The sequence below is a fragment of the Leucoraja erinacea genome, unplaced genomic scaffold (genome assembly GCF_028641065.1).
Source record: "Leucoraja erinacea ecotype New England unplaced genomic scaffold, Leri_hhj_1 Leri_144S, whole genome shotgun sequence".
In the NCBI taxonomy this organism is placed as follows: Eukaryota; Metazoa; Chordata; class Chondrichthyes; order Rajiformes; family Rajidae; genus Leucoraja; species Leucoraja erinaceus.
In genome coordinates, this window is record NW_026575726.1 from 130001 (window position 1) to 197500 (window position 67500).

Genomic DNA, 67500 nt, shown 5'->3' on the forward strand with positions numbered 1-67500 from the left:
TATAGAAACTTACAAAACTCTTAAGGGGTTGGACAGGCTAGATGCAGGAAGATTGTTCCCGATGTTGGGGAAGTCCAGAACAAGGGGTCACAGCTTAAGGATAAGGGGGAAATCCTTTAAAACCGAGATGAGAAGAACCTTTTTCACACAGAGAGTGGTGAATCTCTGGAATTCTCTGCCACAGAGGGTAGTTGAGGCCACACATTTCATTGGCTATATTTAAGAGGGAGTTAGATGTGGCCATTGTGGCTGAAGGGATCAGGGGGTATGGAGAGAAGGCAGGTACAGGATACTGAGTTGGATGATCAGCCATGAGCATATTGAATGGCGAATGGTGCAGGCTCGAAGGGCCGAATGGCCTCTACTCCTGCACCTATTCTCTATGTTTCTATGTAACCCCCCCCCCTGTCTCCACAGTTGCTGCCCCACCAATGCTCCTGGCTCTTTGTCCTCAATAACGTCCTCATGTCCGTCACTGGTGAGTAGTACCCCACCCCAGTACCCAAATGTGGTCTCCCACCTACCCAAGACCTCCGTGTTTTTATACCCCCTACCGTCCCAGCCGCCCCCCCACCCAGCCCGCGTGTCCAGAGCCCCCCCCCCCCCACCTCACTGTGTCCCCCCCCCTCCCGGTTGCAGGCAATCCCTACAGCTTTACTCACACAACCTGGTGACGGTGTTCGATCAGAAGCGGAGTCTCCACAAACGCCACGTCCACATCTCACTGCCGGCCAATAAACTGACCGACAAGATCATGCCCAAGTACGTACTCACTCTCTCTCTCTCTGTCTCTCCCTCTCTCTGCCTCATCTGTCTCTCTCTCTCTGTCTCTGTGTCTGTCTCTCTCCCTGTCTCTCTCTGTCTCTCTCTGTCTCTCCCCTCTCTCTCTCTCTCTCTCTCTCTCTCTGTCTCTCTCTGTCTCTCTCTCTCTCACTCTCTGTCTCTCTCTGTCTCTCTCACTCTCTCTGTCTCTCTCTCTGTCTCTCTCTCTCTCTGTCTCTCTCTCTCTCTCTGTCTCTCTCTCTGTCTCTCCCTCTCTCTCTCTCTCTCTCTCTCTCTCTTTCTCTCTGTCTCTCTCTGTCTCTCTCTGTCTCTCTCTGTCTCTCTCCTCTCTCTCTCTCTCTCTGTCTCTCTCTCTCTCTGTCTATCTCTCTTTGTCTCTCTGTCTCTCTCTCTCTCTCTCTCTGTCTCTGTCTCTCTCTCTCTCTGTCTCTCTCTCTCTCTCTCTCTCTCTCTCTCTCTCTGTCTCTCCCTCTCTCTCTCCCTCTCTCTCTCTCTCTCTCTGTCTCTCTCTCTCTCTCTCTCTCTCTCTCTCACTCTCTCTGCTATCTATCACTCTCACTCTCTCTGTCTCTCTCTCCCCCCCCCCCCCACTACCCCTCCAGCTGTGGCCACAGCTGACCACCTGATTCTCCGTTACAGGAAGTTCACCGCATCCTGGAAGATCCCGGACAGCAAGGGCTGCAGGAAGTGCTGCGTAGGTGAGCAGGCGGCGTTCCCGGGATCCGGCGTTCCCGGGATCGATGGCAACGGGATAGGGAGAGGGTCCAGAGGAGGTTTACCAGAACGATCCCAGGAATGAGCGGGCTAATGTACGATGAGCATTTGTCGATGCTGGGCCTGTACTCACTGGAGTTTAGAAGGATGAGAGGGGGGACCTCATTGAAGCGTCACAGAATAGTGGGCGGCCCGGATAGAGTGGATGTGGAGAGGATGTTTCCACTAGTGGGAGAGTCTAGGACCAGAGGGCACGGCCTCAGAATTAAAGGACGTATCTTTAGGAAGGAGATGAGGAGGAATTTCTTTAGCCAGAGGGTGGTGAATCTGTGGGATTCATTGCCACACAGACGGTGGAAGTATTCTTGAAGTGAAGATTGACAGGTTGTTGGTTGGTAAGGTTATCACAGTTTACGTGGGGAGAAGGCAGGTGATCGATGGTCAGCGTGGACTCGATGGGCCGAATGGCCTCCTTCTGCTCCTGTGACTGGTGATGGTGTGTTCTGCAGGGCAGTGACTAGGGTCGCCGACTGTCCTGTATTAGCCGGGACATCCCGTATATTTTGGGCTAAATTGGTTCGTCCCGTACTGGGGGACCGCCCTTGTCCCGTATTTGACCGCTACTACTCGGGTCGAGGGGACTGTCGGGTCGTCCGGCCCCCTGCCTCACCCAGTCCCGACGTGGTGCAGCCCGTGGAGTGCAGCAGCAGCACCTCGCCAGTGGCCCCGTGGGTCGGTTGGTCGGCAGCCCGTGGACTAGCTGTCCGACCTTCGTGCATTCGCTGACCGCTGACACCACCCTCCTTCTTCTCACGGTCACGAGTTGGACGGGGCGCCGGACTGTGCGAGAGGGCCCCCCCCCTCGGGCCAAAACTCCTCACAGCTGGGCTTTGTGTGCAGTCCAGCACCCGGGGCCAACTCATCGTCCACCAAGCCACGGGCAACAAATTGCCGTTGGGAATTTGGTTTATTAGAAGCAGCGATACAAAAGTATAAACAACGGCATATGACATAATACATTCATGGTACAGCTTCCAATTTAATTATTAGCAAAGGTGAAATATAGAAATATATATTTCTTATAGAAACTTACAAAATTCTTAAGGGGTTGGACAGGCTAGATGCAGGAAGATTGTTCCCGATGTTGGGGAAGTCCAGAACAAGGGGCCACAGCTTAAGGATAAGGGGGAAATCCTTTAAAACCGAGATGAGAAGAACTTTTTCACACAGAGAGTGGTGAATCTCTGGAACTCTCTGCCACAGAGGGTAGTCGAGACCACAGTTCATTGGCTATATTTAAGAGGGAGTTAGATGTGGCCCTTGTGGCTAAGGGGATCAGGTGGTATGGAGAGAAGGCAGGTACGGGATACTGAGTTGGATGATCAGCCATGATCATATTGAATGGCGAATGGTGCAGGCTCGAAGGGCCGAATGGCCTCTACTCCTGCACCTAATTTCTATGTTTCTATAAATAGAAAGAGAGAGAAAGAGCAAGAGAGAGAGAAAGTGAATGTGCAAGAATGGAACCCCTAGAACTAGGTGTAGTCGAAGAGAGATGATATACCTGCCTCGTATCTCTCCCCACCCTGCCGTGGGGAGTTTGTCCCGTATTTGGACCGTTTGTCCCTTATTTGGGAACGGGAAAGTTGGCAGGCGTAACCGTGAGTGATGAGTGCGGATTCTCGTTTCTCCCCACACACACACACACAGTGAGGAACCCGTATACGAGGGACACCTTCCTGTGCGGGGCGCTGGAGAACAGCATCATCCTCATGCAGTGGTATGAGCCGCTGCAGAAGTTCCTGCTCCTCAAGGTAAGCGCTGCGGCCCACAGGAGGTGGTCCAGAACCTTCCGGGGGGGGGGGGGGGGGGGGGGGGGGGGGGGGGGGGGGGTGGGGGTGGTGGGGGGAGGTGTCTGAGACATAATTCAATTCAATTCAATTCAACTTTAATGTCATGGCACAAATACAAGTATCAGTACAACGAAATGCAGTTTTGCGTCAGTCCGTAGTAGTTGTACATAAAGAGAAAAAACAAGAAAAAAAATAGAAAGAGAGAAGATACAGAATAATCAGGAAATACAGAATGATTAAACAAAGGGGGACGGAGGGACCAGAGAAGTCTATCGTCGGGACTCCGAGTTCAGCAGTGTGATTGTGTTGTTATAGAAGCTGTTCCTCATCCTACTAGTACGTGACCTGAGGCTCCTGTACCACCTCCCTGATGGGAGGAGGGCAAACAGTCCATGGTTGGGGTGTGAGGGGTCTTTGATGATCTTCCCAGCCCGTCTCAGACACCGTTTTCGGTGGAGGGCATCCATGGCAGGGAGCGGGGCACCGATGATGTGCTGCGCGGTTTTCACCACCCGTTGTAGTGCCTTCCTGTCCGCAGCAGTGCAGCTGCTGTACCATACTGTGAAGCAGGTGGTCAGGATGCTCTCTATTAACCTACGGTGAAGGCACAACTGGGCCTGAACTCGCTGCAGCTCAGTCTGAAGAAGGAATGAATGAATGGATAAGTTTATTGGCCAGGTATTCACATACAAGAAATTTGCCTTGGTGCTCCAACACGACATATAGTGACAGTTAGGAATGACACATAGAACATTAATAATAAAACATTATCGATTAAACATGTGAATTTAATAAAATACCAGAGCAAAAGGAGGCTTTTGGTTATTGAGTAGAGCAACTACTCGTGGATAAAAGCTGTGTTTATGTCTGGCTGTGGCAGCTTTGACAGTACGGAGTTGCCTTCCAGAGGGAAGTGATTCAAAGAGTTTGTGGCCAGGGTGAGAGGGGTCAGAGATGATCTTGCCCGCTCGCTTCCTGGCCCTTGCAGTGTACAGTTCGTCAATGGAGGGAAGGTTGCAAGAAGGGTCTCGACCCGAAACGTCGCCCATTCCTTCTCTCCAGAGATGCTGCCCGTCCCACTGAGTTACTCCAGCTTTTTGTGTCTATCTTTGCTGCAGTTCAGAACGCATTTGGAGTATTGTGTGCAGTTTTTGGCCCCATACCTGAGGAAGGACATTCTTGCTATTGAGGGAGTGCAGCGTAGGTTCACCAGGTTAATTCCCGGGATGGCGGGACTGTCATATGCTGAGAGAATGGAGGGGCTGGGCTTGTACACTCTGTGGAGTTTAGAAGGATTAGAGGGGATCTCATTGAAACATGTAAGATTATTAAGGGTTTGGACACGCTGGAGGCAGGAAACATGTTCCCGATGTTGGGAAAGTCCAGAACCAGGGGCCACACACAGTTTAAGAATAAGGGGTAAGCCATTTAGAACGGAGATGAGGAAACACTTTTTCACACAGAGAGTGGTGAGTCTGTGGAATTCTCTGCCTCAGAAGGCGGTGGAGGCCGGTTCTCTGGATGCTTTCAAGAGAGAGCTTGATAAGACTCTTAAAGATAGCGGAGTCAGGGGATATGGGGAGAAGGCAGGAACGGGGTACTGATTGGGGACACTCAGCTGGTGCAGCAGCATCTATGGAGCAAAGGAAACAGGCAACGTTTCGGGCCCGAAATCCTTCTGGAAATAGGCAACGTTTCGGGTTGAAATCCTGCTGGAAATAGGCAACGTTTCGGGCTGAAACCCTTCTGGAAATAGGCAATGTTTCGGGCCCGTTTCGGGCTGAAACCCTTCTGGAAATAGGCAACGTTTCGGGCTGAAACCCTTCTGGAAATAGGCAACGTTTCTGGCCCGAAATCCTTCTGGAAATAGGCAACGTTTCGGGCCGAAATCCTTCTGGAAATAGGCAACGTTTCGGGCCGAAACCCTTCCGGGTTTCGGGCCCGAAACGTTGCCAATTTCCTTCGCTCCATAGATGCTGCTGCACCCGCTGAGTTTCTCCAGCTTTTTTGTCTACCTTCAAGCATCTGCAGTTCCTTCTTAAATACTGATTAGGGATGATCAGAATGAATGGCGGTGCTGGATGGAAGGGCCGAATGTCCTACTCCTGCACCTATTGTCTATTGTCTGTCCCCCCCCTCCCCCCTGCAGCAGTTCAGCCTGACCCTGCCCAACCCGCTGCGCATCTTTGAGCTGCTGGTGTTCCCGGGAGAGGAGTACCCGCAGGTGTGTCTGGGCGTGCGAGCCCCCTCACAACACACGTGCACCCTGCAGTTCCAGACCGTCAAGCTCTGCTCCTCCGGAACCCTGATCCATCACTCCTGCCCAGGTACACACTGGCCGTGGGGGGGGGGGCAGTCACAGACTCACTCACTCACTCACACAGCACGCACACGGGACCTCCTGACCCCTCTCCTCCTTCCCCCCCCCTCCCCTCTCCCTCCTACCCCTTCTCTCTCAGATTCAATTTTTTTTTCAGATTCAATTTTAATTGTCATTGTCAGTGTCAATTAAAATTGAATCTGAAAAAAAAAATTGAATCTGAGAGAGAAGGGGTGCAGTCTCAGTCCCCCTTCCCCTCCCTCTCCCTTATCCCCCTACCCACCCCCTCTCTGTCCCCTACCACCTCTGTCTCTCTCTACCCCTCTTCCCCTCTCTCCCCTCTCTCTCCCATACCCACTTTCTCCCTCCCCTTCCCCCATCTCTCTCTCCCCTATCCACTTTCTCACTCCTCCTTCCATCTCTCTCCAAACCCCCCCTCTACCACTCCTCTCTCTCCTACTCTCCTCCCCTTTCCCTCCCCCCTCCCCTTCCACCCTCTCCCCCTACCCCTTCTCTCACTTCCCCTCTCCCCTCTCCCCCCTCTTTATCCCCTCTCGCTCCCCCTACCCACCCCTCTCTGTCCCTACCACCTCTGTCTCTCTCTACCCTCTTTCTTTCTCTCCCTTATCCCCCCCCTCTCTCTCCCTTACCCCTCTCTCTCTCTCCCCCTTTCCCTTCTCTCCCCTCTTCCCTCTCGCTCCCCCTCTCTCCCCTACCACCTCTCTCTCTCTAACCCCCATTCCCCCATCTCTCCCCCTATCCACTTTCTCCCTCCCCCCCCCTCTGTGAGCTGTCGTGGGACTCGGGTGTCGGGGGGGGGGGGGGGGGGGTTAGTGTGTGCGACGGGGGCAATGCCGTGGGAGGGCGGGGGGGGAGGGGAGGGAGTAGGGGGTGGGGAGGGGGTCTCTACTGGGCAACAGAAATCTCACGGTAACATTAACTCACCCTCTCCCCTCCTCTCTCTATTTCTCTCGCTATCTTGTGCAAAACATTTTTCTCTTTCTCTCATTTTTTGTCTCTTTCTCAATACCTTTATCTCTCTGTCACTCTCTTTGTCTCCTTTACTCTTTCCCTCCCCACCTCCCTCTCTCCCTCTATCTCTCTCCCTCTCTCTCCCCACCTCCCTCTCTCTCCCCACCTCCCTCTCTCTCCCTCTCACACAGAGACCTCACTACTCAATGCCAGCCACGTCTCCCAGCTCGACAGGGACAGTGTCCTGGTTTGCATCGACAGTAAGTACCATGCTGATAGTTGTCGTCACTGTGGCGCAGCGGGTAGAGCTGCTGCCTCACAGCGCCGGAGACCCGGGTTCGATTCCAACTACGGGTGCTGTCTGCGCGGAGTTTGCACGCTCTCCCCGTGACCAGCGTGGGTTTTCTCCGGGCGCTCTGGTTTCCTCCCACACTCCAAAGACGTGTGGGTTTGTAGGTCAATTGGCTTCTGTAAAGATTGTAAATTGTCGCCTGTGTGTGTGGGTGTGTGAGTGCGTGTGTGTGTATATATGTGTGTATATGTGTGTGTGTGTGTGTGTGTATATGTGTGTATATGTATATGTGTATATGTGTATATGTGTGTGTGTGTGTGTATATGTGTGTGTGTGTATGTGTGTGTATGTGTGTGTGTATATATGTATGTGTGTGTGTGTGTGTGCGTGTGTATATATGTGTGTGTGTATGTGTGTGTGTGTGTGTGTATATGTATGTGTGTGTGTGTGTATATATGTGTGTGTGTATGTGTGTGTTGTGTGTGTGTGTGTGTGTGTGTGTGTGTGTACGTGTGTGTGTGTGTGTGTGTATGTGTGTGTGTGTGTGTGTGTGTGTGTATGTGTGTGTATATGTGTGTGTGTGTGTGTGCGTGTAAGACGGGTCAGGTGCCGCTCCCTCACTGGCCACGTGTGTGGGGGGAGGGGCTGAGACTGAGTTCTGTTCCGTTCCCACAGACTGCGTGAAGATTGTGAATCTGCGGGGGGAGAGGAGCGACGGGTCGGCCGAGCTGAGCTTCAACTTCTGTGTACAGACAGTGGGTGAGTGCACCCAAGGGTGGGGGGGGGGGGGGGGCTAGGCTCACCCACCGGGCGGGGCTCATAAGCGATAGGAGCAGAATTAGGCCGCTCGGCCCATCTAGTCCACTCCGCCATTCAATCACGGCTGATCTATCTCTCCCTCCTAACCCCATTCTCCTGCCTTCTCCCCATAACCCCTGACACCCGCACTGATCAAGAATCTGAAGAAGGGTCTCAACCTAAAACATCACTCATTCCTTTTCAAAAACAGATAACAGGTGCAGGAGTAGGCCATTCGGCCCTTCAAGCCAGCACCGCCATTCAATGTGATCATGGCTGATCATCCCCAATCAGTACCCATTCCTGCCTTCTCCCCATATCCCCTGACTCCGCTATCTTTAAGAACTCAATCTCCATAGATACTGCCTTGTCCCGCTATTACTCCAGATTTTAGTGTCTGGGTTCAAGAATCTGGCTATCACAGTCTTAATAATAATCACAGTTATTTATAGAGCTTTTAAAAAACCACATAGCGCCAAAGTCTGTACATGGCCACAAAAAAATTAATACCACCAAAAATAACAATCAAAAGAAATAGTAGGAAAAGACATTTAAAATAAAGAAACATCAAAAACACCACAAACAGAAGCAAAGCCTCAGGCATGGTCAAAAGCCAGGGAGTACAAATGCGTTTTAACACTGGATTTGAAGATGGACAGTGAGGGGGCCTGTCTGATGTGCAGCGGCAGGGTGTTCCAGAGTGTCGGAGCAGCAACAGAGAAGGCTCTATCCCCTCTGAGCCTCCGACTAGACCTCGGTACCTCCAGGAGCAGCTGACCAGCTGACCTGAGGGACCGGGCAGGAGTGTATGGGTGGAGCAGCTCAGAGAGGTAAGGCGGTGCGAGCCCATTCAGAGATTTAAAAACAAATAACAGTAACTTAAAATGAACCCGAAAGTGCACTGGGAGCCAGTGTAGGGAGGCCAGAATTGGCGATATGTGCTCCCTCTTTCGAGTCCCTGTTAAAAGGCGAGCAGCAGCATTCTGAACCAACTGGAGACGAGCCAGTGAAGAACGAGCAACACCAAAATAGAGTCTTGACTTGGCCTCCACCGCCGTCTGTGGCCATGAATTCCAGACTCGTCACCACCCTGTGACTAAAGCGTCATCCTGTCTGCGTGTGTTGTCTCAGGGTACGTGCTGGCGTTCTGGGGACAAGGTCAAAGCTCCAGTCTAAAGTGGTAGGGCCGCAAAACTACTGTGGTACAGTGCTGGTGGGGACAGGTGTGTGCTGTGTGTGTGTAACACTGGTGCGTACAGTACTGGTGTGTGGCGTGCGTGCGTGGTGTGTGTGTGTGTGCGTGCGTGTGTGTGTAACACTGGGGTAAATATAGCCAATGAACTGGCCTCAACTACCCTCTGTGGCAGAGAGTTCCAGAGACTCACCACTCTCTGCGTGAAAAAAGTTCTTCTCATCTCGGTTTTAAAGGATTTCCCCCTTATCCTTTAAAACCGAAATGAGAAGAACTTTTTTCACGCAGAGAGTGGTGAATCTCTGGAACTCTCTGCCACAGAGGGTAGTTGAGGCCAGTTCATTGGCTATATTTAAGAGGGAGTTAGATGTGGCCCTTGTGGCTAAGGGGATCAGGGGGTATGGAGAGAAGGCAGGTACGGGATACTGAGTTGGATGATCAGCCATGATCATATTGAATGGCGGTGCAGGCTCGAAGGGCCGAATGGCCTACTCCTGCACCTAATTTCTATGTTTATATGTAATACTGGTGGGGACGGGTGTGTGTGCGTGTGTAACACTGTGGTACAGTACTGGTGGGGACGGGTGTGTGTGTGTGTGTGTGTGTGTAACACTGGTACAGTACTGGTGGGGACAGGTGTGTGTGTGTGTGTGTAACACTGTGGTACAGTACTGGTGGGGACAGGTCTGTGTGTGTGTGTGTAACACTGTGGTACAGTACTGGTGGGGACAGGTCTGTGTGTGTGTGTGTGTAACACTGGGTGTAACACTGGAGTACAGTACTGGTGTGGGCAGGTCTGTGTGTGTGTGTAACACTGTGGTACAGTACTGGTGTGGACAGGTCTGTGTGTGTGTAACACTGTGGTACTGGTGGGGGCAGGTCAGTGTGGTGGGGACAGGTCTGTGTGTGTGTGTGCGTGTGTGTGTGTGTGTAACACTGGGGTTTACAGGGGAGATAATTGTTGTATTGTTTGCCGCTCACAGATAACTCAGGAGATCACAGATGAATCTCGAATGTTTCGTGTTCTGGGCACCCAGAGGTGAGACTCCAGCCCCTACACCCCGTCTGTAAATCCCCTCCAGCCCCGACACCCCTCCCAGTCTCTGTAATGCCCTCTGGTAAATTGTAGCTAAATTCAGATACAGATTCAATTTAATTGTCATTGTCAGTGTACAGTACAGAGACAAAGAAATGCATTGTGGCTTGGTGTAAGTGTAAATTGTCCCTAGATAGTGTTAGTGTGCGGGGATTGCTGGTCGGTGCGGACCCGGTGGGCCGAAGGGCCTGTTTCTGTACTGGATCTCGATACTAAATGAAACTAGAGGGCATAGCTTCAACTAAACTAAACTAAACCCACCCCTTTATCCTGTATCTGTACACTGTGGACGGCTCGTGACTTAATCATGACTTGTCTTTCCGCTGACTGGTTAGCACGCAACAAAAAAGCTTTCCGCTGTAACTCGGTACACGTGACAATGAACTAAACTGTTGCTTCTCCCCCACCCCCACAGGGACATTATCCTGCAGAGCATCCCCAGCAATGACCCCGGGGCTCACAGCAACCTGTACATCCTGACGGGACACGAGAGCTCCTACTGACCCTGTGGGAGGAGAGGGCTCGGACCGACCCGGACCGACCCGGACCCCTCCCCCCCCCTCCCCACCGCACGCTGGGACCCGCTCACCGGAGAGGGAGCACTGGCCGGAGGTGACCAGGACGGTGGGGGGTGGGGTGGGGGTGGGGGGGGGGGGGGGGGGGTGTGTCTGTTAATTGTTATTTAACTGTCATTGTACCATAATAAATGAGTTACGTTCATTGCCGTGGTGGCTGAGTCTCTGTCTCATGTTCATACGTGATGGGAGCAGAATTAGGCCATTCGGCCCTTCAAGTCTACTCTGCCATAAATCATGGCTGATCGATCTCTCCCTCCTTAAGGTTCGAGATTCAAGATTCAAGGTTTGAAGATTCAAGATTCAATTAAATTGTCACATATCTTTTATTTATCGTATTGAAACATATAAGATCATTAAGGGTTTGGACACGCTAGAGGCAGGAAACATGTTCCCGATGTTTGGGGGAGTCCAGAACCAGGGGCCACACACACAGTTTAAGAATAAGGGGTCGGCCATTTAGAAAAGACGAGGAAACACTTTTTCTCACAGTGAGAGTTGTGAGTCTGTGGAATTCTCTGCCTCAGAGGGCGGTGGAGGCCGGTTCTCTGGATGCTTTCAAGAGAGAGTTAGATAGGGCTCTTAAAGATCCGGTGTCAAGGGATATCGAGATTCAAGATTCAAGGATTAAGATGATCACAATGAATGGCAAGATGACTGAAGGGCTGAATATCTCCTGCACCTATTGTTTATTGTCACATGCACAATAGAGTTACAATTGAGTTACCATACAGGCATACTAAGTAAAAAGCAAAAATACACACAGCACATGAAATAAAGTTTAACATAAACATCCACCACAGTGGAATCCACGTTTCTCACAGAGATGGTAGGCAATGAAGTTCAGTCATCTTCCTCCTTTGTTCACCCATGGTCAGGGCCTTTGAACAGGGCCGCCGCTGTTAAAGGCTTCGCGTCGGGATGATGGAAACTTTGGCGTCTTCTCCGCGGCATGGAGCTCCCGAGTCGTCCGCTTCTCACCGTAGACCGCGGGCTTCACGGCGTTAAAGACCACAGGCCCCGCGGTCGGAGCTCCGACACTGGCGATCCTCGGCAAAAGATCCCCCGTCTCCGCGATGGTAAGTCCGCGTCACGCCCACGGCTTGAAGCTCGTGGCCGGTCTCCAGAAAAGGCCGCACCGCTCCACGTTGTAGGGGGAGCGGAGATGGGACAGGGGGAAAATTGCATCTCCGTCGAGGTAAGTTTCCCCCCCCCCCACATAAAACATACCAAAAGACATTAAAACATTTTGAGGGAATTGAAGGCAATCACCAAGTTGCGGAGGCACTAAGCTGGGGGGCAGTGTTAGCTCCTCCTTTGTTAGGAGATGCAAGGCCTTTGGATAGGCCGGGTGCCGACGGTCAAATGTTCAAGGCTTCGGCAGATGCAGTATAATGTGGATAAATGTGAGGGGTATCCATTTTGGTGGCAAAAACACCAGACTATTATCTAAATGGTGGCCGATTGGGAAAGGGGGAGATCAGCGAGACCGGGGTGTCATGGTACACCAGTCATTGAAGGTAGGCATGCTCCGACACAGGCATCCTCGGCAAAAGAAAGCCCCGTCTCCGCGATGGTTTCATTGCAAAAGGATCACGCCCAGGAGCAGGGAGGTTCCTGGCAGTTCTCCAGGGTCTTGGTGAGACACCGCTCCACGTATGTAGGGTTTTGGAGATCCAAATCTGAGGAAGGGAAAAATTGCCATAGAGGGAGTCGAGAGAAGTTTCCCCCCCCTGATTCCTCCCCCCAGGACTGTCTTATACCAAAAGACTGGATAGACTTTTTATACTCTCTAGAATTTAGAAGATTGAGAGGGGATCTTATAGAAACTTACAAAATTCTTAAGGGGTTGGACAGGCTAGATGCAGGAAGATTGTTCCCGATGTTGGGGAAGTCCAGGACAAGGGGTCACAGCTTAAGGATAAGGGGGAAATCCTTTAGAACCGAGATGAGGAGAACTTTTTTCACACACAGAGTGGTGAATCTCTGGAACTCTCTGCCACAGAGGGTAGTTGAGGCCACAGTTCATTGGCTATATTTAAGAGGGAGTTAGATGTGGCCCTTGTGGCTAAAGGGGATCAGGGGGTATGGAGAGAAGGCAGGTACGGGATACTGAGTTGGATGATCAGCCATGATCATATTGAATGGCGAATGGTGCAGGCTCGAAGGGCCGAATGGCCTCTACTCCTGCACCTATTGTCTATGTTTCTATGTTTCTAAAACAAACATTTGAAGAGAGAGTTAGATTTTGCCCTTAGGGCAAACGGAATCAAGGGATATGGGGGAGAAGGCAGGAACGGGGTACTGATTGTGGATGATCAGCCATGATCACATTGAATGGTGGTGCTGGCTGAATGGGCTGGATGGGCTGAATGGCCTCTACTCCTGCACCTATTGTCTATGTTTCACTTCCTGGACACCTGATCAGCTGAACCGGTCTTGATGGACGGCCTCATCGGCCAATCAGAGTGGGAAGGGGGGGGAGGGGCTAGACGTCGTGTTTGAGGAGGGAGGGCCAATCAGCAAGCGGGGGAAACGATGTATTGAGAGACGTGGAGATCGGCCAATGGGAGAGATGGGTAGGCGGGACGATTGATCTCGACCAATGGGGCGTGAGGGGGCGGGACGATGGCGATTGGCCGCGCGTTTGAGAGACGTGGGAATCGGCCAATGGGAGGGGAGAGTGGAGGCGGGACGATTAATTCCGCCCAATGAGGGGAGAGGGGAGAGAGGGGGGGGGCGGGGTCGATGATGTATGACCGTTGATTGGCCGCGCGTTTGAGAGACGTGGAGATCGGCCAATGGGACGAGAGTGGAGGCGGGATGATTCATTCCGCCCAATGAGGGGAGAGGGAGAGAGAGGGGGGCGGGTCGATGATTATTGACCGTTGATTGGCCGCGCGTTTGAGAGAGACGTGGGGATCGGCCAATGGGAGGGGAGTGGAGGCGGGACGGGTCACTCCGACCGAAGAGGGGGGCGGGGGTCGATGATGATTGACCGTTGATTGGCCGCGCGTGTGACAGACGTGGAGATCGGCCAATGGGAGAGATGGGTAGGCGGGACGATTGATCTCGACCAATGGGGGAGAGAGAGAGAGAGAGGGGGCGGGACGATGGCGATTGGCCGCGCGTTTGAGAGACGTGGGGATCGGCCAATGGGATGAGAGTGGAGGGGGGACGATACATTCCGACCGAAGAGGGGGGGGGGGGGGACGATGATGATTGGCCCGGGCGTGTGACAGACGTGGGGATCGGCCAATGGGATGAGAGTGGAGGCGGGATGATTCATTCCGCCCAATGAGGGGAGAGCGAGAGAGGGGGGAGAGAAGCAGGGGGAGAGAGAGGAAGAGAGAGGGAGGAAGAGAGATAAAGGCGAGATGAGAGGGAAGAAGGATGGGGGATGATTCAGGGGGCCCAAGGAGGGGAGAGGGAGAGAGAGAGGGGGCGGGTCGATGATTATTGACCGTTGATTGGCCGCGCGTTTGAGAGACGTGGGGATCGGCCAATGGGATGAGAGTGGAGGCGGGACGGTTCATTCCGACCGAAGAGGGGGGCGGGACGATGATGATTGGCCGGGCGTGTGACAGACGTGGGGATCGGCCAATGGGACGAGAGTGGAGGCGGGATGATTCTATCCGTCCAATGAGGGGGGGGGCGGGACGATGATGATTGGCCGCGCGTTTGAGAGACGTGGAGACCGGCCAATGGGAGGGGAGTGGAGGCGGGACGATTCTTTCCGACCAATGAGGGGAGAGCGGTGCGGGACGATATGATGATTGACCGTTGATTGGCCGCGCGTTTGAGAGACGTGGGGATCGGCCAATGGGAGGGGAGTGGAGGCGGGACGAGCCACCTTGACCAATGATGAAGGCCGGGTGCGCAGGCGCGGGGGTCTATTCTGACGCGGGGGCGGCGGAGAGAGTGAGTGAGGGAGGAAGAGAAGAGAGAGGCCGAGGCGGGTGAACCCCATTCTCAGCGCTATCGGAGTGGGAGCAGCAGAGAGAGAGAGACACACACACACGGACACGCATAGACGGACGACGCCTCGACTCACCGATGGAGGAGCCGGGCCGCTTCTACATGATGTCTTCGTTCGGTCAGACGTCGGCGCGGGAGCGAGGTGGGGACCGCCCTCCGCCATCTTCCCTCCCTCCCCCCCTCCACTTCCGCCCCGCTCACCTGACCGGCAGCCCCCACATCCAATCACAACCCGCGGTCCCGCAGAGCGACGTCTCCTCATCCAATGGCAGCGGCCGCCGATGGGGGCGGGACCACCGGAAGTCCCGCCCCGCGCCACCGCCAACCGTGTCTATGCCACCGCCGCCATCTTGTGTGGCCGGTTGTTCGTTTTGTTTCTTTTAATTCTCCTCAATTATCCGCTTTTATCCTCCTCGCCGTCTCCCCTCCGCGTTTATTCCCTCTCCCCCCGCGTCCCCACTTAACGCCCCGCCGTCGTTGTGTAAATTCTGTTAGGGGGGGTGACCGTAGTCGACCGGCCGGGAGGCGGCGGGGGTTGGGCGGCGGAGGCCGTCAGGAAAGGCCGGGGATTGAGCGGTCGGACTAGGCCTCACTCCCCTTCAACCCTCAACCCATTGGAGGGGAGAACACTCTAGTTACAAAGAACATGATTCATACTTTCAAATTATAATTCAACTCGCTGTTAAAAACAACAATTTAAAAATTATTATTAAATCAATTATTATAAACAATAATCTGAAATTATTATGTAATCATAAAAAACTATAATAAAACATTATGTAATAATTAAAAACAATAATAAAACATTATTATGTAATCGTTAAAAACAATAATAAAACATTATTAAATTAATTATTAAAAACAATAATAAAACATTATTATGTAATCATTAAAAACAATAATAAAACATTATTATGTAATCATTAACAATAATAAAATATTAAATTAATTATCAAAAACAATAATAAAACATGTAATTAAAAACAATAATAAAACTATTATTAAATTAATTATTAAAAACAATAATAAAACATTATTATGTAATCATTAACAATAATAAAACATTATTATGTAATCATTAACAATAATAAAACATTATTATTAAATTAATTATCAAAAACAATAATAAAACATGTAATTAAAAACAATAATAAAACTATTATTAAATTAATTATTAAAAACAATAATCTAAAAGGGCTAAGGGGATCAGGGGGTATGGAGAGAAGGCAGGGATGGGATACTGAGTTGGATGATCAGCCATGATCATATTGAATGGCGAATGGTGCAGGCTCGAAGGGCCGAATGGCCTACTCCTGCACCTAATTTCTATGTTTCTATTATTCAACTAATCTTTAAGAAAAATAATTTTAAATTATAATTAAAATTGTACCTAAACTCCAATTATAAACTATGTAAGGAAAATAATATTTACGCTGATTGTTAAAAAAATAATAATGAAAACTATAATTATATTTAAACCAATTATAAAGAAAATAATGAAAATTATAATTTAACTAATCACAAAGAGCAAACTTAATAATTATAATTTGACTTATTAAAAATGGAAAATAGTAAAAAGAATAATTCTAACAACGCTCTAAGTTCTTCCCCCCCCCCCCCCCACCACCACATCGTTCTGAAGAAGGGTCTCTGCCCGAAACGTCGCCTATTCCTTTGCTCCATAGATGCCCCCCATAGATGCCCCCCCCCCCCCAAATCATCCATCCACCTTTGTATTCTCAGTCTCACTGATGCCAAGTTTAACACAAGGGGGTTTTCCATGTAAACATCTCCCTGTGACTTCCACATAGAAACATAGAAAAAGAGGTGCAGCAGTAGGCCATTCGAGCCAGCACTGCCATTCAATATGATCATGGGTGATCATCTTAAAACGGGGGTTCCCAACGTTTTTCGTTCGGCTTACCCCCAGGCAACCGTTATAGCACATAAACAATGTTCCCTCACTTATTTATGAACAACTAATGATGAACAGATACCAGAACCAGTCAGTCAATGAGAAAAAATATGTACAAATCCAGAATCAACAAATTTAACCTCTGGGTAGGCGAATATAACCCCCTGGAGGCGAGTATATTTACCCCAGGTTGGGAACCCTTGATTTTAAATCAGTACCCCATTCCTGCTTTCTCCCAATATCCATTGATTCCATTAGCCCTAGAAGCTAAATCTAATTCCCTCTTGAAAACGTCCAGTGAATTGGCCTCCACTGCCTTTTTGTGGCTGAGAATTCCACAGATTCATAACGCTCTTTCCTCATCTCAGTCCTAACTGGCCTACCGCTGTGCCAAGGACGAAGCTGTCCCGGGGAGATGCATTCTCACTCCCACTCTCATCACCTCTACCCCCACCTTAGTTTTGATATACAGTCGAAGTCCGGTAATCCAGGCATTCTCCTGCTGTGCTGGTAGTTTTCCTGACTATTGGATGCTGCTGCTAGTAATACCCCATTCCCTTTTAGATACACATTTTGCAGTAGTGTAATCAATTTTAGAGTGAATCTGGCGAGTTCTATAGGAGGGAATGGGGGGGGGGGATAAGATTGGAGGTGGTCAGAGAGGGCCAAAATGGAGGGAATGGAGTTTGTGGAGGGGGGGGGGGGGAAATCACGGGGGGTTTTGGGAGGGCAAGGCCAGACGGAGGGCGGTGGTAGTGGTCGGGTGCTGAGGAGTTTATGGGGAAGGGTACGTCTGCCCGATGGGGTCTCGGCCAAAATCATTACCTATTCTTTTCCAGAGATGCTGCGTGACCTGCTGAGTTACTCCAGCAATCTGTCAGTTTTGTGTCTGTAGGGAGTCTGGGGTGGGCCGACCCGTCTCCATTAGAGGCCCGATGCCCAACCATGCACTGTCACATGGAAGTCTGCCTTTAAAATGGATCAATGTGGCTTGATGTAATTGCAGATGCCCACCAAAGGCGGCTCACAGAATGGATAGCACCTTCCTTTCCCCCAGTCTTCTCCTGTACAAGATTTTCCTTCCATTGTCTAAATGTCATCCTGCACCCCAGGTGGTTGCACCCCCTTCACATAAAGCAACTCTTTGACAAATTGCTCCCTTATTTCTCTTCCCCTCGGGTAGTTTTTAATGCATTTTCTTTCTTCCAATGGAGTTTTCAGTGCAATAGTTTAGTGGTAAGTCCAGCATCCTCTTGGATGTGTAATTGCCGGTACCCATGATCATTCTTTAATACAGCCATCTAATGCTGGCTCTTCATTATTTTGTAAATTATTTTTAAAATGTACTGCTAGCATGAAGGCATGGCCCAAAAGCAGGCTTTGACCCTTGCAATGCAGATATCCTACTTGTCTGTCCATGCACTATTGGCTCTAAATTTTCCATTGAGGCAAGTGGAGCTCCTTGTACCGATTTAGTTGCCTGGGATGGCAACCTTTTTCCGATGCTGCTGAGGGGAATCAATCCATGAAAGGTAGACACAAAATGCTGGAGTAACTCTGTAGCATCTCTGGAGAGAAGGAATGGGTGACGTTTCAGGTTGAGGCCCTTCTTTAGAAGCCGATAGTTTGCTTCCTTCTGTCGTCAACAACTAAAGTCACTGCAACTATTCAGTCTTGCAACACATTTATTTCAGACGTTAAACTGCAGAAATCTTCTAGCTACTGTCACTTGCAGCTGGCTGAATATTGTGAAATGCCTTTTCAGAATTCTGCCTGCAAGTGCAAACTATTGCACCATAAGCAGTTCATAGCAAATTATTCAGGGAAGGATAGTAAATGAGGATTAGAAAATTGTGTGCTCTTTATTTTAGGAATTTAATCTCTGCGATTTGAATTTTGATTAGATTAGATTAGATTTGTTTATTGTCATTCAGACCTTTCGGTCTGAACAAAATTTTGTTTCCCTGCAGTCATACATATAATTAAAAAATGGCAAAAACACACAATCACCACAAATTTAACATCCACCACAGTGAGTTCACCAAACACCTCCTCACTGTGGTGGAAGGCAAAATCTTAAGGTCTCTGTCTTTTCGTTCTCCCTCTGCGCCGAGGCGATCCAGGCTCCAGATGTTGTGACCCACCGGGTGATGGGAAATGAATATTTAGAAACATGGTTGTTTAAGCCGTGGGAGACAATCTCCATCGGTTATTGTTTATAGCAATGATCTTATCATATCACTGTTTGCAAACAATTTAGTGAATTCTGATTGTACAAGAATGTGTAATTGTGCATAATCAGATTCTGTTCAGGCAAGTGGCAGCAAACTATCAGCAAAGGCAGGCAAGAACATCAGCTTTTTTCTCGGTGACGGACATCTCAGTAAGTTTTCAGCAGCCGATTTATTCCTGACTACAAGATGCACGTGTGGATTTATTGCTGGCATCTTGTTGAACTACAAAGAGGGGTGAAAGTGATGCCAAGTCCATATTCTCTAGTGTATTCGAAGCCAAGATTGGCAACTGCACTGGGTCTATTCTGATGCTTATTATTGGATTTCCCCTTTTAAGATGACTTTGGGCAGAAGAGGAGGAAGAGAAGTCGCTGGAGTAATGAGACGTCTGATCAAAAGACTGTGATCCCTGGAATGCCAACTGTGATTCCACCGGGTCTGACCCGTGAACAAGAGCGAGCATATATCGGTAAGGATCCACGCCAGTATCATTTCTGATAAACCTTTTGCGACATATGGGAAAGGAAAGTAGACTGGTCTTGGGCATGTATTGCAAATGTTCATGTGGATAATAACTTTTAAATGTTGCAATGTATTTGCCATAATCTCATTAAGTTTTGGAATATATTGGGGGTTGCCACAATAATTAGTTACACCTCAGTCAGCTCAATGTTTATCCAACATTTGCCTTCTCATCTTTATGCTCATGGCTTCTGCTTTTACAGATGTTGAATGAGGTGTTGTGACTGTAACTTTGCAAACAAGTCTAAATTCTGTGCAGGGTTATGTTTAGATGACAAAGTTTGCAGTGAGATGTTTGCACTAATAGCCAACTGATTCCTGGTGCTAACTACTGTTGCAAACCGTCTTGCCAATTTGAGAACATTTTGAGTTGCTCAGCGGAAGGTTGGTCTGCATGCATGACACGAACAATGGATGGGCAACATCAAATATTAAGCCCTTGCAAAGAATGTCCAAGTTGTGTTAACCTCCTCATTAGCTCCGTTGTTGCTGCCAAGTAAGCCAACCGTGTACAAATTTATCATTTATTTGCAGTCAATGTTTCCAAATAAGTTAACTCGTTTCCTACAAAGGTTCTTTGACCATTTCTTTGTGTTATTAACGCTCGCCATCCTCTGTGCCGTTCCATATTTTGGGCATTAATTGGAGGTTACAATGAAAGTGGTTTGATCAGCCTTGTGCTTGGTTCATGTATCCCTGCTTGCATCATTCTGAATGACCAGGCAAAATCACACGCCGTGTCTAGGATGAGACTCCAACAATCTTTAGTTCAAATGTGAAGCCACTTGCCTTACTACATTAACATCATGTTTCACTGTTGCAGAAAGGTTTGCCTAACCAGGGTTACTATTTCAAAAGCAGTCTCTTCATTTCTAAAGATTTAAATCATGTTAATTATTTCTAATGTATTGGTATTTTTGTAACAGGGCCATGTTGACTTTATTTTGTCATTGAATATTATTGAATGGATATAATTCCTAATGACCTCTGCCATTTTATACAACTGGATTGGGTATTAAATGGTCTATCAAGAATTTTGAGTAAGCTTAGTTGTGCACTACCTTCTAACTCAATCCTGAGTTAGCCATCTTACAAAGCTTTATATAGTGGAAGAAACATACACTTAACATGTGTGGAAAGTTCAGCCTGCTGAGAAAGCGTCCCATCTGCTTATATGTGGCCATTTAGCTGTTGCTTGGTGTTTGTGCTTGACCCCAGCCTCTGCTCAGCGGTGGTTTGTGACACTTGCTCTGTGTTGCCAGCTCCCATTTAGATGTAATGTGCTTGTCTACCATCAAGGTGCCCAAGGTCACATTGGTTTAGTTTGGGAAGGTTGGTGTTATATACATGCATCAGGAAGCTGCAATTTCCCCTTGTTCACTTAAAAAATCTAATGTTTCCCATCTAACAGTGAAAATGAAAGCACAGTAATATGGGCTACCACTGAAAGTGATTCTGTGCTTATCCTTTCTGTGATTTGAATCTGAGTAGCACACTTGGATGGACAGAGGGATGTTTATATACCTTGGAGCAAGCTGTTTATAATGTGAGTGCTGCCCACTAGTTAAATTTTGGCTATCTGAGCAAACGGCCCCTTTGTTTCATTCACCGGAGGGGAACTCCATTTCTCGTTCTCTTCCAGCTTATGAGCTGCCAGATTAAACATTATGAGCAGGACTGGACTTTTTATTTTGTTACCCAACTATAATGTCAACAATCCTGGGAAAATAATAAATAAATAGATAAATGTGTGTGTATTATATATATCGGATTTAATTGCTTAACTGCAGCTTGGTAAAATGGCTGAGAGTTATGGAGAGAATTCTGTATACTGAAGCTACACTTCTAAATGGTTTTAAGAAGGAACTGCAGATGCTGGTAAATTGAAGGTAGACAAAAATGCTGAAGAAACTCAGCGGGTGAGGCAGCATCTATGGACCGAAGGAAATAGGTGACGTCTCGACCCGAAACGTCACATATTTCCTTCGCTCCATAGATGCTGCCTCACCCGTTGAGTTTCTCCAGCATTTTTGTCTACCTACTAAATAGGCAGATGCTTAACTGGTGAGAAGATAGGGCTTTCGCAATAATTCAAGCTGAGTGAACAATTTTGGGTCATTGTTAAACTGAGACTAAGGTGCTGAATGTTAATTCCAGACACCAGCGTATTTGAAGAGTTTTTTACTCTTGTGGTGAGTTTGCAATGTGGACTTTTCACAATGTCACCAGACGGGTAGTGAGTGATTTAAAAAAAAAACGTTAATTACTGGACAAAGTGAGGAGGGAATCAGTCTCTGTTCACATTCTGGAGGGGGGGGGGGGTACGTCGGTTGTACTTGCTGGTAGTGAGATGTCTAAGTCGAGTGGTCATGCTCCAGATCACTGCTTTACCCCCTGCAATTGCTAACTTGCTCAATAGACTGCTAGTGAAGCTTCCTGGGGGCATATTTTCTTTGAACAAACCACTCTGTGTTATCTTGCATTTACAGATTCTTGCCTATGGTTATGAATGTGTGTGTTTAACACAATCCCATGCTGTGCGCCTGCCTCTATTGAGACCTTTTATAGGCGACAGGAAGGTTTTCGCTTACACCAGCAACGGGCATTTCCTCTCCACTTGTGAATTGGTCTTGTGTTGTACAGCCATTAAGCACTGTCCAGCCTGAGCTGAAATGAATGTGGCTATCTATTATTGATCATTTCACATTAAGCTGTGTTGTACAGGGATCAATACAGGGCGATCGCTTACTGGATTGAAAGTGAGAAACTGCAAATTATAACATTTCACAACTTGATGAATTGGGGGTGTAATACTTTTTCCTTCCTTCCCCAATGTAGATTTCTATCTGTATAGGTTTTCAATTTTGTCTGTCTCAACTGTGCATAAGCAACAGATTTAACCTGTTAAACAGTGTGACTGTTAATTTCATCAATTCTTTCTCACCATTCAATTGGCTGTGTCCATCTGTAGCCAGCCATCACATTTGACCCAGTCGAGTTTTGTAAGCAGGCATTCTCATCAACGGGGCTGGAAGAGTCAGGCAGCCTCTGAATCCAGACACTTCCTACAGTCTGGAATCTGCATTGGCCTGTGATTCAATTGTCAGCTCCAGCCTGTCCCCATTTTCTTGGTTACAATTAGTTTAAAACGGTGCAGAAAATGTTGATGTAGAAATGGTTTTGTGTAAAATGTTTCTGGGAAGTGCGTCTAAAATGAAAGGGTTTCAATTTGGCCTCATTGATTGGAGTAAGGAAAAGGCTGATGACTGTTTAAAGCAATTCTTCCAGCCCTGAAGGAGCAGTACAGCTACTGACAAATGAAGCGTTCTAATGTAAAGTACACTTTCCATATTGTGGCAACCCTAATATTGATTTTGCTAGTGGTAATGTTAATATTTTTTTTACACTGTTACAGAGCTCATGTTTTAATGGTATCCATAATCGGATTGTGTTGCAACTTGGGCCAAACGTGTGTACAATGTTAATGAAACGATTCTTTAATTTTTGTGACTAATATTCATGCTGTTGAAACGTTGATTGCACTGTCTCCAAGCTCCGCGCTGTGTGTTGATAACCATTTGAGAATTTATGTAACTTTTCTTTTCCGTCCTTTTCTTTCCTAACCTGGTTTCTTTCTTCCAGTGCAACTACAGATAGAAGACCTGACTCGCAAACTGCGTACCGGAGACCTTGGTATCCCCCCAAACCCTGAGGACAGGTTGGGAAAGTTTTAAACCAGCTGACAGTAACAATTTTCCTTTTCAATACTTGGTGTCATCGCATAAGAAACGTGTGATGTGGTTTTAATGGAATGGTTAATCTCAATTATGGTATCCTTTACCTGACGCTATTTTCAGTACAGGAATGGAAATGGTCACCTTTATTTAAAAAAAAAAAAAAACAAAAAAAATTCTCTTGAAGTTAAACCTATTAAGTTGGGTAGGGGACAGCTGTGGTCTAAAGTCATAGTTTTTGTTTTTCTGATGAGGGGTAGTTTGAGGCAAGACGGTTGAATTAAAATGGAAACCAGTGAATAAATGTCTGGTAGCCTGTCAGCTGCACTCACTATATTGGCAACACTTTGCTTGGTCAACGTGCCCTTGCATTCCAATCCTGCTGCGGTGAAGATGAAGGCTCCCCGGCCCTGCAGCGAGGGTGTTAGCACCCCTGTAATGGGAGCTTGACCCATGGTATCATCCGTGTATGTTGCCTGAGCCCAGTCCCCCGCAGTCTTGCTCCATCCAGCTACCTCTTGCACATTGTGACTGCCTGGTGACAGTTCCCATTTCACTTCAACACCATCATAAATCTTTGTCTTGTTGTGGCCTCCGTTTCTGGTGTTAATAGTACAAAAGCTGGGAGATCTGTTAAAGCAGTGCCTGCCTTATCCTCTTTAAAATGCTGTTGACATTTGAAAAAGTAAACCAATTGAAGTTGCCTTTCCAATCTGTTTCCAACCCACAGCCCTAGAGATGCCTGTTGCTTTGATGTATCCCAGTTCATTCATTTTTGTTAGTTCAATATTATCCTTCAGGAGAAGGTTTTTGTGAACCCTTTAAGAAGCTTTCAGGTTGCACATGGAACCTGGTGCTGCGTTCCTGTTTTTAACCATCTGTTAGGTCAGACAATTCACCTCACATTTGCATGAAGCCCTTCTGCCATTGATATTGATGAAGTAATTCCAATCTAGTTCGACCACATTCTTTTTGCACCTGCCTTTTCCAGAGCTCAGGATGGTGTGATATTGCAGCAAGTTGCTAGAGAAGCATTTAGTGGTGAGCAGAGTAATTATTGAGGGTGGAGCGGGGTGTGTTACATTGTTCACCGACCTGCCTGCCTGCCTCTTAACATAACTTCAGTCTTGTTCAACAGCCTTCTAATGTGAACTGCTCTTAATTCCATCACAGGAGGGTTAATGTGTGTTGTAAACTAAGCTGCTGCTGCAGCTGCAGCTGTGACAAACTAGTCATTTGTTGCTCAGCCTACTGGCACAAATGACTGAGATCTCCCCGCATAGATTGTGGGTTTTTAAGATCATCAATGCAGGCAGCACGTGCCCTGTGAACGGCAATCGCGAGGACGTGTGAGAAATCTCAAGTGACTTGTCTTGTTGCGCCCCTACCCATCTCTCCACCCCGGCCCTGAACCAACCTGAATATGACTGAGCATCATGCACAGCGTATGGTTAGATTGACCCTCATAACAATGCTATTTTCTCCTGACGTTAGTTTGAACTGTGTTTAGCAGCTGCACATGAATGCCAGGAATTTACATTGGGACTTCTAAATGCTCTTTGTAATCCAATATTCTTTTTACTATGCTCCATCGCTTATTTAACTGTTTATTTTCCCTTTAACGATATGTCACAATTTGAATCCCAAAGTTATATTCTTTCAGTTTGAACAGTTTAAGCTGCTGGTTTTGGTTGAACTTTTTAACTTGCTGAAATTTTATTTTAAATACTTTCGGTTTGCTGCCTTTTAAAAAAAATGGTGACATTAGGAGGTGACCACAGCTGTCCTTCAGTAGTTGTTAAAACTGTAAATATGTTTTATTGAGTTTAAAAAACAAATTGTAATAATGAGACTTTGTATGCACACTGACAGTCGGTTTGTACAGAATATCCACTGGTCCTGCCAGCCACACGTTTAGCTAGTAAATTGGAAGTAGAGAGCCATGCTTGAGAAGTAGAATATCTAAAGTACCTCCCCATTTCCAATTCACTTGATTGCTGGAGCAAACATCTTAGTTTAATGGTCTACCTAATCAATTAAACTTCCTCAAAGAACATGGCTTGCTTGTAAGCGGTGAGCCCGACTTTCATTTGATTTTCATCTTGAGGTAGCGGGGAGGGGTGAGGATGATAAGTTGGGAGCCTTGGTCATTGGGTGTCAGAAGGGCAAGCATTTACGTGGCCACAAATCATCCCATGTCAACTTGTTTGCCGTGGTGTTTCGGGATAAACCATAGAAAAAGTAATTGGAACTGCAGATGCTGGCTAAACACTGAAGACACCAGATGCTGGAGTAACTCAGCGGGACAGGCAGCATCTCTGGAGAGAAGGACTGGGTGACGGTTTGGGTCGATTGATATTATTACGTCAGAGATTGACGGATTCTTGATTAGTGCGGGTGTCAGGGGTTATGGGGAGAAGGCAGGAGAATGGGGTTGAGATTGAAAAGATAGATCAGCCGTGATCTAATGGTGGAGTAGATTGATGGGCTGAATGGCCTAATTCTGCTCTTATCACATGAAAAGGGATGTGGTTAGAAACATAGAAAATAGGTGCAGGAGTAGAGGCCATTCGGCCCTTCGAGTCTGCAACGCCATTCAATATGATCATGGCTGATCCTCCAACTCAGTATCCTGTTACCTGCCTTCTCTCCATACCCCTGATCCCTTTAGCCACAAGGGCCACATCTAACTCCCTCTTAAATATAGCCAATGAACTGTGGCCTCAACTATCTTCTGTGGCAGAGAATTTCAGAGATTCACCACTCTCTGTGTAAAAAAATGTTTTCCTCATCTCGTTCCTAAAAGATTTCTCCCTTATCCTTAAACTGTGACCCCTTGTTCTGGACTTCCCCAACATCGGAAACAATCTTCCTGCATCTAGACTGTCCAACCCCTTAAGAATGTTGTAAGTTTCTATAAGATCCCCCCTCAATTTTCTAAATTCTAGTGAGTACAGTTCTAGGAGGGAGGGAGGGGCGTTGGCTGGGATTTGTGCTCTTGGTAAATGATCTGGTAATCAAGGAGCTATGGTGCCCTCCATAGAATTAACAACCAGGACTCGTAGATTGAATGACTGCCATGTAAAGGTGAAGCCTCTACTACATCAATGCTGCGTGTGGCGGCACCTTGGCTGACGGGGGCAACACTGCGCCATCAATTCACCTGACAAATTGATTTTGAGTGCAATTTTCTTTTGGTGATTGTGAGTTTCACTTTTTATTGTGTAATAACTTCTATTTGGATTTCTTCAGGCTTAAACCTACTATAAATCAAGGCTTCCAATTTAAACCTCATAGCTGTAAAGTGAAACTTTGCCAGTCCTATCAGATCAAACAGTGAGTGTCTGTAGAGAGGAGCTGAGGCACAAAGTGGCTGCAGGACCCGTTGCTTTCTGTTGGCTGTTTGCAGCACAAGGCAGACTGATTGCATTTTCCATTCTGCAATGTGCCAATGTCCACTTAGTAATGGGATGGTCTCAATGATTGAAAGGCAGGCTTGGATTCTGTGAGCTGAAGCTGCAGGGGTTAGCTGGGCTTCAGCACATGGTGTCCAACTTGCCACAGTGACTGTTAAATAGTATTGAAAAATGTGCCTCAAGTTGTTAGGGTTGTGACCATGTTGAACGCAGCAGGGTGCACTGCTTAATGTTCACAAAGACAAGATTGGATTCATAATCTTTTTGATTGATTCCTAGCGGATTTGGATCAAACGAATACAAACAAGTGAATTATTTTGAATCGCTCTGCCTTTTCATTTGGGTCTTGTACGGGTTCCAATTTAATTTCAAAATGATGACTTGTTGTAACCCTAGCAACGATGAGGCCTGTGTTTATCAGATTGACTTGTTTAATCATTCGTATATTGACATACCCCTGATTTCCTTTTAACCAAAATCCCCCTTTGACTCCTTTCTAAAACAAAACTTTTAAAATGTATATTTAGAGCAAACTAATAGCAGGGTTTACAGGTGTACTGCGTGGGACCCACCAGTAATGCATGGTTTGGAGAGAAGCTGTGCTTTTCCTGACCATTTTTTTTTCTTCATTTACTTCGACACAAAAACAAGAGGGGAAGAGCAGCTTGGGACTGCTAGTAAGGCCTAACATGTCTCTTTAGCAGAAGTAGCAGCACAAGTTGAATAAGTGCAGGACAGCAAGCTTCTCTTCAGAGGACCTCTGAAGAAACCGGAAAAGGCCAATATGTCTTGATTAACTCCTATTCAATATTGAAGTTGCTGACTGTGCTGGGCCACAACCCCACCATCTCCCACCCCAACCCTCCCCCTAATCTTATGTAGTACATAATGCTCTTCAGTTCTGTGCACTTTCATGTCTTTGCTCAAAGGTTTGTAAGATGCTAGCTGCAAGTAAAATCTTCCGAGGTCACCATAGAATAAGAGAGCACACACGTTTTTAATGACTAAGCTGTATTGTCAAATGCGTTCCTAAATCTCCTTTCCCTGTAGGGTTGCAGGGAGAGCTCCTCTTGTTGACTGAGTCTGTTCAAAGTTCACAAGGCATTCATTCGGTGGAACAAAAACTCTTTGGGCCATGCTTGCACAGAAACAGTGACAGATGCAGGGTACTTTTGCCCTCGGCTTAACTGATTCAGATACCCTACCCCTTGGGCAATGCTCGACACAAAAATTGGGTGATGTTTTGGGCTGAGCCCCGTCTTCAAGCTGAGAGTCGGGGAAAGGGAAACAAGAGATGTGAGAGAGAGATAGAACAAATAAATGAAAGATATACAAAAAAGTAACGATGAGAAAGGGAAACAGGCCATTGTTAGCTGTGGGCTAGGTGGACACCAGTTCCAGACAATGAGACTTAACAAGTACCTAGTACAAAGATTAGTGGGTGGAAGGGACGGAGAAACAGGGGATGCAAACTTCACCCATTCCTTCTCTCCAGAGATGCTGCCTGCCTTGCTGAGTTGCTCCAGCACTTTGTGTCTATCTTAGAGAAAGCAATATTCATAATGCTGGGTCCCCCTTGTTTATTTGTAGTAAGCGCAGGCCTTTGCTCCTTTTCAGAGAGTGAGTGGTGTAGGAGTTGCCACTGAAGACACTTCCTCCTGAGACTCGTCAAGCCATGTCTCAAAAACACTTGTTTGAGGCTTGTTGCAGTCTGGAATTTTATCTGCATTTAGAATTTTGTTAACACGTGTTCGGCTTTATAGAACAATGCGTAGTTAGTTAGACTGGGACTGAACGTACAGAGGGAACTAATGGATTTATTTCACAATGTTGCATGCTGTAGTCTCTGAGCATGCCCTGCAGAACCTTGGCAGTTGGACCTGAAGCTTTAAAATTGAGGTCCACTAATCTGTTTACGTCTCTGAAGTAGATGGGGCAACAAAGTTCAGAAGCAAACTGCCAGCTCTGCCCCCGATGAAGTTGACACATAAAGCTGGGGTAACTCAGCAACTCAGGCGGTGCTTGCATAAAGATTAGTTTATTGTCACTTGTACCCAGCTTTTTAGCTGCATGCTATCCAGTCAGCAGAAAGACCATTGATTATTATGTATCGAGGGTTATGGGGCGAAGGCAGGAGACTGGGGTTGAGAGGGAAAGATAGATCATTGCATGGGCTTGATGGGCCTCATTCTGCTATGATCACATCAACTATACATGATTACAATGGGCCTGAATAGGAGCCCGTGATAGCCTTGCCCCCCCCCCCCCCCCATGCTACTGACTGAGACACCCCCCTCCATGCTGCTTGTTGGCTCATCGGGAACATTGCTGCTTTGCTCTTAAAGAGAATGAAACCAGAAATACTGATGTTGGCCGAATGATCGCTGCGATGAGCAAATATCATCAATGTTCCCGAATCATCCAATTCCCCAGTTGCTGTTGCTCTGTTGCTGTTCTAGCTGTGCAGGGATGGGTCAGGACTCGAGGAGTATACACAATTTGCCTCTTGGAGGCTGTGGGGCTGTGTAGATCCAAGTGGGGGTTTTTTGTTTGAGTGTAGTCTGCTTAGTCAACAAGATTGCTGGCCCTATCTGCTCACGTGACCTTCAGCTTGTTCTAGAGTGTAATATGTTATTTGATATATTTTCCTAAAAGTGTCTCATTAAATCCCTGTTCACAGCCTAAGTGCAATTCAAATTGACTCTAGCCTAACCTAGCTGTTGCGCCTTCCGTCAAGGCAGTCGGTGACCACTGAGTGTTCATTGTGCTGTGAGCGCAGAGAGTGACTAACTGTTCAGGAATCAGACTCAGCTCACATTAACGTTTCCTCCTCTCGATGCCTCCAGTCAATTGCTAAAGCCACGGGAACACACTTGGGGGAAAAAGTGTCTCTGAATGGATTGGTAAAATGCAGCAGAGGTGCTTTTTTTTAAATTTAAAAGGTGACATAGACTTAAGGTGATTATTCACCAAGTGAGGTGAATATGATTGGTTATGATTCCCCTGCACAGGTCTCCGTCTCCTGAACCCATCTATAACAGCGAGGGCAAGAGGCTGAATACCCGCGAGTTCCGAACCCGGAAGAAGCTGGAAGAGGAGAGACACAATCTTATTCAGGAGATGATTGCCCTGAATCCAGATTTCAAGCCCCCAGCAGATTACAAGTATGTAAAAGCGTTTTCATACATTGGAAGATAGACAAAAACGCTGGAGTAACTCATCGGGACAGGCAACATCTCCGGAGAGATGGAATGGGTGACGTTTTGGATCGAGACCTGAAACATCTCGCCCCGTAACGCCACCCATTCCTTCTCTCCGGAGATGCTGCCTGTCCCGCTGAGTTACTCCAGCATTTTGTGTCTACCTTAGATTTAAACCAGTGTCTGCAGTTCTTTCCTACATGTTTTAATACGTTGGCCCATCCCCCCCACTGTGTCGCATACAAGGTTATAAAATGACGAGGCCTGAGACGGCAATGACAAGAAGGAAAGTTTGTTATGATATTAAAATGTTCTTCCAAAAGCAACGCAGCGACAGGGGAATTGAGGGGAAAAACAGGTGAAGCCACAAGGGGCCATCGGTGAGGAAGGGTGGTGAGTGCTCTGCTGACTGGTTCTGAGCCAACACACAGCCAGTTAAACTGCCAGCCGGTTTATTGGCAAGCAGGTGTGCTTGACAAGCAACTGAGGAGAGAAGGAACAGGAGGTAGACATAAATGCCAGAGAAACTCAGCTACTGGGTGAGGCAGCATCTATGGAGAGAAGGAAATAAGCAACGTTTCGGGTGGAGACCCCTTCTTCATCTATGGAGAGAAGGAATTGCAGATGTCGCCAATTCCTTCTCTCCATAGATGCTGCCTCACCCGCTGAGTTTCTCCAGCATTTTTGTCTACCTTTGATTTTCCAGCGTCTGCAGTTCCTTCTAAAGCCCTGTCCCATGGTACGAGTTCATTCCAAGACCTCTCCTGAGTTTAAAAATAAATCTAAACTCGTAAGCTCGGAGAATGAACGTAGCGGGTACGTCTGAGCTCGGGGACGTCTCTTAGCGGCTCGTAACGCTAACGGCAGGTACTCGGGGAGACTTGCTAACGGCAGGTAAGCTCGGGAAGACTCGTGAAAAATGTCCACGGGAGCCCCGAGTACTGACGAGCGGCCATTACCGTAAATCTCCGAGTTCGAATCAGGACAAACTCGGGGAGAACTCTTGGAATGAAGTACTGTGGGACAGGGCTATTAAACAAAGAAGGAACAGAGCTCCTCACCCAACCCTTAATGGTTTGCAAACTGCATGGGCTTGTACATCCTCCATCTTAACTTGTTGAAGCAACCAGAAACACACGTAGCAGAATTCGGCAAGGTATCTATTCTTAGACGGAAGGTCCTGTGTAACCCTCTAGCCTGGCGGCTGAGTTTCTGCACCTCATTGTGGGGCTGCAGGTAGAGGGAGCACCAGAGTGGCAGCAGTTAGTATTCTGTAAACCTTGCCGCCGTTTAGTTTAGAGATACAGTGGGGAAACAACCCCTTCTGCCCACAGAGTGCACCCGCCAGCGATCCCCACACATTAATACTACATTTTACATTTACACCGAGCCAATTACACGTCTTTGGAGTACGGGAGGAAACCCATGCATGTCACGGAGAGAACGTGCAAACTCCAGCCAGACAGCACCCGTAGTCAGGGTGGAAGCCGGGTCTCTGGCGTTGTGAGGCAGCAGCTCGACCCGCTGTGCCACGCTGGGTACTGGGTTTTAACGTTGATTCCGTGTTGTTTTCCCAGGCCACCAGCCACACGTGTAAGTGACAAGGTGATGATCCCACAGGACGAGTACCCAGAGATCAACTTTGTTGGACTACTGATTGGACCCAGGTAAAAATAATGCTGTTCCTTCAGCCTCCTTCCCTATTGGGCGGCGTTGTGGGTTTGTTCCTTCCTGTGTTAGCCATATACATCGTGCAACAGAGCAAAGACAACATTCATAATCACACAAGCTCCACACAAGCAGCACCACGGTCAGGATTGGACCCCAGTCTCTGCCACTGAGAGGCAGGCAGGCAGCAGCTTTACAAGCTGCACCACTGTGCTTCTTGGCTTGGGTGAAAAGCCCTAGTGATTAGAGATACAGCATGAAAACAGGCCCTTCGGCCCACTGATTGGACCCCAGTCTCTGGCACTGAGGCAGCAGTTTTAACCGCTGTGCCATTGTGCCCTCCCTAGTGCTGAGTCCTTAATCGCCCGCCATGCTGTTGCCATTGGTTTTCCTCGTTGAGAAAAATAAATATTACAAATGTGTTGTGATGTGGCATGCCATCAGCCTGTGTCCAGATGGGTTTGTGAACACTCTCTCTCTCTCTCTCTCTCGCTCTCTTTCTCAGGGGCAACACTCTGAAGAACATTGAGAAGGAGTGCAATGCCAAGATCATGATCCGAGGAAAAGGCTCAGTGAAGGAAGGGAAGGTGGGGCGGAAAGACGGGCAGATGCTGCCGGGAGAAGATGAGCCGCTACATGCATTGGTCACCGCCAACACCATGGAGAATGTGAAGAAGGCTGTGGAACAGGTAAAGCAGCTCCACTCCCGCCCGCCTGGTTACTGGCAGAGAGTGCCCTGGATTCATTCCTGGGTCATTGTCCCTCACCTGTGTAGTTTAATGATGACCCGCTGGCCAACTCTGATCATGTACTTGATTGGTTTAAGAAAGAACTGCAGACGCTGGAGAAACTCAGCGGGTGAGGCAGCATCTATGGAGAGATGGAATTGGTGACGTTTCGGGTCGAGACCCTTCCAATTCCTTCTCTCCATAGATGAAGAAGGGTCTCGACCAGAAACTTCACCTATTCCTTCGCTCCATGGATGCTGCGTCACCTGCCGAGTTTCTCCAACATTGTTGTCTACCATGTACATGATAGGAATCGGCAGTACTGGCTCTGTACACTTTGTGGGGTGTGTACATTTTGCCCAGACGTTCCAAGCCTGCTGGTTAATGGTTGTGAGTGCCTGCTCCAAACACACACATCAAGTGGAGACATTTAACAGGGTCTACGCACGTACGCAACGTTGACATTTGGTGAAGCAGGTGAAGAAAGTTCAGTTGCAGTGAAATTGTACTAGTTGTCTTAAGTGCTGTAATTCATTGGGGAGTTGTTCTTGCGTGTGGCGTGCACAGCCTAAAGTTGTAGGACAACTTGTTCTATTTGATTGTGCACACCAGGTTGATTGCATTCAACCGCGTGAAGGTTGCAATCTCCCACCCCAAGTTCTAGGAGCAGGATTAGGCCAATCGGCCCATCATGTCTTCTCCGCCATTCAATCATGGCCTATCTCTCCCTCAACCCCATTCTCCTGCCTTTTTCCCCCATAATCCTTGACATGCGTACTGATGATCAAGAATCTGTTGAACTCTGTCTGCCCAATCTGTCTCCTCACCAAATAAATATTGGTGGATGGTTCTCTCTCATTTGTGTATGTGTTGTTGGTATTCAGACTGTCAGTTCCCTTCCATTCTATGGTCCTAAATGATGAAACATAAACACAATGCTGGTGGTGCTTTGTTGAAGAAAGTGTGAATCGTCTGGAGCAGAGACCATTCACAAAAACACAACCCAAAATCCACGTCCTAGTTGGGCTCCATGAATTTATCCGTGCAGAGAAATCAAGCTGAGTTCCTTGATCTTGATGTTTCTGCTCCCCTCCCCTGGCCTGTGCCTCAGCCCTGGGCATGTGATTGTGTACGTGGGTGGATGCCGCTCTGACCGCAGGCGCTGCTTGTTCTGTGCAGATCCGAGGTATCCTGAAGCAAGGGATCGAAACTCCCGAGGACCAGAATGACCTGCGGAAGATGCAGCTGAGGGAACTGGCTCGCCTCAATGGCACTCTACGGGAGGATGACAACAGGTACACAGCATACTCCAACCTTCCAGCTGAAACATCACCTATTCCTTCCCTCCACAGATGCTGCTGCCTGTCCCACTGAGTTACTCCAGCACTTTGTGTCTAACTTTGGTGTAATCAGCAGTCCCCTTCTACACCTTTGTCCCTGCTGACCAATGATCACCCGTTGACACTAGTTCCGTTGTCCCACACTAGTGGCAATGACCAGGGCCAATTAACCCACAGAGCCAACCATCCTTGGGATGTGGGAGGAACCCTGGGAGAACGTTCCCAATCGGGAAACATTTCTAATGTCAAACACCACCAAGATCCAGCACAGGAGGAAACAACGCCACCTCCACACTGCTGTTTACAGAAACCGCACGGAGACTGTAAAGACAGGATTAAAGACAGCTCAAAGGTCTCCCATGAGATAGATGGTGGGTCAGGACTGGTGTCCAGCTGATGAGAGCGGTTCCGTTGTCTGATTACAACTGACCCTGAATCTGGAGGTTTACGTGTTCATAATTGTGTGCCTCTTGCCAAAGTGTTGAGCCTAACGTGGGTGGGTTGTGATCTGCAGGGGTGGAGGGTGTTGGGGGGGAAGGCTGGTTAAAGGTTGAGACTGAGAGCGGCTTCCCTTGTGTTGAGCAGGATCCTGCGGCCATGGCAGAGCACGGAGCCCAGGAGCATCACCAACACCACACTGTGTACAAAATGTGGTGGGGCCGGACACATCGCTTCCGACTGCAAGTTCTCCAGGTCAGTGACACCCATCCGCTGCTGGTAACGTTCCACGCGCAGGGATACAGCGCAGAAAGAGGGTCTTCGGCCCACTGAGTCTGTGCCGACAAGCCATCCCCGCACACTTGACACTACACACACCACACACACACACACACACACACACACACACACTGACACTACACACACACACACACACACCCACACACACACACACACACACACACACACTCACACACACACACAGAGACACACACACACACACTGACACAGACAAACACACACAGAGACACACACACACACACACACACACACACACACAGACACACACAACACAGACACACACGACAACTTTACACTCATACAATTAACCTACAGACCTGTACGTCCTTGTGAGTGTGGGAGGAAAGCGGAGATGCGGAAGTGACTGGTGATTCTGTGTGAACTGTCCAGTTGCCATTGTGGATTGGACATCCTGCATGCAGCGAGTTATCTTGTGTCTTCCTCCTGCCCTACAGTGGGGCTTCCTTCAACAGGCCAGGTGACCCACAGTCGGCTCAGGACAAGGCACGCATGGACAAGGAGTACCTGTCGCTGATGGCTGAGCTGGGAGAAGCGCCCGTTCCAACGTCCACATCGTCCATGGGCCACGGCAGTTCCTCGCAGCCCTCTATCCAACGCAACACCATGCTGAGTAACGCCCAGCAGCAGCTTCCAGTGAGTCTCAGCATCCCTTCACCTTTTGTTCCTTTACCCTGGAGTTTGGTGCACAGGTGACCGTCTGCCTCGCTCTCTAATCCCAAACACAGGCCTTCCCTCTTACTCCTCCTCCACAGATGCTGCCTGACCCGCTGAGTTACTCCAGCACTTTCTGTCTGCATCTGCAGTTTCTCGTGTCTCCTCGCCTCTTATTACTGATCCTGGCTTCCTACCTCCCAGTCCACGTGGTTGATGGAGCCCATTTACACCAACCCCACTTGCCATTCTCCCCACATTCCCATCAACCACTCGCTTACACATTGGGGGAGATTTACACCCCACACATCCTTGAGAAGTGGGAGGGGTTAGAAAAAAAACCCCCGGCTGTCACGGGGCAAGGTGCAGACTCCACACAGACAGCATCAGAGGTGGGGATTGGAGCCCAGGCTACGCCACCCTGCACCCTCTCTTCTCCAGCATATCTGAAGCCTGGCGGCCGGCTGGGGTCCAGGGCCCACGTAGCAGCTGACACTTGTCGCCCCTCTGCTGTGGGACGTGGGGGTTGGGTGAAGGGCAGCAGGGTGGCATCTCCGGCTGAGCTTTCCTCCCTCTCCCTGCCATCTGACATGGAGCTGGCCGGGGTGATGCCTATTCATGTGATAGAAGCAGAATTAGGCCATTCAGCCCATCGAGTATACTCCTCCCTTCTATCATGCCCTATCTCTCCCTCCTAACCCCATTCTCCTGCCTTCTCCCCCTGACACCCGCACTAATCAAGAATCTATCTCTGCCTTAAAAAATATCCACTGACTTGGTCTCCACAGCCGTCTGTGGCAATGAATTCCACAGATTCACCACCCTCTGACTAAAGAAATTCCTCCTCATCTCCTTCCTAAAAGAACACCCTTTAATTGTGAGGCTGTGCCCTCTAGTCCTAGACTCTCCCATTAGTGGAAACGTCCTCTCCACATCCACTCTATGCAGGCCTGTAGAGGGAAGGCAGTGGGTCCAGGGCAGAGCTCACCTCTTCTCTTCCCCTTTCACAGAACAGACCTCCGTGGATGAGCTCCGGGCCCTCTGACAGCGGCCGGCCCTTCCACGGGATGCACGGCGGTCCGGGTGGTCCGCACCACGGCTTCCCGCCCCCCATGCCCAGCCTGAGTGGACATCCCATCCAACACAACCCCAACGGGCCCCCGCCGTGGATGCAGCCGCCACCCCCCCCTCTGGGGCAGGGCCACCCCGTGCACCCATCAATGAGTAAGTGTCAACATCAGTGGGTGGGTGGGTGGCTGGCTGGGGGCGGGGGGCCAAGGACAACGCTGCTGTAACTCGTGCTGTGCAACTCGGTCAATAAATACAAACCTATCACGTCGCTGGCAAAACTGACACAGACGGACATCTGCTTGCTGCTTGTCTCTGCCCTCGCCTCCCTGGTGCTGGTGCTGGCGCGGGCACTGCTCAATGTGGCCCCAGCAAGGTGTGCCCAGGCCGTGGGAGAGGCAATGGGCAAGCAGAGGCTGGGTGACACTGGGAGAGTGGAGGAGTGGTGCCGTGAGGCTGCAACCCCCAGGCATGGGGGAGGAGTGTGAGTGAGAGCGTGCGTGTGTGTGTGTACGTACGTACGTGTGCGCGGGCTGGCGGGTGGGTGGCATCGCGGATCTTGACACTAAGCGTGTATTGCGTACGTTTCTGGCATGCGGCGGGCACGCGCGCGCGTGTGGCAACGTGAGGCGGCACTGTTGCACTGGAGAAGGGCATTAACCAGACGTGTGAGCTCGCTCTGTCTGTCGCCTTCAGGCTGGGCTGAAGGGACGAGGGCAGAGATGCCAGGAGGGGGTTTGATAACCATCACTGGTGGAGCTGTTTCCACTAGCGGTTGAAAGCGACTGTAGTAAACGGGACTCGAGCATCTTCACCCCTGGAGGGGAGGAAAATGTAAGCAAGGGTTGGTCTCATGCCTGCTGCTGCTCTCAGATCCATGTCCACCACCCCACCCGGACTCAACATCTCCTGACCAAAGCCCCCGCGGCAACAGGCTTTTTGGGGTGGGGGGGGTGTGGAGGTGGTGTGCGAGAGATTGGGGGGGGGGGGGGGGGGGTGGCTGGGGTCCTGCCAACAGCTGATCAACGGTGCCTCCTTCACCTGTGGAGGTGAGCGAGCGCTGAGCCCCTGTATCTCTGCACCTTGTGACACCACAGACACGTAGCCAGGTTGAGCTACTGTTACCTCCACTCCCCCTGTTGGCACCAAGCACGACTGGCGAGTAGCTGGTGACCCACCCTGGCCAACCGCCCGCCCGCCTGTCCGCACCCCACCTTATATCAGGGTGATCTCTGTGCCGAGACCCAGTGTCTGGTGCTCCTGGTCGCATGTGTTGGGAAAGGTTTCTGCCTCCACCTCATCACGACCTCCTTTGTGTTTCTGTGACAGACATGATGCCCCATCCGATGGGGATGATGCCTCCACCACCCCCACCGCCAGCCAGCCAGCCTCCACCCCCGCCCACTGGCCCCATCCCCCCCTGGCAGCAGCAGCAGCAGCCTCCGCCACCACCTCCCACCGGCACCATGGCCTCCAGCGCACCCTTACCCTGGCAACAGAGTGAGTAAGGATGCATTTCTACACTTGTTTGTTGTTTTGGAAAGCTTGTTGATGGGCGACAGACCCCCCCCCTAGTTGATCCAAAGAATCCTTCACTCAAACCTTGCTCTTTGTGTGTCTGACCCTGCATGTTTGTGACAGTCTCTGTATGTGTGTGTGTGTGTGTGTGTGTGTGTGTGTGTGTGTGTGTGTGTGTGGCTGACTCTTTCTTCTTCCCCCCCCCCCCCCCCCCCACATGTTCTAACTCACTATCTGTATGTGTGTGTGTCTCTCTTCTCCCTGCTTGCTCTATTTGTCTCTTGCTCCTCCTCGCTTGTTCTATTTGTGTGTCACTGTCTCTCTTTGTGTTTCCGTGTCTTCCCCCCCCCCCCCCCCCCCCCCCCCCCACTTACTCTGTCCACATGTGTGTGTGTGTGTGTCTCCCTCTCCTGCCCTGCTTGCTCTGTCTGTCTCTGTCTCTGTCTCTGCTTGCCACCCCTGCTACCTCCCCATGCTGACCAGCCCCCCCCCCCCCCCCCCCCCTCCCTGTCCTCGTCACGGGGCTGGCAGGGTGCTGCCCACCCGCCCCCCCCGCCCGCACACTGTGCCCCTGGAGCAGCAGTGGCCAGTGCAGGCCTGCAGCCACTGGGCCCTGCCTGTGCCAGGCCGGCCTGCCTGCCTGCCCCCAGTTTGTGCGTAGCACTCACTTGCCAAGTGACTGCCTCTGTGCCTCTCTTGCTTCTCTTGCAGATACCAGCAGCACGACGACCACCGCAGCGAGCGTCCCTCCGTGGCAGCAGCAGCAGCAGCAGCCGCCGGCTCAGCCCACGCCGGCCTCCAGCGCGGCCCCTCCACCGATGCCTGCCACCCCTTCTATGGTTCCCCTGCCCCCTGGGATCCAGCCTCCCCTCCCTCCCGGAGCTCCCCCTCCTCCTCCTCCCTCCCCCCACCCGGCACGGCCGGCATGATGTACGCTCCCCCGCCCCCTCCCCCCATCGACCCCGGCAACTTTGTGATGATGGGGGGTCGGCGTGCCGGCAATGCCCCCCTTTGGAATGCCCCCCGCTCCGCCCCCTCCCCCTCCACAGACCTAATGGACCCCCACCCAGACTGCCCATTCCCTCCAAACATGTACAGATAAGGACGTTGACTAAAGCAAGCTGGGATACCGACTGACGGACCTGGGGGGGGGCGGGACTGACACAAACTCCCCAACACCCACACACTCTTGTTTTGGATTTTTTTTTTTTTTTTTTTTTTTCTGAAGATTTTAGAATAAAAACAAAATGTAGGCACAACTGTAAATGGTAGTGAGCGGCCTCTGTCTCAGGGGGACAGAGGGGCCGTCGTTGTACCCAGACCCAGCTAGTGGCAGTACAAGGGGCGCTTGCTTGGTTGTTGAGAGGGAGGGGAGGGGGGGGGGGGGGGGGGCAGTACAGGGTGCGTGCGGACACAGTATTATTGGTGACCGGCGCCACTAAGCCGTTTCCTCTGGTAAAACGTAGCGCCTGTCTGAGCCGCCGCCGCCCGCCCGCGTCTGTCTGAGTGTGGGCTCGCCAGCCCATTATGGATGTCTGTCGGTAAAGGGAGCAAATTGCTACCCTGCTCCCTGTTTGCAGAGCGTGTATGTGTGCGTGTGTGAGAGAGAGAGTGAGTGTCAGTGCCTGGGCATTCCTGAATGTCGCTGGCCATTATTAGTGCCATGGTGTCACTGGGCTCCCTTCTGTGTCAGCTTTGCTGCGACTGAGGGCAGTGTTGGCATCCACCAGAGCACGGCTCGACTCTGGTAGAACCAACGCCTGCCGCGTACCGTGCAGTCATCCGTCTGTCCATCCGCATTGATTTAGGGTGGGGGGGGGGAGGGGAGTAACTAGTGATCCGGAGTTCGTGTAGGATTTGAACTGCTGATGCCGGTTTACACCAAAGATAGACATGAAACGCTGGAGTGTCTCAGCAGGACAGGCAGCATCGCTGGAGAGAAGGAATGGGTGTGACGTTTCGGGTGGAGACCCTTCTTCTCCACCCAAAACGTTGCATCCCATTCCTTCTCTCCAGAGATGCTGCTTGTCCTGCTGTGTTACCCCAGCGTTTTTGTGTCTATCCAGAGTTTGTGCCGTTCTCGGGGCAGCAGAATCGTTCGTGGTTCTCTGCCCGTTCAGGAATTAGTTTTCAAAATGGCTCCCCTCCCTCCCTCCCGCCGTTTCCAAAATGTCTGCCCTGTGGGTGACTTGTGTCGGGGGGCAGTCGGCGTGTTTCGGTGCGAGATGTTGCAGGTCGTTCTGGCGATGGAAAGTTGCACAGCGCTCGGGGGAGTTTTCCATTTGTTTGTTGTTTCACCAACCAATGATATTTCCTGGTGTTCCCCATTTTCTCTCCTTCCTCAACCCGACCCGTGGCTTGACCTGATTTTCGGTGCTACAAGCAAGAGACATACGAATGGGAGGAAGAGGCCTGTGCTTTCCCCAATCCCCAAAGTTCAGAATTTGCAAGCAGCCCCCGGTTGCGAGAAGGTGGATGGGGTCTCTTGCTCACTGCCAGATCCTGAACCAGAGAGTGCGTGGACCCCTGGTACCGCAGGCCTTCCCTCGACTGCCCCCTGCTCTGCTCTATTCCCGGTCCCCAGGCCAGCGGCCCTGCCAGACCTGGGGCATGGGCTTGTCTCTCTAATATCCCTCTCCCCTCCCTCCCTCCCTCCCTCCTCTGGGGCTTTGCTCTGTTAAAGTTCTTCGGGGGTGGTGTGTAAACTCTTTATTTTAGCTCGACCACGCAAGCCCCGAGCATTTCCAGTTTAGTTTCCATGCTCTCTGTGTCATTGTGAAGCATTTAAACAGAGGAAGATTCACAAAAATAAAACTCATGTCTTTTCTTACAGTTTGTCATTTATTTTTGCCCTTCGTGGTGTGTGTGTGCATGTGGTGTGTCTATATGTGTGTGTGGTGTGTCTACGTGCGTGTGGTGTGTGTGTGTATATATATATATGTATATAATGTCTTGCACTGGTACTCCAGAATTGGCTCGAGTTGCCTTCACACAGTTGCAGTTATTTCAGTTGAGTTTATTGTCCCGTGTACCGAGGTACAGTGAAAAGCTTGTGTTGCGCGCTAACCAGTCAGCGGAAGGACAACACACGATTACAATCGAGCCGTCCACAGTGTACATGATACAGGATAATGGGAATAACGTTTAGTGCAAGGTAAGTTCGAGTGTGCCTCGGTACAGCTTTGAGCCTAGTTACTGACATGGACACAGTCTCTCACACACCTCACTCACCGATGGCCAGGTGATCATCTTCTCTCTCTCTCACCATTGGAAGATGTCTATCAGTTTATGAACCACATCAGCCTTCACAATGATCAATGACTGGGTATGAATGCCCATCCCTAGTCACCCCTGGGCTGAAGAGGCCGTTGATTATCCAGAAGATAGACACAAAAAACTGGAGTAACTCAACTGGGACAGGCAGCATCTCAGGAAGAAAGGATTAGGTGACTATTCAGGTCGAGGCCCTTCTTCGGACTGAGTCGGGGGGGGGGGGGGGGGAAGGAAAAAAACAGATATACGGTGAGAAAGAGGTAAAGAACAAATGAATGGAAAGGTAGGCAAAAATAACGTGATGCTGATGAAAGGAGGGGGGGGGGCAGACTAGGTGGTAACAAGTGATGCAGATGGCGGTGGAAGTGGTACAACCACCAGGATGGGGGAATGCAAGGGTGACATCAAGTTAGAGACGTCAATGTTGGGTGATGATGGAGACCATATAACAATTGCAGCACGGAAACAGGCCATCTCGGCCCTACAAGTCCGTGCCGAACAAATTTTTTTCCCCTTAGTCCCACCTGCCTGCACTCGTACCATAACCCTCCATTCCTTTCTCATCCATATGCCTATCCAATTTATTTTTAAATGATACCAATGAACCTGCCTCCACCACTTCCACTGGGAGCTCATTCCACACCGCTACCACTCTCTGCGTAAAGAAGTTCCCCCTCATATTACCCCTAAACTTCTGTCCCTTAATTCTGAAGTCATGTCCTCTTGTTTGAATCTTCCCTATTCTCAAAGGGAAAAGCTTGTCCACATCAACTCTGTCTATCCCTCTCATCATTTTAAAGACCTCTATCAGGTCCCCCCTTAACCTTCTGCGCTCCAGAGAATAAAGACCTAACTTATTCAACCTATCTCTGTAACTTAGTTGTTGAAACCCAGGCAACATTCTAGTAAATCTCTGTACTCTCTCTATTTTGTTGACATCCTTCCTATAATTGGGCGACCAAAATTGTACACCATACTCCAGATTTGGTCTCACCAATGCCTTGTACAATTTTAACATTACATCCCAGCTTCTATACTCAAACCTGCCATCCCTGACACGTCTACAGGAATCGACCATGTCCCTAACACGGACTGTGACACCAGATCCCTGTCTGAATGAAGCGTGTGGTTTTGTGGATCAATGTACCACATGCTCTGGCCAAATGCAGATTAACCTTCCACACAGAGTAGGAGCAGGGGTTGACCAACAGGCCATTCAATCTAACCCTGCCATTGCAGCGTGGAAACTGGCCCTTCGGCCCACCGAGTCTGTACTGACCAGCGATCCCTGCACACTGACATCGTCCTACACACCAGGGGCATTTTACAATTATACCAACACCCAATTAACTTACAAACCTGTACTCGAGTCACAGGGAGAACGTACAAACTCCGTAAAGACAACGCCTGTAGTCGGGATGGAACCCGGGTCTCTGGTGCTACACAGATTGCTATCTAGGCCCAGCTTCCTATAACCCCGATTCCTAGCTGTTTCATTGATCTATCTCCAATTTAAATACATCTGACCTCGGGCAGTAGAGCCCAAACATTACACAAAACATTCCCTGGACCTTGGTTTCAAATGACCATGTCACCGTCCACTCTATCAAACCCCTTCCCCCCTTGGATTTTGTATGTTTGAATTAAGGTTGGTCCATTGTAAACTCCAAGGAATCCTGTCTAGGAATTAGCCTGGTGAATTTCCGTTGAACTTTGGAGCAGAATTCGGTCATTCACCCCATCGAGTTTGTCCCACCATTTGATCATGGCTGATCTATTTTCCCTCTCAGCCCCATTTCCTGCCTTCTCCCCATACCCATTGTTGCTCTTGCTCCTCAGCCTACCGATCTCTTATTGAAAAATCCCCTAATGGACCTGACTTCCACCTCCATCATCTCTTCGAAAGGTATGTCCTTTCATTCCGATGCTACTCCCAGTGATATGGTTTGTCGGGGTGGGAGATTGCAACCTTCACCTGTTCCGCCCTGTTTCGGCGAATGCAATCAACCCGGCGTGCACAGTCAAATAGAACAAGTTGTCCTACAACTTTAGGCTGTGCACGCCACACACAAGATACAGAGTGGAAACAGGCCCTTCGGCCCAACTTGCCCACACCGGCCAATGTGTCCCGGTTACACTAGTCCCACCTACCTGCATTTGGCCCATGTCCCTCCAAACCTGACTTAAGTGTTTCTTAAACGTTGGGATAGTCCCTGCCTCAACTACCTCCTCTGGCAGCTCGATCCATGTGGAGAAAAACTCGTTCCTTTTTTTGGGTAGAAAACTCAAAACTGGTCGCCCGCCATACGACAATAATCAAACTTCTCAATCCTAAACCACAAAGCTTTTGCAATAAAGATTAAATTGTCACATGGCTTCTACACAACTTGTTTGCTAGCCTTGTCATTAATTCACTAAAACACGTTGGACCCGTTGAACTCCTCATTGAAACGCAGGCAGGTGGGACTAGTGTAGCTGGGACATGTTGGTCGGCGTATCCAGGCATGTTCCAGGCCTTCTGCCTGCTTTAGTATCCAAAGAATGTTTCTCTCAAGGGCCGACATTCAATTGTTTCCTGTGTGTCCCCGAAACTTAGGTGATCAATTCCCCCATCGTGAGTGAGGCTTGTGACCATATTGGATATTGTGACCACACAGCCTATTTCCTTCGCTCCACAGATGCTGCTGCACCCGCTGAGTTTCTCCAGCTTTTTTGTGTACCTTCGATTCTCTAGCATCTGCAGTTCCTTCTTAAAGACCACATTGGATGGTTAGTTTAGACTCTATTGATACAGCGTGGAAACAGGCCCTTAGGCCCACCGAGTCCGTGCCGACCAACAATCACCTATACAATAGTTCTATCTTGCACAGTGGGTTGCTGCCTCAGAACTAAAAGGCACTCATTTAGAAAAGAAGTGAGGAGGGACTTATGTAGTTAACCTGGAACTCATTCCCACAGGGACTGGGGGGTCGACTGGATATTTTTACTGCAGAGGTAGGAAAAATCTTGATTGGAACTGGTGTGAAGGGTTATGGGAGGGGGTAGGCGGAGATCAGCCATGATTGAATGACAGAGTAGACTTGATGGGCCGAATGGCCTAATTCTACTATAACTTGTGACCTGCAGATGCTCCTGAATACGCGATAAGACACAAGAGTGCTGGAGCAACTCAGCGGGTCAGGCAGCATCTGTGGAGAACACAGATAGGTGACGTTTCACAGAGTGCTGGAGTAACTCAGCGGGTGGGTCAGGCAGCATCTGTGGAGAACACAGATGGGTGACGTTTCACAGAGTGCTGGAGTAACTCAGCGGGTCAGGCAGCATCTGTGGAGAACACAGATAGGTGACGTTTAACAGTGCTGGAGTAACTCAGCGGGTCAGGCCGCATCTGTGGAGAACATGGATAGGTGACGTTTTTGGGTCGAGACCCTTCTTCAGACATTCTAAGTTACTGAGCCACTAAAATAACAGGTTTCCACTTCACTGCACAAGAAACTTGTAGATTAAAAAGGTTTATTGAATTTTAAAACAATATATTGCTTAGTCACAATAGGCCAATAACATCTTTACACAATTTGGGAACAGAGAGGTATCTGCTCCAGTAGTTTTCTTATTACAAACATTTCATTAAAATGCAATGCCATATACATTTCTCTCGCTACAAATACACAAATCAGTTGTGACATAGTCGCCCTGGGTTGAATATCCAGGACATCACCTCCCCACCATTGAAGGGATCTACAGGAGTTGCTGCCTCAATAAGGCAGCCAGCATCATCAGAGGCCACCACCACCCTGGCCACCCACGCTCTCATCTCGCTGTGACCATCAGGGAGAAGGTACAGGAGCCTGAAAACCGTGACCTCCAGGTTCAGGAGCAGCTTCTTCCCAACAACCATCGGGCTATTAAACATGACAACCTCTGACCTACATAGACATGGGCGCACGGGTTTTAATCTTTGAACGATTATTGCTTCATTATTAACATTGTTTGTTTACAGTATTATGTTAACATAGACACAGCGGTAGAGTTGCTGCCTCACAGCGCCAGAGACAGGTTTGATCCCGACGACGGGTGCTGTCTGTACAGAGTGCGGGCTGATCGCTGGCCGGCACGGACTCGCTGGGCCGAAGGGCCTGTATCTGTAAACAAAACAATGTGGCCGCATATCACGGACGTCCATCGGTCAGCGAGGCCGAGGGGTGGCGGCCACACCACGGGTACAGGCCGGGGCACACTCACTTGTAGACTGGCATCGGCTGTTCCTCGTGTCAATCTCGCTCCGTCTGTCTGTCCGTCTGTCTTTGTGTGTCTGCCTCTGCATGTGTTTGCGTGTCTGCCTGTATGTGTGTGCGAGTGTGTCTTTGTGTTCGTGTGGGGGTGTGTGTATGAGTTTTCATGTACGTGTGTGTGTGTGTGTCTTCGTGTGTGTGTACGTGCATGTGTGTGTGCGCGCGTGTTTGTGAGTTCACGTGTGTATCTTCATGTGTGTGTGTACGTGCATGTGTGTACGTGCGCGTGTGTGTGAGTCTTCACGTGTGTGTGCGTGTGTACGTGCATGTGTAGGTGTGTGTGTACGTGCATGTGTGGGTGTGAGTCTTCACGTGTGTGGGGTCAGTGTTGGTCGCTGGAGGAGCGGCTGCGGGGGAGCAGCGTGGTGACGGTGCGGTAGGTGTGGTTCATAATCGCCCCCGCGCTCCGTGACATCCGCAGACCCTGCACGGGGGGGGAGGGGAGAGGTCACGGGGAGAAAGAGATCTGCAGCTGTGTGGGGGGGGGGGGGGGTCATGGAGGGGGTTGAGGAGAGTGGGGGGGAGGGGAGGGGCGGACAGTCAGCGTGACCCTACCTCTCTAGGGGTGATAGAAACATGGAGGGGGGGTGCAGGAGTAGGCCATCGGGGGTCAGAGGGGGGTCCGCCAGTCAGGGTGACCCTGGCTCTCTGGGGTGAGTATCCCGTGGAGTGCCTTCTCTCGGGGGTGGGGGAGAGGGGCGGGGTGATCAGGGTGACCCTACCTCTCTCTTAAATGATGGGTGTCAATGAACTGGGCCGGTCAGCGTGACCCTACCTCTCAGGGGGTTTCCACTGATTGGTGGGGGGGGTGGGGAAAAGGGGGTCTCAGTGGGGTCGGACAGTCATTTGACCCTACCTCTCTAAGGGGTGACCCTGGATGGTGGGGGGGGAGGGGAGGGGTCGGGGGTCAGAGTGGGGTCGGACATCTAGCGTGACCCCTACCTCTCTGGGGGTGAAGCTGGACATGAACTCATCACTCATCCTCCGCAGCTCACGGCCGTACTGCAGGGCGCAGGTGAAGTTTGCCGGCTCGGACTGGCTCCGGACCCGGAACGACACCGTCCCCTCCCCCGACCCCCCCTCCACATCCGGCAACGACACCCGCCGGGCTGACACGCCAACCGGGAACACCTCCTCCTCTGTGGGGGGGAGACAGAGAGAGGGGGGAGAGAGGGGCTATAGTAGACCCTACCACAATGCAGGTGGCTATCGATGATCGGCAGGGAGGGTGTGGGGTAGATATTAGAAACATAGAAACCCTACCTCAATAGGGGTGCAGCTGGACAGGCCATCGCTCGGCCTCTTCGAGCCTGCTGCCGCCATTCAATATGATCATGGCTGATCATCCAACTCAGTATCCCGTACCTGCCTTCTCTCCATACCCCCTGATCCCCTTAGCCACAAGGGCCACATCTAACTCCCTCTTAAATATAGGGGGAATGAGTTAGTTGGCCTCAACTACCCTCTGTGGCAGCAGATGCTTCCAGAGATTCAGGGTGATTGAGATTTATTAGAAAACTCTATTGAAATGTCTGTGGTGAAAAAGAGTTCTTCTCATCTCGGTTTTCAATATTTCCCCTTTCATCCTTCAGTATCCCATACCTGCCTTCTCTCCATACCCCCTGATCCCCTTAGCCACAAGGGCCACATCTAACTCCCTCTTAAATATAGCCAATGAACTGTGTGGCTTCAACTACCCTCTGTGGCAGAGAGTTCCAGTTTCTAGTTTAGAGATACAGCGCGGAAACAGGCCCTTCGGCCCATCGAGCCCATGCTAACCAACGATCCCTGCACACTAACACTATCACACACACACACTAGGGGACCATTTACATTCGCACCAAAGCCAATTAACCTACAAACCCGCACGCACGTCTCTGCAGTGTGGGAGGAAACCGGAGCGCCCGGAGAAAACCCACGCAGGTCACGGGGTGAGAACGTGCAAACTCCGTACAGACAGCGCCCATAGTCAGGATGGAACCCGGGTCTCTGGCGCTGTGAGGCAGCAGCTGTATCCGCTGCACCACCGTTCTGTCTCGAGGCTGCCTTACCAACTGTCTGAAGAAGGGTCCTAACCCAAAACGTCACCTATCCATGTTCTCCACAGATGCTGCCTGACCCGCTGAGTTACTCCAGCACTCTGTGTTTTTCTTTGGCAAGCCAATAGATAATAGACAATAGATGCAGGAGTAGGCTATTCGGCCCTTCGACCTAGCACCGCCATTCAATGTGATGATCATCCCCAATCAGTACCCCGTTCCTGCCTTCTCCCCATATCCCCTGACTCCGCTATCTTTAAGAACCCTATCTAGCTCTCTCTTGAAAGCATCCAGAGAACCGGCCTCCACCACCCTCTGAGGCAGAGAATTCCACAGACTCACAACTTTCTGTGAGAAAAAGTGTTTCCTCGTCTCCGTTCTAAATGGCCGACCCCTTATTCTTAAACTGTGTGTGGCACCTGGTTCTGGACTCCCCCCAACATCGGGAACATGTTTCCTGCCTCTAGCGTGTCCAAACCCTTAACAATCTTATATGTTTCAATGAGATATCCTCTCATCCTTCTAAACTCCAGAGTGTACAAGCCCAGCCGCTCCATTCTCTCAGCATATGACAGTCCCGCCATCCCGGGAATTAACCTGGTGAACCTACGCTGCACTCCCTCAATAGCAAGAATGTCCTTCCTCAAATGAGTGGACCACAAATACACACAATACTCCAGGTGTGGTCTCACTATGGCTCCGTACAACTGCAGAAGGACCTATTTGCTCCTCTATTCGATTCCTCGTGTTATAAAGGCCGACATGCCATTCGCTTCCTTCACTGCCTGCTGTACCTGCATGCCTACTTTCATAGACTGATGTACAAGGACCCCCAGATAATCCAACTCAGTATCCTGTACCTGCCTTCTCTCCATACCCCCTGAACCCTTTAGCCAGAAGGGCCACATCTAACTCCCTCTTAAATATAGCCAATGAACTGTGTGGCCTCAACTACCTTCTGTGGCAGAGAATTCCACAGATTCCCCACTCTCTGTGTGTGAAAAAAAATGTTTTTCTCATCTCGGTCCTAAAGGATTTCCCTCTTATCCTTAAACTGTGTGACCCCTTGTTCTGGACTTCCCCAACATCGGAACAACCCAGACCATTGATGCAGATGACAAACCACTGGTCTCAGGCCTCCACTCCCACCCTCCAAGAGCCCAGACCATCACACACAAACCAACCTCCCTTCCATCACTTCCAGGAGAAACCTTTCCACCCAGAGAGTTGTGAATCTGTGGAATTCTCTGCCACAGAAGGCAGTGGAGGCCGATTCACTGGATGTTTTCAAGACAGAGTTAGATTTAGCTCTGAGGGCTAACGGAGTCAGGGGATATGGGGAGAAAGCAGGAACGGGGTACTGAGTGTGGATGATCATATTGAATGGCGGTGCTGGCTGGAAGGGCCGAATGGCCTCCACCTGCACCTATTGTCTACGTCTATGTTTCTACGTTGGAACTCTGCAGTAACAAGGTTTACTGTATAATCTGGGTGTAAATTCTGCATGTTCTGTGTATAATTTGTTGTGTGTGATGTTTTATTACCCGGTTCCTGATACCGCTGCGGGCAACACTTTGATCAGCCACGTCCCCCCTTCCATCCACTGCCTCCATCTACACCTCACGCTGCCTCGGCAAGGCCAGTAGCATCATCACGGACCAGTCTCACTCCCTCTTCTCCCCTCTCCCATCGGGCAAGAGGTACAGAAGTGTGAAAACCAACACACACACACACACACACCTCCAGATTCAGGGGCAGTTTCTTCCCGGCTGTTATCAGGCAACTGTGAACCGTCCTCTCACCAACTAGAGAGCGGTCCTGAACTACTATCTACCTCATTGGAGACCCTCGGACTATCCTCGATCGGGACTTTACCTTGCACTAAACGTTATTCCCTTTATCCTGTATCTGTACACTGTGGACGGCTCGATTGTAATCATGTGTTGTCTTTCCGCTGACTGGTTAGCGTGCAACAGAAGCTTTTCACTGTACCTCGGTACACGGGACAGTGAACTAGGCTGAGCTGCACACAGTGAGCGGGCAGCTCACCCTGGGTCAGGCGGGACTTACCATCCGGGCAGTGGCTCCGGGCTTCCACCAAGCTCCAGTCAACGCCCCTGACCCTGGCCACCTCCACTGGCTCTCGATCTCCGGCCAGAGGCAACGGCAACGGGTCTGGGGGGAACTCCGCAATCTGGAAGTGTCTTTCCATCACATGTCCATGGGGTCACTGCATGGGGGGGAGAGAGGGGGGGGGAGAGAGAGAAAGGGGAGAGAGAGAAGGGGGAAGGAGAGAGTTAACAATCCCTGGAAGTGCTGGAGGGCAGAATGAACCTTCTCCCCTCCACACCCCACCCACCTCAACCCTCCTCTCCTCCCTCCACACACGCACACCCCGGTCTCTCTCTCTTTCTCCCTCCTCTCCTCTTTCCCACACTCCCTCCCTCATCCCCCTCTCACTCTCCCCCTCTTCACCTACACACTCATTCCCTCTCTCCCTCCTCTCCTTCCTCCCTCCCTCCCTTTCTCTCTCTCCTTTTCCTCCTTCTCTCCCTCCACTCATCCCCTCCCTCTATTCCTCTCCCTATCCTCTCCACTCTCTCCACCTCCACACTCTCCCTCCCTCCTTCCTCTCCCTCCTATCCTCCTCACCACTATCCCTCTCTCCCCCTCCCTCATTCTCTCTCCACACTCATCCTCTATCCTTCCTCCTCTCCCCTCCCTCCCCTCCCCCCTCCCTCTCTCTTCTCTCTCCTTTTCCTTCCCCCTATCCTCTCCCTACTCTTCTCTCTCTCCTTTTCCTCCTTCTCTCTCTCCTCATCCTCCCCTCTCCTCTCCTCCTCCCTCTCCTCTCCTCTCCTCCTCCCACTCTCTCCACCTCCTCCTCCCTCTCTCCTTTTCCCCCTCTCTCTCCAAATTCACCCTCCCCTCCTCCTCCTCCACATTCCCCCTCTTTCTCTCCCTCCTCTTCCTCTCCTCCTCCGCCTCCACACACACCGAAGTCCCTCTCTCCCCTCCTCTCCTCCTCCCTCTCCTCCTCCCTCCCTCTCCACTCTCTCCACCTCCCTTCCTTCCTCTCTCCCTTCGTTCCCCCTATCCTCTCCCTACTCTTCCCTCTATCCTTTTCCTCCCTCTCTCTCTCTCCCTCTCTCTCCTCTACTCTTCCCCTCTTCCCTCTCTCCCTTTTCCTCCTTCTCTCTCTCCCCTCCTCCTCTCCTTTCCCCTTCTCCCTTCCCCTTTCCCCCCCTCTCTCCCCCCCTCCCCCTCCCTCCCTCTCTCCCTCCCCCTCTCTCCTTTTCCTTCCCCCTCTCCTCTTCCCCTCTTTCACTCTCTCCTCCTTCACATTCCCTCTCTCCCCCTCCTCTCCTCCTCCCACTCTCCTCCTTCCCTCTCTCTCTCCTTTTACTCCTTCTCTCTCTCCCTCTCCTTTCCCCTTCCCCTCTTCCCTCTCTCCTTTTCCTCCTTCTCTCTCTCCCTCCCTCCCTCTCCTTCCATCCTTCCTCTCACCCTCCCTCTCTCTCCTTTTCCTTCCCCCTCTCCTCTTCCCCTCTTCACTCTCTCCTCCTCCTCCACCCCCTCCGTCCCCCCCTCTCCCAGTCCACACATCCTCTCTCCTCCTCCCTCTCCTCTTCCCCTCCTCCCTCTCTCCTCCTTCACATCCCCTCTCTCCTCCTCCCCCTCCTCTCCTCCTCCCACTCTCCTCCTCCCTCTCCTCTCCTCTTCCTCTCCCTCTCCCCCCTCCTCTCCCTCCCCTCTCTCCTCTCCTCTCTTTCTCCCTCTCCCTTTCCCCTTCCCCTCTTCCCTCCTCTCCCTCCCTCCCCCCTCCTCTCCTCCTCTTTCTCTCTCTCCTTTTCCTTCCCCCTATCCTCTCCCTACTCTTCCCTCTCTCATTTTCCTTCCTCTCTCTCTCCCTCCCTCTCCCTCCTCTCCTCCTCACACTATCCCTCTCTCTCTCTCTCCCTCTGTGTCGCTCTCTCTCTCTGTCTCTTCTCTCTCTCCTCTTCCCCTCTTCACTCTCTCCTCCTTCACATTCCCTCTCTCTCTCTCTCTCTCTCTCTCTCTCTCTCTCTCTCTCTCTCTCTCTCTCTCTCTCTCCCTCCCTCCCTCTCTCCTTTCCCCTCCCCCCCCCCCTTCCCTCTCTCTCTTCCCTCCTCTCCCTCCTCTCCTGCTCTATCCCTCTCTCTCCCCCCTCTCTCCCCCTCTCTCTCACACTCCCTCCCCCCTCTGTGTAGGTGTCGGGGCCGCGCATGCGCGCTCACTGGGCCGGGGGGGGGGGCGGCGCTCCGGGCGGAAGTGACCTTCGGCGGCCGTCAAGGCGGAGGCGGGTGAGGAGGAGGAGGCGGGGCCTGTGGTGGGTGCGGGTCACGGCCTGGGGTCACCTCTCCTTGAAGATGGTGGAAAGGTCCAAGGGTGGGGGGGATGATGATCTGTTCAAGGGGGGGAGGGAGAGAGGCCTCTCTCACTCACTGGCCCTAAGGGGGCAGCGGCCCCACACAGAGGGGGGGAGGGAGGGGGGAGAGAGTTGCCCCTCATCGCCCCCCTCCTCCTCCCATCCCCTCTCTACCCTCCCCCCTTCCTCCCTCTCCTATACTCCCTCCCTCCCCTCTCTCTTCCTCTCCTCCTCCTCCCCCTCCCCCTCTCCCCGCTCTTCCCCCCTCATCCTCTCCCCTCCCCCAATCCCATCCCTTTCCCTCTCATTTCCTCCCCTTTCCCCCTCCCCCCCTTTTTATTTACGCGGCCAAGTCCGGGCCTCTTACAAGTCATGACTTTATTTTTCTCCTCCTCTTTCTCTTACCCCTTCCTTGTTTCCCCTCCCTTCTCCTAGCTCTCCCTCCTCTCCCTCTCAACTTTACAATATATCCTCTCCTCATCCTCCTGCTGCACCTTCCCTCTCTCCCCTCAATTTGACTCCTTCCTTCTCCCCTTCTCTCCTGTCCCCCATTCCTCTCTTCCCCCTTCTCTGTCCTTCCTTTCCTCCTCTTTACCTCTTGTATATACCACGCCTCATTCCACATCTATTTCTCTATCCCTGTCCTTTCCCCCTCTCCCCCATCCTATCCCCACCACCTTGCCCTCCCTATTTCATCCTCACTTTCCTCCCTCCCCCCATTTCCTCCTCATCCCCAACTTCCCACCTCCCCCCCATCCTTGAACCTCGCCTACTCCCAAATTGTCCTCTCCCTCTACACTCGTGAGCTTATCTCCCCCCTTCTCCTCTCCACTCCCCTCTCCCCCCACCCTTTCTCCCTCTATCTACCTCCTTCTCATCCACGTTTCCCTCATGATATATAAAACCCCGCCTTCCCCACGCCTTTCATCTCTCTTTATCCCTCTCTCGCCTCCCTCTGCCTCACCCTCCCCCCACCAGAGAGCCGTCATTTCTCCTTTAATCCCCCTCTCCACCACTCTATGCCCCCTCCCTCGGTGATGACATCCTCTCAGACCCTCCCAACACTCCTCTACTCTCAGGAGATCTAGCCCCTGTTGCATTCCCTCCCTCCCCTCTCCATCCTGGGACCTTCAGGCTATTTTCCCCGTCACCTCCACCCTCTCTCCACCTCCGTCTCAGCACCCTCCCCCCTCGCCCACCACCCGCTCCATTCAAAGTCATGATCCCCCCCTCTCCAGCCCCGTATCATCCGCCTCCAGTTTCCCCACCCCCCCGTTCCCCGAGGTTCACACCTCCTCTTGCCTTTCCTCATCAATTGCACAACTCCCGTGCGTCCTCAAAGACCTTCACGTCCCATATCTCCGAGGGAGGTCCCACCTCTTCCATGTCAAACTTTCCCCCCTTTTACCTTCTTGCCCCCTCCCCCTCCCTTCCCTCTCTATACCCTTCCCTCTTACCCCTCCTCTTCTCGCCTCCCCTATCTGCTGTCCCTCCTCCTCTCTCCCGTTAAATAGAATCCCTGCCCCAGCCCCAGATCATGCTCTATTCCTTCTTTCCGCCTCCTCTTCTCCTAGCTCATCTCTCGGTTGTTACCTCCCTATCCCCCCCCTTCCCCGCCATCCTAGACTCCCTCCTCTCCTGTGACCCTTTTAGCCTCTGAGTCACATCTGTCTTACCCCCCGATCACCCTTTGTTACCCTGCCCCCAACCTCTTAATTTTTCACCTCCGACCCCAGCCCCTGAGTACCTCCAGAGCCTTTTCTCCCCATCCCCCCCCCTCGTCCTTTCCCTCATCTCCCCTCACACTGTCCTCCCCTCCATTCCCCCTCTCTTCCCCCTTCTACCCCTTTTTCTCCCTTCCCCCCCTCTGCCTCCTCCTCTCATTCCCCATTCCTCCTCCCCCCTCCCCCTTATTTAACCTCCTTCCCATCCCCCTCTATCCTCTTTCACCCCTCCCTTCTCCCCCTCTTCTCCTCCCCCTTATCCCTTCTCTCACCCTCTCTCCCACTAATCCATTCTATTGGCCCTCATGTACCTCTCACCCTTCCCCTCTCCCCTTCCTGTCGACGGTCCCTCTTTCCCCCTCGTCTCTCCTCATCCCCCCTCCCCTCACCTCCCTCATCTTCCCTCCCTCTCTCTCCCCATCCCCTTTCTCCCCCTCCTCTCCCCCCTTTCCTCCCTCTCTCTCCTCTTTCCCCGCTCCCTCTCCCCGCTTCCCCTCCCCCAATCTCCTCCCCTCTCTCTCGCGTATATATAATAATTCTTTCCTCTCCTCTCCTCCCCCTCTCCTATCCTCTTCCCTCTCTCCCCCTCTCCCCTCATTGTCTGGCTCTTTTTAATGTCTTTCCCTTCCTCACCTCTTCCCTCCCCTCTTCCCCCTCCCGGAGAGGGAGGAGCGAGGAGTAGAGCTCCATTCTCCCCCCGTACCTTTACCCTTTCCTCCTCCTCCCCACCCTCTGATCTTCCCCTCCTTCCCCGGGACCTCTCCCTTCTCTCCAGATCCCCTTCCTGTCCTCTCTGTCTCGCTCCCCCCCCTCCTCCCAGTTCCCCTCATCCCTCTTCAATAGATCCTCCTGAGGCCGGCCTCTCAGCCTCCCCTTTCACTCCCCTGTCCTCCCCTCCCATCCCTGTTGTGCGTTTCAATCCCCCCCTCCTTTTCCCCCCCTCTCCTCCCCCTCTCCCCCTCCGTATTTCCCTCTCCACCCCTCTCCTCTGTGAGTCTCTCCCCCTTGCCCCCGGAGCCTCCTCTTCCCTCTCCTCTCCCAGCAAAGAGAGAGAGTGAGATTTCCCTCCCAGATCCTCTCCCTCCTATTCCCTTTCCCCCTTCCCTCATCTCCGGATCTTCTCTCTTTCCTTTCCACTCCTCTTTTCCTCCCTCTCCTTCTTCCCCCCTCCTTCCCCTCCCCCCTTGGATCTCCTCTCACCTTTTCACTCCCCCACTGCTCAGGGGGCAGATCTCTCTTTCTCTCCCTACCCCCCCCTCCAGGCTTCGTCCCTCCCCCCTCAGTCCCTCCTCTCTTCTCTCCCTCCCCTTCTTCCCCGCCCTTGTCTTCCTCTCCCTCCTTCTCTCCCTCCCTCTCCCTATCCCCTCCTCTTGTGGATCATTCCCTCCCCGTTCCTCCTTCCTCCTTAAGTTCCACTCCCTCCTATTCTCCGGCATAGATATCTCCTTCCTCCTTCCTTCTCTCTCCTCTTTCTTCTCCCCTCGCCCTCCGCCCCCCTCTCTCAATCCTCTCCCTCCTCCCCCCCCCTTCCTCAATCCTCTTCTTTTCTCTCCTCCAGTCTCCTCTCCCTCTTCTTCCTTTATGTCTCAGCTCCTCCCAACTCCTTCCCCTCCGATCCTCTCCTACACCCCTCCCTCCTCCAGATCCTCTTTCCTCCACTCCTTCTTCCCTCTCCTGCAGCTCTCATGAATGGTGGGGTGGCTGGTCTCTTTTCCCCTCTTCCTCTCTAGCCTTCCTCTTTTCTCCACTCAACACCCCCTCCACTCACACGTTCTTCAGGACCTCCCCATTCCACCCCCTCCTCCCTTCCTCCCTCCCCTTCCCCTGTCTCCCCTTTCCATTCCGTTCATCTCTCCTTTTCTCCCTCTTTCCATTTCCCCTTCCTTTCCCCTCTCCTCCTCTCCCTCCCTCTCCCCTCTTCCCCTCCTATCTTTCCCATTACGACTCTCTCTCCCTCACTCCTCTTCCTCCCCTCCCCTCTACCACCATTCCACTTTATATTCCCTCCTTCCCTCAACCCCATCTCTCCACTCTCTTCCGGCCTTTTTTCAGGCTGATCTTTCCTAGAGGGCACAGGATTCTCCTCTGTCACATCCCTGTTCCCCCCCTCCATCCCTTCCTCCTGTTACCTCCCCCCCACCCTTGTGTCACTGTTTCATGGCCCGCCCCCTCGCTGAGACTCAGTGTGTGAGTGTGAGTGGTTTTGCCAGATCAGTGACAATGCCCTGGGGACGTGTGTGTGTGTGTGTGTGAGTGAATGTGAGCGGGCGGGCGGGGGAAGCTGAGTCTAGTGGCAAGGTGTAGCATTGCCTTGGTGTGGACGGCAATGGCAGGCAGTGGTGGCAAGGTGCTGCCCACAGATATATAGAGACGGTCGGGGTGGTTCTTTATATTACAGGTGCTCATCCCCTCACCTCCTCACCCTGTGTAGTCTGTGTGTGTGTGTGTGTGTGGTCCATGTAACCCTCTGTGCTTCAATATATCATTCTGTGTGAGAATATAGCATTCTAAGCGTGTGAGAATATAGCATTCTGTGTGTGTGCCTCTGTCTCATCTTGTGTGTGTATAAAATCCTCTGTGCTTGAATATATCATTCTGTGTGAGAATATATCATTCTAAGCGTGTGTGAGAATATAGCATTCTGTGTGTGTGCCTCTGTCTCATCTTGTGTGTGTATAAAATCCTCTGTGGTTGACTATATCATTCTGTGTGTGTGTGTGTCTTTATATAAGTCTCTGTGCGTGGATATATCATTCTGTGTGTGTGTGTGTCTATATAAGCCTCTGTGTATCTATATACTGTGTGTGTGTGTGTGTTTCTGCATCACCTGTGTGTGTGTCTCATCTTGTGTGTCTTTATATAAGCCTCTGTGTATCTATATACTGTGTGTGTGTGTGTGTGAGTGTGTCTCTGCATCACCTTCTGTGTGTGTGTGTCTTTTCTCTCTGCCTCCCTCCTAACCATTCTCCCTGTCTCTCTCCATCATTCTGTGCGTGTCTGTCTATATACTGGGTGCGTGTGTGTGTGTCTCTCTCTCTGCCTCTAAATAATCCTTTGTGTGTCGGGGTGTGTGTGTGTGAGTGCACCTCTCCCCGTCTCTGTGTCTACATCTCCGCAGGTCTCCGCCTCTCTCTCGATCTGCCCGTGTATAAGAATAAACGTATCTGGTGCTTGTTTTCCTCCCTGCTTGTCTCTGTCTGTCTCTCCCTCTCTCTCTGTCTCTGTCTGTGTGTGTGTGTGACTCTCTCTCTCTCTCCCTCTCTCTCCCCATATCTGTCTCTCAGTGTGTGTCCCTCTCTCCCCCTCTCTCTGTGTCTGTGTGTGTGTGTGACTATCTCTCCCTCTCTCTGTGTCTGTGTGTGAGACTCTCTCCCCCTCTCTCTGTGTCTGTGTCTGTGTGTGACTCTCCCTCTCTCTGTGTCTGTGTGTGTGTGTGTGACTCTCTCTCCCTCCCCCTCTGTCTCTGTGTCTCTCCCTCTCTCCCCTCTCTCCTTCTGTGTCTCTGCTTCTCTCCCTCTCTCTGCCTCCCTCCCTCCCTCCCTCCCTCCCTCCCGTCAGATACCCTGTGCACAAAGCAAAGCAGGTGAGAGCAGCTTGTCTGGGCGAGGAGAGGAGAGAGAGGAGAGGAGAGGAGAGAGGAGGAGGAGAGGAGGAAGAGGAGAGGCGAGGAGAGAGGAGAGAGAGGAGAGAGGAGAGGAGAGGAGAGGAGGCGAGGAGAGGAGAGGGGAGGAGAGGAGAGGAGAGAGGAGGAGAGGAGAGGAGGGGAGTGGGCGTGCAGGCGTCGCTAAAAGGGAGAGATGGGGGTAACAGCTCTGCCTCCTTCCTAGTTTAAAGACAGTGTCCCCCCCCCATCCCCCACCCAGGGTCCCGGACCCACATCGGCCTTTCTCCTTCTTTCTCCCCCCACCCCTCCCCACCCCACCCCCTCCCCCCTCCCCCCCCCCCCGTCCCCGTAGCCGACAGAACACACCTGCCGGGAAATGCTGATCACAGCCCAGCGGACAGGAGCACACAGACACAGACACGGGACAGCGAGTGGCCACGCCAGGCAGCAGCAGGTGAGGCAGCCTGACCCCTCTCCCTCCCCTGCCCCCTCCCCTGCCCCCCCCCCCCCCCCTCCCCTGCCCCCTGCCCCCCCCCCTCCCCCATCTCAAACCTCCCCTCCCCCCTCCTCCCCTCCCCTGCCCCCTCCTCCCAGTCCCCTCCCACTCCTCACCTCTCCCTCCCCCCTCTCCCCCCTCCCCTCATCTCCCCTCTCCTCACCTCTCCTCCCTTCTCCTCCCCTGCCCCCTCCTCCTCCCCCCATCTCCCCATCCCCTCTCCCTCCCTCCTCCCTTCTCCTCACCTCTCCCTCCCCTGCCCCCTTCCCTCTCTTTCCCCTCCCCCTTCCTCACCCCTCCTCCCCTGCCCCCCCCTCTGCCCCCCTCCCCATCCCCCTCCCCTCCCCATCACCCTCCCCTCCATTCCCCACCTCTCCCTCCCCTGCCCCTCCTCCTCCTCACCCTCTCCTCCTCCATCTCCCTTCCCTCTTCCCCTCCACTCCTCACCTCTCCCCCTTCTCCCTCTCCACCTTCTCTCTCCCCCACTTCTCCCCCCCATCCCTTCCACTCCCCCTCTCCTCTCCCCTCTCCCCCCCCCTCCCCTCCCCTTCCCCCCTCTCCCTCGCAACCCCCTACCACCCCTTCTCCACTCCCCCCCGCACCCTCCCCTGCCCCCTCCTACACCACCCCCTTCTCTCTCTGCCCCCATCCCCTCCACTCCTCACCCTCCCCTGCCCTCCCCTCTGCCCCCTTCCCTCTTCCCCTCCCCCTCCCCCCTTCCCCTCACCCCCCTCCCCCCCCCCCCCCCCCTTCTCCTCCCCCACCCCCCTTCTCCCTCCCTCCCCCCCTTCTCCCTTCCCTCTTCCCCTCCCCCTTCCTCATTCCCTCCTCCCCTGCACCCCCTCTCCCTCCCCCCCCTTCCCCCCCCCATCCCCATCACCCTCCCCCTCCCTCCATTCCCCACCTCCCCCCCCTGCCCCCCTTCCCTCTTCCCCCTCCCCCTTCCTCACCCCCTCCTCCCCCTCCCCTCTCCCTCACCTGCCCCCTTCCCTCTTCCCCTCCCCCTTCCTCACCCCCTTCTCCCCTCCCCCACCACACCCCTCTCCTGCACCCCCTCTGCCTCCCCTGCTCCCCCCTTCCCTCCCCCCCCCCCCCCATCCCCTCCCACTCCCCCTCTCCCTCCCCCTGCCCCCTTCCTCCCCCACCCCCCTCAGCACCCCGCCCCAATCCCCCCCCCCCCCTCCCCCCCTCCCCAGGGAAGTGCAAACAGGAGGAGGGGAGGGGGACAGGGTGGGAGTGAAGGGAGAGAGGGGGGGGGGAGGGAGACTGAGGGGGGGGGAGATATTGTGGGTGTGGGAGGGGGGATGGACATGATTGGGGTGCGTGTGAGGGGGAGAGGAGAGAGGTTGAGGGTGTGGGGGAAGGGACGGGAGGGGGGGATGGAGGGGGGAGGGAGGGGAGGGGAGGGAGGGGAGGGGAGATCCACTTACTCCGTATTTTCTCCAGCAAGGGGGTGGGATAGAACCTCGTACAGGATAACGGCGGAGTCTCTTCCCGAAATGTTCCTGCGCTTGTATCCAACCAGGATGACAAGATCCCCCCACCCACACTCCCCCCCCCCCCCCCCCCCACTCACAGGGGGCTCAGTGAGGGGAGGCAGTGAGGAGTGAGAGGGGGGCTCAGTGAGGGGGGGGTGAGGAGTGAGGGGGGGTGGTGAGGAGTGAGGGGGGGTGGTGAGGGGAGGGTGGTGAGGAGTGAGGGGGGGATGGCTCAGTGAGGGAGGGCAGTGAGGAGATAGGGGGGGCTCAGTGAGGGGGGGGCTCAGTGACGGGGGTGGTGAGGAGAGCTCAGGGGGGGGCTCAGTGAGGGGGGTGAGGAGAGGGGGGGGGGCTCAGTGAGGGGGGGGCTCAGTGAGGAGAGAGGGGGGTAGTGAGGAGAGAGGGGGGGGCTCAGTGAGGGGGTGCGTGAAGAGAGGGGATGGCTCAGTGAGGGGGGGTGGTGAGGAGAGAGGGGGGGACAGTGAGGGGGGGGGGGAGAGTGCCGTGCCGTTGCTGTACAGTGTGCGGTGCTGTGCTGTGCGGTGGGAGGTGCGTGTGTTACCTGCCCCGTCTCCTGTCCGGGGACCACATTAGACGATGATCTGGGGAATGGCGGAGTTCTGGGACTCGGTGTTATTTGTAAACTGGCATCTCTGGTGGGTCACCTGGCTAATTGTTGCCCAGTGATCAACATGGAGCTGTCACGGGGCAACAATTAGCCTCCACCGCCAAACACAACACCCTACTATTCGTAAAGGATCGGAGCAGAATTAGACCATTCGGCCCATCGAGTCCACTCCGCCATTCAATCATGGCTGATCTATCTTTCCCTCCTAACCCCATTCTCCTGCCTTCTCCCCATAACCCCTGACACCCGCACTAATCAACAATCTATGCATTTCGTTGTCTCTGTACTGTACACTGACAATGACAATTAAATTGAATCTGAATCTATCTATCTCTGCCTTAAAAATATCCACTGACTTGTGGCCTCCACAGCCGTCTGTGTGGCAAAGAATTCCACAGATTCACCACCCTCTGACTAAAGAAATTCCTCCTCATCTCCTTCCTAAAGGAACCTTCCTCCTTTAATTCTGAGGCTGTGCCCTCTGGTCCTAGACTCTAGACTCTCCCACTAGTGGAAACATCCTCTCCACATCCACTCTATCCGGGCCTTTCACTATTCTGTAACGTTTCAATGAGGTCCCCCCCCCCCTCATCCTTCTAAACTCCAGCGAGTGCAGGCCCAGTGCCGACAAACGCTCATTAACCCAATTCATTCCCGGGATTGTTCTCGTAAAACCTCCTCTGGACCCTCTCCAGAGCCCGCACATCCTTGCTCAGATACAGGTGGCTGTCCCGTCACACACCCCCGCCCACCCCCTCCCCTCCACACCGCCTCGATAAGGAAGGAACGCTGATACCATGAGTCTGTGGAAGGTTAGAATGTGCAGAAAGACACTGGTTTAAATCGAAGGTAGACACAAAACGCTGGAGTAACTCAGCGGGACAGGCAGCGTCTCTGGAGAGAAGGAATAAACAGGCGACGTTTCTGGGTCGAGACCCTTCTTCAGACTGATGTCAGGGGGATGGGGGGGGGGGACAGGGATAGAATGTCAGTCTAGCTGAAGAAGGGTCTCATAGAAACATAGACAATAGGTGCAGGAGTAGAGGCCATTCGGCCCTTCGAGCCTGCACCATTCGCCATTCAATATGATCATGGCTGATCATCCAACTCGGTATCCCATCCCTGCCTTCTCTCCATACCCCCTGATCCCTTTAGCCACAAGGGCCACATCTAACTCCCTCTTAAATATAGCCAATGAACTGTGTGGCCTCAACTACCTTCTGTGGCAGAGAATTCCACAGATTCACCACTCTCTGTGTGTGAAAAAAAAAATGTTTTTTTCATCTCGGTCCTAAAAGATTTCCCCCTTATCCTTAAACTGTCTCGACCTGAAACGTCACCCATTCCTTCTCTCCAGAGATGCTGCCTGTCCCGGTGAATTTTTCCCGCGTTTTTGTCAACCAACAAACCCGCAGGTCTTTGGAGAGTGTGGGAGGAAACCGGAGCACCCGGAGAAAACCCACGCAGGTCACGGGGAGAACATGCAAACTCCATACAGACAGCATTTTAGTCTACCTTGGAATGTTAGACTGGTGGGAGACAATAGACAATAGACAACAGGTGCAGGAGTAGAGGCCATTCGGCCCTTCGAGCCAGCACCGCCATTCAATGTGATCATGGCTGATCATCCCCAATCAGTACCCCGTTCCTGCCTTCTCCACATATCCCCTGACTCCGCAATTTTTAAGAGCCCTATCTAGCTCTCTCTTGAAAGCATCCAGAGAACCGGCCTCCACCGCCCTCTGAGGCAGAGAATTCCACAGACTCACAACTCTCTGTGAGAAAAAGTGTTTCCTCGTCTCCGTTCTAAATGGCTTACTCCTTATTCTTAAACTGTGTGTGGCCCCTGGTTCTGGACTACCCCAACATCGGGAACATGTTTCCTGCCTCTAGCGTGTCCAAACCCTTAACAATCTTATATGTTTCAATGAGATCCCCTCTCATCCTTCTAAACTCCAGAGTGTACAAGCCCACAGCCGCTCCATTCTCTCAGCATATGACAGTCCCGCCATCCCGGGAATTAACCTGGTGAACCTACGCTGGGCTCCCTCAATAGCAAGAATGTCCTTCCTCAAATTAGGGGACCAAAACTGTACACAATACTCCAGGTGTGGTCTCACTAGGGCCCTGTACAACTGCAGAAGGACCTCTTTGCTCCTATATTCGATTCCTCTTGTTATAAAGGCCAACATGCCATTCACTTTCTTCACTGCCTGCTGTACCTGCATGCTTACTTTCATAGACTGATGTACAAGGACCCCCAGATCCCGTTGTACTTCCCCTTTTCCCAACTTGACGCCATTTAGATAGTAATCTGCCTTCCTATTTTTGCTACCAAAGTGGATAACCTCACATTTATCCGCATTAAACTGCATCTGCCTTGCATCTGCCCGCTCCCCCAACCTGTCCAAGTCACCCTGCATTCTCATGGCATCCTCCTCGCAGTTCACACTGCCACCCAGCTTTGTGTCATCTGCAAATCTGCTAATGTCACTTTGAATCCCTTCATCCAAATCATTGATTGTATATTGTAAAACCCACGCAAGGTCACAGGGAGAACCTGCAAACTCCGCACAGACAGCATTTTAGTCTACCTCGGAATGGGATTGGAGTGTGTGTTGCGCTGTGGTGTTGTGTGTGTGTTTGTGACTTTAACCCCCCACTCCCCCTTGTTCCCCAGAGTCGGAGGTCGGTCGGTAGCGGGGGGACTGGAAGATGAGGCGAGGGCCCGGAACTTTCCGGATGGTTCTGGCCGTGGGCCTGCTGCTGATGGCCGGGCTGTGTACCGGTGCATCGGTACCAACCCCCACCCAGAGCCCAGCGGGCAACAACAGCTGCTTGGGGCTGTACGATTGTTTGCCTGGGATCCTCCTACCCACCTGGTTGCCCCTCGACCCCTCGCCCGGAGACAAGGCAGCCCGGGCGGTCGTCTACTTTGTGGCCATGGTCTACATGTTCCTGGGGATGTCCATCATCGCCGACCGCTTCATGGCCTCCATCGAGGTGATCACCTCCCAGGAGCGGGAGGTGGTGGTGAAGAGACCCAACGGGGAGACGTTCACCACCATGGTGAGGGTGTGGAACGAGACAGTGTCCAACCTGACCCTCATGGCTCTGGGCTCCTCGGCTCCGGAGATCCTCCTCAGTATCATCGAGGTTTGCGGCCACAACTTTGAGTCGGGCGAGCTGGGTCCGGCCACCATCGTGGGCAGCGCTGCCTTCAACATGTTTGTCATCATGGCCATCTGTATATCGGTGGTCCCTGATGGAGAACACCGCAAGATCAAACACCTGAGGGTCTTCTTCATCACCGCCTTCTGGAGCATCTTCGCCTACGTTTGGCTGTATCTCATCCTGTCCGTCTTCTCCCCGGGAGAGGTACAGATCTGGGAGGCAGTGCTGACGTTTGCCTTCTTCCCCTGCCTGGTGCTGTTGGCCTGGGTGGCTGACCGACGGCTACTGATGTACAAGTACATGCACAAACACTACCGGGCGGACAAGAGGCGCAACATCGTGGTGCAGGTGACGGGCAGTGACAGCTCCTCTCCCAAGGCGGACATTGAGATGGACGGGGTGTCCAAGGCCAGCCAGGAGACCCCGAACACGTGGCTGCAGCCGGAGGAAGAGACCAGGCGGGTGGTGACCGGGATATTGAAGGATTTGAGGCAGAGACACCCGGAGAAAGAGCCGGAGCAGCTGCTGGAGATGGCCAACTACCAAGCGCTGCTTCACCAGCAGAAGAGCCGGGCTTTCTACCGGATCCACGCCACCCGCTGCATGACGGGGGAAGGGAATATCCTCAAGCGGCACGCGGCCGAGCAGACCCGTCGGGTGTTGAATCCCCCGCTCCGGACACCGGAATATGCGCTGCCCCCAAACCAGGGGGTCTCTGTCTCCTTCCAGCCTGCCCGCTACCAGTGCTTTGAGAACTGTGGCTGGGTCCATCTGACCGTGGTCAGGGAAGGGGGCAGAGAGGAGATGCCGGTGGCCGTAGACTTTTACACCGAGGACGGCACGGCTTTGGCCGGAGCGGACTACGAGGCCACGCGGGGGACGCTGCGCTTCGGACCCGGGCAGAGCCGCCTCCTCCTCCCTGTCCGAATCATCGACGATGACATCTACGAACAGGACGAGTTCTTCAGGGTCCGGCTCAGCTCGCCGCGGCCCGAGGGCCAGGCCGGCTCGGACCTCCACATCACCCCGACCCAGGTCAGTCTGGGCAGCCACAGCCAGGCCACCGTCACCATCTTCGACGATGACCACGCCGGCCTCTTCAGCTTCGAGCTGTGCTCCCAGCGGGTCAACGAGAGCGTGGGCCGAATGGCCGTCACCGTCATGAGGACGTCTGGCTCCCGGGGGCTGGTGCAGCTGCCCTACAGGACTCTGTCCGGGACCGCCACTGCCGGGGAGGACTATGTGGAGCAGTGCGGTCTGCTTGTCTTCCAGAACGACGAGACGCTGTGAGTCCAGTACACACACCCGCCTCACGCCCGGCTTTAACCCACCTTCAACCCATCAGCCCACTCCCCCACCCATCCCTCACTCCCCCACCCATCCCCCACCCATCTCCCCCCCACCTACCCCCCATCCCCCCCACCCCCCACCCCCCCACTCCCCACCCATCCCTCCACCCCCCCCATCACCCCACCACCCCTCCCCCACCCTCACCCTCCACCACCAACCCCCCTCCACCCCCCTTCCACCCACCACCCCCCCCCCCCCCCCCCCTCAGATTCCTATTCAATTGTTTGTCAGCGCTGACCCTGTACTTGCTGGAGGTTATAAGGATGAGGGGGAACCTCATTGAAACGTACAGAATAGTGAAAGGACCCGATAGAGTGGATGTGGAGAGGATGTTTCCACTGGTGGGAACCTTCACCGTAAACCCGTGTCGTCTGGTCCTCGATTCCCCTACTCTGGGCAAGAGACTCTGCCCGATCTATTCCTCTCATGATTTTGTACACCTCTATAAGATCGCCCCTCATCCTCCTGCGCTCCAGGGAATAGAGTCCCAGCCTACTCAACCTCTCCCTGTAGCTCACACCCTCTAGTCCTGGCAACATCCTTGTGAAATGATGGCGGTGGTCATCTTGGAGGGGCAGGGAGGGGATTGCCCCAGTAGGCAGGGTTTATAGATGTCTACAATATTGCCCCTAGCTACACAGGACATGGCCAGGAACTCCGTCTGCTTCTCCTGGGTTTAACTCTCGAACCTCTGTCCCAGTCACACATGAGTCAGTCTGGTTTAGTTTAGAGATACAGCAAGGAAACAGGCCCTTCGGCCCACCGCACCCGTGCCAGCCCGCCCGCCATCCCCGTACTAGTTCTACATCACCCCACGTCCCCCTCCGCTCCCTACTGCACTCAGAGCAACCACACACAGAGTGGTGAGTCTGTGGAATTCTCTGCCCCAGAGGGCGGTGGAGGCCGGTTCTCCAGATGCTTTCAAGAGAGGGCTAGATAGGGCTGTTAAAGATAGCGGAGAAGGCAGGAACAGGGTACTGATTGGGGGATGATCAGCCGCGATCACATTGAATGGCGATGCTGGCTCGAAGGGCCGAATGGCCTCTACTCCTGCGCCTGTTGTCTATTAACCTACAAACCTTCAGAGTGTGGGAGGAAACCGGAGCACCCGGAGAAAACCCACGAGGTCCATGGGGAGAACGTGCAAACTCCGCACAGGCAGCGCCCATAGTCGGGATGGAACCCGGGTCTCTGGCGCTGAGAGGCAGCAGCTCTACCCGCTGCACCACCGTGAGTGGTGCACTCAAAGTGTGTTGGTAGGAGCGGTGCCAGGAAAAGGTTTTCCAACTGAGTGGTGGCCACATTATAAATGCACGCCTTCATTCCCTGCCTCCCTGCTTGTTTATTCTGCTGATACCTTCCTCCCGCTACTGGGCAGAGTGGATGTGGAGAGGATGTTTCCACTAGTGGGAGAGTCCAGGACCACAGGCCACAGCCTCAAATTTAAAGGACGTCCCTTCAGGAAGGAGATGAGGAGGAATTTCTTGGTGAATCTGTGGGAATTCTTTGCCACACAGACGGCTGTGGAGGCCACAAGTCAGTGGATATCTTTAAGGCAGAGATAGATAGATTGATTCAGGATTAGTGCAGGTGTCAGGGGTTATGGGGAGAAGGCAGGAGAATGGGGTTAGGAGGGAGAGATAGATCAGCCGTGATTGAATGGTGAGGTAGACTGGATGGGCCGAATGGCCTGATTCGCTCCTGTCACTTATGACATTATGTACCTTCTCTACACAGCTGGGATATGACTGTTGTATCTCCGAGCTGGGGGGGGGGGGTCCATCCTTGCTGTGTCTCCTAAATTATTACAAGCTTAAATTTTGGGGGCGACACAGCGCCAGAGACCCGGGTTCCATCCCGACTACGGGTGCTGTCTGTACGGAGTTTGCACGTTCTCCCCGTGACCTGCGTGGGTTTTCTCCGGGCGCTCCGGTTTCCTCCCACACTACAAAGACGTACGTGCAGGTTTGTAAGTTCATTGGCTTCTGTAAAAAATTGTACATTGTCCCCCAGTGTGTGTGCGTGTGTGGGGTTGTGTTAGTGTGCGGGCATCGCTGGTCGGCACAGACTCGGTGGGCCGAAGGGCCTGTTTCCATGCTGTATCTCCAAACTGAAAGTAAATGAATCTGCAGACTCTCTTGTACCTGTGGAGATCTCTATCTCTCCCTCTCCCTCTCCCTCTCCCTCCCCCTCTCCCCCCTCTCTCCCTCTCCCTCCCACCCCACCTCTCTCCTCTCCCCTCCCTCTCCCTCCCCCTCCCTCTCCCCTCTCCCCTCTCCCCTCTCCCTCTCCTCTCCCTCTCCCCTTTCTCTCTCTCTCCCTCTCCCTCTCTCCCTCTCCCCCTCCCTCCCCCTCCTCCCTCTCCCCCTCCCTCTCCCTCTCCCTCCCTCTCTCTCTCCCTCTCCCTCCCTCCCTCCTGCTCTCCCTCTCTCGCTCTCGCTCTCGCCTCCCTCCCTCTCCCCCTCCCTCTCCCCTCTCCCTCTCCCTCTCCCTCCCCCCCTCCCCCTCTCCCCCTCCCCCCTCCCCCCCTCCTCTCCCTCTCCCTCCCTCTCCCTCTCCCCCTCCCTCTCCCTCTCCCCTCTCCTCTCCTTCCCCCTCCCCCTCCCCTCTCCCCCCCCCTCCCTCCCCCTCCCCCTCCCCCCCCCCCTCCCTCCTCCCTCTCCCCCTCCCCCCCCTCCCTCTCCCCTCTCCTCCCCCTCCCCCTCTCCCTCTCCTCTCCCCGCCTCCCTCTCCCCGTCCCCCTCTCCCCGTCTCCCTCTCCCTCTCTCCCTCTCCCCCCCTCTCTCCCCCCCCCCCTCCCTCCCCCCCCTCTCTCCCTCCCTCTCCCCCTCTCCCTCCCCCTCTCCCCTCCCCCTCCCCTCTGAGACTGGTCCGTGATGATACTGCTGGCCTTGCCGAGGCAGCGTGAGGTGTAGATGGAGGCGGTGGTTTGTGTGTGTGCGTGTGTGTGACGGTCTGGGCTGCTACTGTCCGCAACTCTCTGCGATTTCTCGCCAGTCTTGGGTAGAGCCGTTCCCGAACCGCGCTGCGATGCGTGGCGATAAAATACTCTCTGTAGAAGTTGGGGAGAGTTGTATGGGGCATGCCGAACTTCCGGAGCCTCCTAAGGAAGTAGAGGCATTGTTGGTGAGCTTTCTTGTCCATTGCTTCGATGTAACAGTTTAATAGAGTGAGTGGATGGAGCTGTATCTGGTGCTGAAAGTATTCAAGGTGCCTTAACTCCCGCTCGCTGACAACGCAACTCAGGACGAGCACATTCTAGGTCAACACACAGATGCTCAATCATTAGTTGCTGGTGTCCCACCTGCTCCATGATGCTATTTCTGCCCCTCTCCTTCCACCTCCCTCTGGCTGCCCACCAAACCGCATCTCTCTCCTCTCTTAAAGACACAGAGTGCTGGAGTCACTCAGTGGGTCAGGCAGCATCTGTGGAGAACATGGATAGGTGACGTTTCACAGAGTGCTGGAGTAACTCAGTGGGTCAGGCAGCATCTGTGGAGAGCATGGATAGGTTACAGAGTGCTGGAGGTAACTGCAGCATCTGTGGAGAATCGATGGTAGACGTTTCAAAGAAGCTGGAGAAACTCAGCGGGTGCAGCAGCATCTATGGAGCATGGATAGGTGACGTTTCACAGAGTGCCGGAGTCACTCAGCGGGTCAGGCAGCATCTCTGTGGGGAACCTTCTTTAATAAGCAACGTTTCGATGCCGAAATCGAAGGGTTTCG

General features: G+C 52.1%; 3 protein-coding genes across 3 annotated transcripts in view; all 3 read left to right on the forward strand.

Moving 5' to 3' along the window:
- The window catches only part of LOC129715850 (mitogen-activated protein kinase kinase kinase kinase 2-like), a 33389-nt gene extending 22836 nt beyond the window's left edge, over positions 1–10553 (forward strand). The window contains 9 exon segments of the mRNA XM_055665733.1: positions 418–482; positions 640–762; positions 1423–1481; positions 3208–3311; positions 5500–5677; positions 6834–6902; positions 7610–7726; positions 9804–9963; positions 10436–10553. Coding sequence (XP_055521708.1) covers positions 418–482; positions 640–762; positions 1423–1481; positions 3208–3311; positions 5500–5677; positions 6834–6902; positions 7610–7726; positions 9804–9963; positions 10436–10523 — 963 coding nt within the window. The 3' untranslated portion in view covers positions 10524–10553.
- Positions 10554–14487: 3934 nt separating this feature from the next.
- Positions 14488–39763, forward strand: LOC129715846 (splicing factor 1-like). The gene is given in 14 exon segments (XM_055665730.1): positions 14488–14715; positions 19060–19191; positions 22887–22962; positions 29406–29558; positions 31172–31261; positions 31768–31951; positions 33170–33285; positions 33916–34023; positions 34524–34722; positions 35751–35964; positions 37138–37308; positions 38038–38228; positions 38231–38307; positions 38309–39763. Coding segments are annotated over 14 exon segments (1848 nt in total). The 5' UTR covers positions 14488–14651; the 3' UTR covers positions 38382–39763.
- A 22170-nt stretch (positions 39764–61933) lies between these two features.
- Positions 61934–67500, forward strand: part of LOC129715842 (sodium/calcium exchanger 1-like) — a 29209-nt gene continuing 23642 nt past the window's right edge. Inside the window, exon 1 of the mRNA XM_055665721.1 lies at positions 61934–63710. Within this exon, the coding sequence (XP_055521696.1) occupies positions 61966–63710 (1745 nt within the window). The 5' untranslated portion in view covers positions 61934–61965. The remainder of the gene's footprint in view (positions 63711–67500) is intronic.